Source organism: Rutidosis leptorrhynchoides, chromosome 3, assembly GCF_046630445.1.
Source record: "Rutidosis leptorrhynchoides isolate AG116_Rl617_1_P2 chromosome 3, CSIRO_AGI_Rlap_v1, whole genome shotgun sequence".
NCBI lineage: Eukaryota > Viridiplantae > Streptophyta > Magnoliopsida > Asterales > Asteraceae > Rutidosis > Rutidosis leptorrhynchoides.
The window spans coordinates 598256840-598328928 of NC_092335.1; the positions used below are offsets into that span (position 1 = coordinate 598256840).

At 34.6% G+C, this 72089-nt stretch overlaps 2 long non-coding RNA genes and 1 pseudogene across 2 annotated transcripts; all 3 read left to right on the forward strand.

Annotated features, from left to right (window-relative positions):
• The first annotated feature begins 25839 nt into the window (after positions 1–25839).
• On the forward strand, positions 25840–27556 carry LOC139898801 (uncharacterized). The gene is made up of 3 exons (XR_011777144.1): positions 25840–26179; positions 26276–26336; positions 27481–27556. It is a non-coding gene; the product is annotated as an uncharacterized lncRNA (long non-coding RNA).
• A 2-nt stretch (positions 27557–27558) lies between these two features.
• LOC139902191 (proline--tRNA ligase, cytoplasmic-like) lies at positions 27559–30202 on the forward strand (annotated as a pseudogene).
• A 6554-nt stretch (positions 30203–36756) lies between these two features.
• On the forward strand, positions 36757–38236 carry LOC139898802 (uncharacterized). Its single transcript, XR_011777145.1, has 3 exons — positions 36757–37052; positions 37347–37457; positions 37585–38236. It is a non-coding gene; the product is annotated as an uncharacterized lncRNA (long non-coding RNA).
• Positions 38237–72089: the final 33853 nt, after the last annotated feature.

The following is a 72089-nucleotide window of genomic DNA, read 5'->3' on the forward strand; positions in this document are numbered from 1 at the left end:
AATGATTTTGATAATCATATTATAATAAATATTGTGGTTCAAATGCAACGTTTACTAAAACACCTATGATTTCACCAACGTTTTCGTTGACAGTTTTCTATATGTTTTCTCAGGTTCTTGAACGCTACTTGATACATGCTTCCGCACTATTTTTTGATACTCGCTTGGATGTCGAGTATGATGGAATTTAATAAGTTCAAAATGACATGTTCATGTAATTTGCACAATCATAAAACCAATTTTAAGATAGTTAATACAAGCGGAAGCATTATTAGAACATGTATATTTGTAAAGGCATTTTGTCAAATTCCATATAAATATCAAGTCTTGAATCATGCTTACATATAAAATGAGTGAAGAAGAAGATTATACCTCCTCACAATGATGAGTATTGAGCTGAATTTGGACAGCAACAAGTAGGGAAAAAGATGATGAAAGCAAGCTCCAAAACAATGAAGCCTCAAGGAGAAATACCCCAAACTATTACCCAACACCTAATGCTATGGTTAGGATTTATTATCACTTGAAAACAAGCTTTCAAACAAGCTCAAGAACCTTCTCCTCTAGCTGAAAATTTCGGCCAGAATCAGCTCACCAAGCATGAGAGTGTGTTTCTTGTTGTAGTTATGTTTGAATGCATGTCTTGGGAAAAATACTTGAGTCAAAGCATGGGTATCTATGTTAAGCATGTGTATGTGATATTGTGCCACATTAAAGTAGTAAAATGAGCATGGGTGAGACCCCCTTGGTCTCCACAAAACCGTCCCCCATGGGGATATGTTACAAAATTATGTAACTTGCATTATTTAATAAAACTAGTTACATATCATGTCATGCTCTTTTATTACTTACATTTTATAAAACAATTATGAAATGTATCACAATATAACTTACTTAAACTTGTAAATATTTGAATGCTTATCATATAAATTATCCTAATAATTTATCTCAAGTAATAATATTTTAGAAAACCGATTTTCTAAAATTCAAGTGTCGCGTATTTATTTAACGACCCATTCGTTAAGATTAAATACATATAAGGTGTTGGTAAGTTTGTTATTGGGTATGACCCGACTTGGATCATAACACGTCAGCCACGTTAATTTAATATGTCTCTCGGGCATACGAAATACCTTCAATCTCCCACTTGCACGAGAAACATAAGAAATTAATGCAAGTGATGGATACAGCCTAACACACCGTCCATCACCCCTGATATGTTATGACTTTGTGCCATTCAATAACATCATCCCTTTCGAGTTCCCATCTCGAACATGATTAGGTGAATCTTTCATTATATCCTTTCATCCTAGATGTCATGTCAAATCCAAGAGATACAGAGTGACCACTCTCTTATAGATTTAACTTTATCAGGCCTTAGACATCTGACTCTCAACGAATAAGAGGGACAAATTCCATCTTGACTACATACGTCCTAGATACACACTTTGTATTATACCTGAGTTCTTCCTTATGTACTATCATATTCCAGAATAGTGAAGGAAAGAATCAAGGCATAATACTTGGTGAATATTAGGACCCAATATGTATCTCAGGTCAGAGGATACGATGATATTCGCCTTTACTCAAGATTACATGTGATCAACCACAAAGGCTCTATACAGTAATTCTTGAGAGCGGGTCTTCCAATATTTGTTTCCCACAAATATCTATGAACCTTGGTTGCAACCTTGCCCCACATTCAACCTATGAATGTATACCAATCCAAGTTCATAATAGTCTAAACCTCACACTTGTTCCCACAAATGTGATCGACTACGGAAATTTAGAATAGTTGCTTATTCATGGATGAAATATGAAAAATAGGAACATAACTCAAATAAATTAACACCATAGTTATATTAATGAGTTTGAATAATTTCGTTCCGGTACAATACATAAAATAGATCATATCCAATCACTAGAATATCGAAGCCCTAATGCACAAACATGTCCCTCATGTTTTGGCCCATGTAAAAGCTTCGTGAGTGGATCCGCAACATTTTGATCTGTGTGAACTTTGTGAATACATATCTTTCCCTTTTCAACCTCATCCCTGATGTAGTTGAATCTCCGCTCAATGTGACGAGTCTTTTGATGAGCACGAGGTTCCTTGATTTGAGCAATCGCACCCTCGTTGTCACAAAAGATCTCAAGAGGGTCCTGAATGGAAGGGACCACTCCTAAGTCGTCGATGAATTTCTTCATCCATGCAGCTTCCTGAGCTGCCAGTGAGGCGGCAATGTACTCCGACTCTGTAGTGGATAACGCAACAACTTCCTGTTTCGAACTCTTCCAAGAGACCGCACCACCATTTAACATGAAGACATAACCGGATTGTGATCGAGAGTCATCTCGATCAGTTTGAAAACTCGCGTCCACGTAACCTTTTACAGCGAGTTCCTCCTCACCAGACCCATATATTAGAAACATATCCTTAGTCCTCCTAAGGTATTTCAATATGCTTTTAACAGCAATCCAATGACTATTTCCTGGGTTATTCTGGTATCTACTTGTCAAGCTTAGAGCGCATGACACATCCGGTCTAGTACATATCATTGCATACATGATAGACCCAATAGCAGATGCGTATGGGACTTTCTTCATTCTCTCTTGTTCATCTTTCGTGGTAGGACACTGAGATGAACTGAGAACGGTTCCCTTTTGAATAGGTACCAAACCTCTCTTAGAGTTTTCCATCTTGAACCTTTTCAAGATTTTATCAATGTATGTACTTTGACTTAAACCTATCAATCTCTTGGATCTATTCCTATAGATCCCTATCCCCAATATGTATTGTGCATCTCCAAGATCCTTAATGGAGAAGCAACTCTTTAGCCAAGTTTTGACTCCTTGCATTGTGGAAATATCATTCCCAAATAATAATATATCATCCACATATAGTACAAGGAACATGATAGTGCTCCCACTAGCTTTCTTATATACACAAGCTTCATCACCATTTTTAATGAAGCCAAATTTCTCGGCTTCCTCATTAAAACGATGATTCCACATTCTAGATGCTTGTTTCAATCCGTAGATTGACTTCTTTAACTTGCATACACTTTTAGGATATTTTGGATCAACAAAACCTTCAGGCTGGACCATATAGACATCTTCCATAAGATATCCATTTAGGAATGCGGTTTTGACATCCATTTGCCATATTTCATAGTCGTAGTGAGCAGCAATGGCAAATAATATCCTAATAGACTTTAGCATTGCCACAGGCGAGAAAGTTTCATCATAATCAACCCCTTGAGTTTGAGTGAAACCTTTTGCAACAAGTCTAGCTTTATATGTATCCAAGTTTCCATGTATGTCGGTTTTCATTTTGAAAAGCCATTTGCAATCAACTAGCTTAGAGCTAGGAGGTTGCTCAACAAGTTCCCACACTTGGTTTTCATACATGGATTGCATCTCGGCGTTCATGGCTTCCTGCCATTTATCTTTATCAATCCTTGATAAAGCATCTTGGTAGTTTGTTGGTTCATCCAAATCAAGCGTATAGCAACCATCTATGAGAAACCCATATCTCTCAGGAGGATTGCTAATCCTACCAGATCTACGAATGTCTTGTGTATTTTGATCATCCATTTGATCACTATCAACATTTTCATGTTGAGTGCTAGTGTCAACCAATTGTGTATCATCTACTTGATCTTGAACCTCTTCAAGATCTATTTTCCTTTCACTATTTCCTTCCATTAGGAACTTAGTTTCAAGGAATTCAGCCTTCCGAGCAACAAATACATTCTGCTCGGAAGGATCATAGAAATAGTATCCCATATTATCCTTGGGATATCCTATGAAGATACACTTCGTGGATCGAGCATTCAACTTATTAGGGACGTAACGCTTAGGGTAAGCTTCACATCCCCATACCTTTAAGTATGATAGAGATGGAGGTTTTCCAAACCACATCTCATGAGGTGTTCGTTCCACTTTCTTGGTTGGGGCCATATTTAAAATACGAGCCGCTGAGCATAGACAATAACCCCAGAATGATAGAGGTAACGAGCTTCTAGCCATCATAGATCGAACCATATCCATTAGGGTTCGGTTCCTCCTTTCGGACACACCATTAAGCTGTGGTGTCCCAGGTGGAGTAAGTTGCGAGATAATCCCACAACTTCTAAGATGATCTTGGAAGGCATCGCTTAGGTATTCACCTCCTCTATCGGTTCGAAGTACCTTAATTGTCTTATTGAGTTGATTTTGTACTTCGTTTTGATATTCTTTGAATGCTTCAAACGTTTCGTCCTTGTGTCTTAATAAGTAGACATATCCGAAACGACTAAAGTCATCAATGAAAGTAACGAAGTATCTTTCACCATTCCTAGCTATGGGCTTAAAGGGTCCACATACATCCGAATGTATTAATCCCAATAAGTCCTTAGCCCTTTCATAGGTCCCTTTGAAAGGTGCTTTAGTCATTTTGCCTTGTAAACAAGATTCACACACATCAAACGAGTCCATCTCATTTGATTTCAAGAGTCCATTCTTTTGAAGTGTATGCATTCGATTCTTGTTTATGTGACCAAGGCGACAATGCCATAAGTAGGAATCACTCAAATCCCTTTTGAGTTTCTTGGTGCTAGTGTGGTATATAGAGCTCGATGATGTGTCATCATGAACCAATTCATAAATTCCATTTGAAGGCGAAGCCTTGAAATAGAATACATTATCTTTAGAAACATGAATATCATCATCAATAAAATTAACAACGTAACCACATTGTTTTAAGCGAGAAATAGAAATAATGTTTCTACACAAATCCGGAGCATACAAAACATTTTCTAAAATAAGTTCCAATCCGCTTGGAAGCTTTAAAATAAAATCTCCTTGAGCTTTAACATGCACCTTTGCACCATTGCCCATATAGAGACTTGATATTCCCGCCTTATGATCACTTCTTTTGAACCCCTGCAAAGAATTGCAAATATGAGTTCCACATCCAGTGTCTAATACCCATGTATTAGAAGAAGTAATACTTAGCTCTATATATACCATATATATATTACCTGAGGTTTGCCCTGCATCCCTCTTATCCTTCAACTCCTTAAGATAGATCGGACAGTTTCGTTTCCAATGACCCATTTCACCGCAACCGAAACATGGGTCTTCCTTGGGGTTTGCCTTCTCGGCTACCTTTTGCCTCTTAGCCTTGTTGATGGTTGGGGTAACCATCTTCCCCTTCCCTTTGCCTTGGTAAGCGGGTCCTTTTCTCTTAGCCACCTTTGGCTTAGAGGTCTTACCTTTGGACCCACCTTGATCGATTGCTAACACGGGTAAAGCCCTTTTACCCATGCTAGTTTCCGCCGTTCTAAGCATACCGTGAAGCTCACCTATGCTCTTATCCATCCCATTCATATTGTAATTAATTACAAATTGATCAAACCTTTTTGATAGGGAGTTAAGGATAAGATCGGTGGCTAACTCATTAGATATGTTTAGGTTAAGACGGTTAGCACGATCAATAAGGCTTTTCATCTTAAGTACATAAGATGAAACCGATTGGGTATCGTCCATACGACAAGCATGTAGCGCTCGAACCGTTTCGAAGCGTTCGACACGCGCTTGTTGAAGGAACATCTCCTTCAATTGCGTTATCATGTCGTATGCACTATGATGTTCGAAATCCTTTTGGAGTTCGGGTATCATAGTCCCAAGCATTAAGCATGAGACTTGAAGGGAGTCGTGGCAATACTTATCGTAAGAGGCCATTGCCTCCACATCATTCTCATCCGGTTGATCGGGAATGGGGTCCTCAAGCACATACATTTTATCCTCTTGTTTGAGGACAATCCGAAGATTGCGAAACCAATCCATAAAGTTTGTATGGTTGAGTTTGTCTTTCTCTAAGAGAGACCTTAATGATAGGTGGTTTAGGTTAAGTGGTGCGTTAGGAATGTTGTTGTTGTTATTGGTGGCCATCTACAAAATTAACAAAGTTCGTTTAAGTATCGATTTTAATTTAACATTCAATACCCTTTAAATCAAATTGAATTATTAAATTCTAGAATCCAACGGTAAACCAAATTTCAGTTAGGTGACCTTTATCCCGCAATTTGATTTAGCTAGGTAGTCAAATAAATGACAATTGCAATCCATTTGCAACTTCTAGAGTATGGGATCATGCAATCCTTTTGCATGGCATATTTATCCCATCAACGCCTATTTGTTCTTCATGCTTCGGTGACCCTAAGTTCATGATTCCCAAATCAAGTCGTCCTACTTGTATAGACTTGTAAATTTAACATACATGTGGTTAGGTGACCTTTATCCCACAAGCATGCGAAATTTACCTTAATCATATTAGTTTGCTCATAACGGTTAGGTGACCTTTATCCCATCATGAGTTCCCTAATACTTTTAAGTGTCACACAATAGGATGGCGTTAAACTTGTTTACCTTGTTAGTGAAAGGGATTTTGAGTTTTCGTTAATTCTAGTTTGAGAAAACTTTTATGCCATACACCAACATGCATTTAGTGTATGGTACTTATGAAAAACCATTTTCATGTCTTGTAATTTTAGCCAATTACATGATATAAACCATTTTATACATCATGTTCTTAATAACCACTTATTAATGTCCTTTTAGCCATTTCAATTTAACCGATTAAATTGTGGTTTGATAAATTTCATGTTTGTTAATAATTTAACCAATTAAATTTTCCGTTTTGCATGTTGTTAACTATTATTAATTTAACCAATTAAATGTAGTTGTGCTTGTTGTAAACTTGTGTGATAACTTGTAGTAACCAAACATACAAACCATAATCAAACAACACAACATGCATGCAAAACAATTTTGTTCACAATCAAGCCTTTTGGTAAGCATTTTGTTTAGCCGAAAACAAAATGCCACCGGGTAATGGGTCATAACACAAAGTAGGAGATTTTACCACTCCCACTTAATCTTGCATCCAAGTAGATTCTTCTTGTGTTCTTCCTTTGACACCATCTTTTATCTTCATTTTTACAAAAAATATATCCTAATACATTTTTCTAAAAAAAATGAAAATACAACCTAATCTATTTTACATACCAAATATAAAATAAATTACATAGCCAAAATTAATATTACATACCAAATGAATAATTAATTTTACAAACCAAATGAATAATACAAATCATTCAAACACACAACCAAACAAACACAAGGTCTAGGCATTGATTGTGAACAACAACATAGAATAAAATTGACCAAATGACAAGTTCCAAACCCTTTTGGAACCCCAATAATTCGGCCAACTTACCAAACCCACCCAAACCCGAACATTTTTACATTCCATATTCATGCATGTACATGGAATGCAAATATAGTGGGTTTAAAGACAATATACGAAGCATAATCCATAGACTTCGGCTCTAGATACCATTGATGGAATTTAATAAGTTCAAAATGACATGTTCATGTAATTTGCACAATCATAAAACCAATTTTAAGATAGTTAATACAAGCGGAAGCATTATTAGAACATGTATATTTGTAAAGGCATTTTGTCAAATTCCATATAAATATCAAGTCTTGAATCATGCTTACATATAAAATGAGTGAAGAAGAAGATTATACCTCCTCACAATGATGAGTATTGAGCTGAATTTGGACAGCAACAAGTAGGGAAAAAGATGATGAAAGCAAGCTCCAAAACAATGAAGCCTCAAGGAGAAATACCCCAAACTATTACCCAACACCTAATGCTATGGTTAGGATTTATTATCACTTGAAAACAAGCTTTCAAACAAGCTCAAGAACCTTCTCCTCTAGCTGAAAATTTCGGCCAGAATCAGCTCACCAAGCATGAGAGTGTGTTTCTTGTTGTAGTTATGTTTGAATGCATGTCTTGGGAAAAATACTTGAGTCAAAGCATGGGTATCTATGTTAAGCATGTGTATGTGATATTGTGCCACATTAAAGTAGTAAAATGAGCATGGGTGAGACCCCCTTGGTCTCCACAAAACCGTCCCCCATGGGGATATGTTACAAAATTATGTAACTTGCATTATTTAATAAAACTAGTTACATATCATGTCATGCTCTTTTATTACTTACATTTTATAAAACAATTATGAAATGTATCACAATATAACTTACTTAAACTTGTAAATATTTGAATGCTTATCATATAAATTATCCTAATAATTTATCTCAAGTAATAATATTTTAGAAAACCGATTTTCTAAAATTCAAGTGTCGCGTATTTATTTAACGACCCATTCGTTAAGATTAAATACATATAAGGTGTTGGTAAGTTTGTTATTGGGTATGACCCGACTTGGATCATAACACGTCAGCCACGTTAATTTAATATGTCTCTCGGGCATACGAAATACCTTCAGAGTATACATGCATAGTTGGAGCGTCTTTTGACTACTTTAAATTGTGTCGTAAGGGTTTCATTCGTACGTTAAACATTGTAATGTAACTAGTCTTTTGAACTACATTTGTAAACTTGAAACATCCTTTAACTTATGAAATGAATGCGACATATTTTTTGGTCAAACGTCATGTTAAAGACTTATGATCATGTAACGGGACCTAAGTAGTCGGCGCCGTCAAACATGATTTGGTCGGGTCGCTACAGATGGTATCAGAGCGTTGGTTGTAGGGATTTAGAGTCCATTGGTGTCGACCCCGAGTCATAGGGTACATTGGTGAGTCTAGACTACAACCGGCATATAGACTTGAAGTAGGGATTACTTGACTACTTGTGCATTATACTCGAACTCGTCTATCATATCTAATTCTTATTCAATCTTAATCTCACGTTACTTGATTTAATTGACGCGCCACCTTGACTATATGAATTAGTGTCGAATGCACATATGAATTAGGGTAATATAATTTTCGGGATTATATTACGGTGACACATATGAACATTCCGACATTATGACATAAAGAATTTAAGGTGAGTCAAGGAAAATTTCTCTCTATCCTTATTCCATATCATGGTTAGTATTATTAAGAATACTAATCAATGGTATTCTTGTGTTTTGAAGGAACAATGCCTCCTCGTCGTGTGCCACGCCATGAGACTCCCGAACAAGCTCTACAACGAATGATAGCCACCGCCGTGGAAGCGGCCATGGCCGATCACTCCTCTAATAATAACAACAACCACAACAACAACAATCAAGGGGCCGGTAACTCAAGCTAAGGGTGCTCCTACAAAGCCTTCATGGGGTGCAAACCTCACACTTTTGATGGAACCGGGGGACCGGTTGTACTCACTCGATGGTTCGAACAAACGGAATCCGTTTTTAGCATAAGCGGTTGTCGAGACCAAGATAAAGTCAAATATTCCACCCACACCTTTGCCGGTATCGCCCTCACGTGGTGGAACACGTATGTACAATCGGTGGGTACCGACGAAGCTCACGCCCTCTCTTGGGCCGATTTAAGGGAAAGGATTATCGTCGAATTTTTCCCTCGTGAAGAAACCCGAAAGCTCGAACAAGAGCTAAGAACTTTAAAGGCGGTCAGAAACGATCTTAAGGCCTACAATCAACGATACGCCGAGCTATCCTTGATGTGTCCCAACCTCATGAACCCCGAATCTCAAAGGGTTGAACTCTATATGGATGGTCTTCTAAAGAGCATCAAACAAGGAGTGATGTCATCCAAACCCGCTAACCTACAACAAGCTTTGAACATGGCCCGCCAATTGATCGAAACGATTGACAAAATCGTAGTTCCGGCACCTAAGGCCGAGGATAAATTGAGCAGTAACAAAATAAAATGGGAAGCCCCCCAATCAAGCAACAACTACAACAACAACTTCACCAAAAAGCCTTTCACCTCCGACGCCAAGAAAAGTTATGGCGGAAATAAACCCTTTTGCAACAAATGCCACAAACACCACTATGGTGAATGTAGCAATCTATTTTGCCATCGGTGCCAAAGGGGTGGTCATGTGGCCAATGATTGTAGAAGTGCCTCCCCCGTCGCTCAAAAGGTGCCTAATGCACCAAAATCGGGTACTTGTTATGAATGTGGCCAAACGGGTCATTTTAGAAATGCATGTCCAAAGAAGAAAGCCAACCCCAACATACACGGTCGAGCTTTCAACATCAACACCGAGGAAGCCTGAGATGACAATGAATTAGTCACGGGTACGTTTCTCCTCAACAACACTTATGTTACTTGTTTATTCGATTCGGGTGCCGATAAGAGTTTTATATCCAAGACTTTGACTCATTCTTTTAACACTCCACCACTTCCACTAGATACCACTTATACCATTGAAGTGGCCAACGGAAAACTATTGAGTGCCGACACATATTACCGGGGGTGTACGTTAAACATTTTAGGTAATGAGTTTGAAATTGACTTGATACCCATGGAACTAGGAAGCTTCGATGTAATAATCGGCATGAATTGGCTAGCTAAAATGAAATCTCACATATTTTGTGATATTAACGCAATCCGAGTTCCTATCGAGAATGGTGAACCTTTGATCGTCTATGACGATAAGAGTTGCACCGGACTCAACCTCGTTTCATGCATTAAAATTAGAAAACTACTCCGTAAGGGTTGTTTTACGATCCTTGCTCATGTTAAGAAAGTTGAGTCCGATGAGAAGCACATCGATGATGTGCCGATTGTTAGTGACTATTCCGATGTATTTCCCGACGAATTGCCGGGTCTTCCACCTCATCGACCAGTTGAATTCCAAATTGATCTTATTCCGGGAGCCGCACCCGTAGCACGTGCACCATATAGACTCGCTCCATCCGAAATGCAAGAATTGCAAAGTCAAATCCAAGAACTACTTGATCGTGGTTTTATCCAACCTAGCCATTCACCTTGGGGCGCTCCGATGTTGTTTGTTAAAAAGAAAGATGGATCCCTACGAATGTGCATTGATTATCGTGAACTAAACAAACTGACGGTTAAGAACCGATATCCTCTTCCTCGCATCGATGACCTCTTTGATCAACTACAAGGGTCTTGTGTATATTCGAAAATCAATCTCCGCTCGGGTTATCATCAATTAAGGGTTAAGGGGAAAGATGTCTCCAAAACCGCTTTCCGAACTCGTTATGGTAGTTATGAATTCCTTGTCATGCCATTTGGTCTCACTAACGCACCGGCGGTGTTCATGGATCTTATGAACCGCGTGTGCAAACCGTATCTTGACAAATTCGTTATCGTGTTCATCGATGATATTTTGGTTTATTCTAAAAGCGAAGAAGAACACGAGGAACACCTCCGACTTGTGCTTGAACTTTTAAGACAAGAACGACTCTATGCCAAATTCTCCAAGTGTGAATTTTGGTTGAAGGAAGTTCAATTTCTTGGTCATGTTGTAAGTGATCAAGGTATTAAAGTCGATCCATCAAAAATCGAAGCCATTAGTAAATGGGAGACTCCTACTACTCCTACTCACATTCGTCAATTCTTGGGTCTAGCCGGATACTATCGTAGATTCATCAAAGATTTCTCTTTGGTTGCTCGTCCTCTAACCGCGTTAACTCATAAGGGAAGAAAATTCGTTTGGGCAACCGAACATGAATCCGCATTCCAAATCTTGAAAACGAAGCTAACCACCGCTCCTATCTTGTCACTTCCCGAAGGCAATGATGACTTTGTTGTATATTGCGACGCCTCGAAACATGGTTTTGGGTGTGTATTGATGCAACGAACGAAAGTCATTGCTTATGCTTCTCGACAACTCAAAATTCATGAACGAAACTACACGACGCATGATCTCGAACTCGGAGCCGTTGTCTTTGCACTTAAAATGTGGAGACACTATCTTTATGGAACCAAGATTACTATCTTTACCGATCACAAAAGTCTCCAACACATCTTCGATCAAAAGCAACTAAACGTGAGACAACGAAGGTGGATTGAAACCTTAAACGATTACGATTGCGAGCTTCGTTACCATCCCGGAAAGGCAAATGTAGTAGCCGATGCCTTAAGTCGAAAAGAAAGAGCGGTGCCTCTTCGTGTCCGAGCCTTAAACATCACCATCCACACAAACCTTAATAGCCAAATTCGGGTAGCCCAAGATGAAGCTCTCAAGGATGAAAACGTTTCACACGAGCTCTTGAACATTCTCGTCTCTCGATTCGAAACTAAGGAAACCGGACTCCGATATTTCGCCGGAAGGATTTGGGTGCCTAGTTATGGGGACCTACGAAGTCTTATTTTAGATGAAGCCCATAAGTCACGATACTCGATTCACCCCGGTGCCAATAAGATGTACCACGATCTTAAACAACAATATTGGTGGCCGAACATCGAAAGGGACGTAGCTACTTATGTTTTCAAGTGTTTGACATGTTCCAAAGTCAAAGCCGAACACCAAAGACCGTTCGGACTACTTCAACAACCCGAGATCCCGTAATGGAAGTGGGAAAGGATAACGATGGATTTTATCACCAAACTACCAAAAACGACGGGCGGTTATGATACCATTTGGGTTATTGTTGACCGTCTCACCAAATCCGCACACTTTCTCGCCATGAAGGAGACCGACAAAATGGAGAAACTTGCACAACTTTACATCAAGGAGATCGTAGCCCGACACGGTGTACCTTTATCGATTATCTCCGACCGAGATGGCCGTTTTGTTTCTAGATTTTGGCGTACCTTGCAAGAAGCGTTGGGAACGCGTTTAGACATGAGCACCGCATATCATCCCCAAACCGATGGGCAAAGCGAACGCACAATTCAAACCTTGGAGGACATGTTACGAGCTTGCGTGGTTGATTTTGGAAAAGCTTGGGACAAGCACTTACCTCTCGCCGAGTTCTCTTACAACAATAGTTATCACGCGAGTATTAAAGCCGCACCTTTTGAAGCGCTATATGGCCGAAAATGTCATTCACCTCTTTGTTGGGCCTAGGTAGGTGACGTGCAAATCACCGGACCCGAACTCATTCACGAAACCACCGAGAAGATCGTTCAAATCCGAGATAGGCTTCGGACGGCCCGGAGTCGTCAAAAGTGCTATACCGACAAAAGACGCAACGACCTTGAATTTCAAGTCGGTGACCGTGTCATGTTAAAAGTCGCACCTTGGAAAGGTGTCATTCATTTTGGAAAACGTGGGAAATTAAATCCGCGGTATATTGGCCCTTTCGAAATCTTGGAGCGTATTGGAACCGTTGCTTATCGTTTAGATCTTCCGCCCCAATTGAGCTCCGTTCATCCTACCTTCCATGTATCTAACTTGAAAAAGTGTCTTGCCGAACCCGATATCGTCATCCCTCTCGAGGAACTTACAATTGATGACAAACTTCATTTTGTGGAAGAACCGGTTGAAATTGTGGACACCTCCGTCAAGACATTGAAACAAAGCCGAATCCCGATTGTCAAGGTTCGTTGGAATGCCAAAAGAGGACCCGAGTTTACTTGGGAAAGGCAAGATCAAATGCAAAAGAAATACCCTCACTTATTCCCGATTCCGGAAACGCAAAATTTCGAGGAAGAAACAACGACTACTACACCTACTTAAATTTCGGGATGAAATTTCTTTTAAGGAGTAGGTAATGTAACATCCTGCCTTTTTCCGTTTACTTTTCTGTTTAACTATTTAAATTCCGTTAAATGTTTATAACATCTCCCGTTAATACGCGTTTTAAAAATATCTCGTTTAGGTAATTCACGTACCCGCAACCGAACTCGAGGGACTAGTTTCGCCAAAGTGCCAAAGAGGTGACTAGCATTTGACTAGTCAACCCACCTCCTCTTTCTTTTCCATTTCATTTTCCTTTTCTTTCTATACTTCCCATTTTTCTCTCAAATCTTCAAACAAAGAATCATCATCTAAATTCAAGCTAGCGGGTGTCTTGCAAAACAAATTACATATTTGGAATCCTTGCAACTTCCTCTTCGATTCCATACTGATTTCATTACATTTGGGTAACTTTCTAAAATCACTAGATTTTGTGTTCTTGATGTTTTTAACTTATAAAGTTGTTAATTTGTGTCTATGGCTCAAGTCTAACATGAATATATGATTTATATGTTCGATTTTGTTATTTGAAGTAACTAGCATGAACATAAATTTTGGTGTGTTTGATTTAGTGATTTGATTGTTTGGATGATGTTAAATGTTATAAATGCATGTATTCAATGTGTTCCTAACATCACTAGCTTCAATTTGATGTGTAGGTTGCTTGAGAAAACTCCATAAACTTGATTAGTGATTTTGGTAAATTTGGGTTAGGATTTGATAAGCTTGAAATGAATATTTGATGCATTGAATGCCATGAATTATTGTTAGTAAGTAGTTAGTTGTATTGTATGCTCGATTACCTACAAAATGGCGTGTTGTATGTATGCATTAAATGCCCGAATCATAAATGTGCACTTATCAAATTTGAGTATTAAATGTGTGCATTAATTGATCATTTATTTTGGAAAACTGATTGTTACAAATAACGTTTTTGGTTGGTGAAATGTATTTAGTTGTGTTCTTTATCAAATTAGCCTTCCAATGATATAAAATGCGTGTCGTAAGAGTTTACGATTTGTGATTTATGTGAAAATGAAGTTTGATTTGAGACTTGGACAATTGAGACTGACCAGGTACCAGCAACCGTTGATCACCACGGCGCGGCCAACCTGGGTCGCGGCGCGTCATATAACGTGTCCAGGTTCTGACCTCCTTGGTCAAAATAAGAAAAATGTTTGGCACACTATGGACCTCCGATTCACATGAGACTTGTTCTAACATGCTTATATATGAATAAAAACCTCAGAAAAATAGTTCGGGACCCGACCCGAACGTGTTGACTTTTTTGTTGACTTTGACCGACCAAAGTTTGACTTTTTGTCAAACTTAACCAAAGGATTATGCAACCTTCCTAACTTGTTTCTATACTTGTATCTTGCATGAAACTTGACAATTTGATTCACATGCTACATAATCGAGTCGTAACGAGCCATAGGAATAATTGAACATCTTTGACCTATCGTGTTTACCGTTATTGATACGACCTATTTGTTTAGGTCAAGACTAGCATTATCCTTCGCACACGTTACTTTGTGAAGTACATTTCATACGTGCACTCAAGGTGAGATCATAGTCCCATCTTTCAACAACTTTTATACTTTTAAATCATGGGATGAGAAACATATACGGTTTTATACTACATACTTTTACACTTTGAACACAAGTACGAAAACGAACATTCCACGTACGGGTTTGAACAAAAAGCCTCAATTCAATTATCATTAGTTACACTTGCAGGGTGTAAACGTGAACTTATATTATGTGATCACATGGGCTTGACGAGCCTCATTCGGACGGTTCGCTACCGTTAGCGGATGAAATATATTTTCAGGTCTAGTGTATGTTCTAACACTACGCAAAGGGTGCAAAACAGTTAAGTTTGATAATTGGGTGCCCACGAAACAATTAACAACTTTGGAATGCAAATGATTTTGATAATCATATTATAATAAATCTTGTGGTTCAAATGCAACGTTTACTAAAACACCTATGATTTCACCAACGTTTTCGTTGACAGTTTTCTATATGTTTTCTCAGGTCCTTGAACGCTACTTGATACATGCTTCCGCACTCTTTTTTGATACTTTCTTGGATGTCGAGTATACATGCATAGTTGGAGCGTCTTTTGACTACTTTAAATTGTGTCGCAAGGGTTTCATTCGTACGTTAAACATTGTAATGTAACTAGTCTTTTGAACTACATTTGTAAACTTGAAACATCCTTTTACTTATGAAATGAATGCGACATATTTTTTGGTCAAACGTCATGTTAAAGACTTATGACCACGTAACGGGACCTAAGTAGTCGGCGCCATCAAACATGATTTGGTCGGGTCGCTACAGCATCCGCCCACCGTCTTTGGTAGCTTAGTAATGAAATCCATTGTGATTCTTTCCCACTTCCATTGCGGGATTTCCGGTTGTTGAAGTAACCCAGAAGGCCTCTGATGCTCGGCCTTAACTTTCGAGCAAGTCAAACACTTTCCAACATAAGTTGCAATGTCCTTCTTAAGATTCGGCCACCAATACTGTTCCTTAAGATCGTGGTACATTTTGCCCGCTCCGGTAAAATATCGAAGCCCAGTCTCCTTAACCTCGAATTGAGAAACGAGAATGTTCAAGTATTCATGAGATATATTCTCCTCCTTGAGAGCCTCATCTTGGGCTGCTCGGATCTGGCTGTTGAGATTTGAATGAATGGTGATGTTGAGTGCCCGAACACGAAGAGGTGCCATCCTCTCCTTTCGGCTCAAAGCGTCAGCTACAACATTGGCATTGCCAGGGTGATAACGAAGTTCACAATCATAGTCGTTAAGTGTCTCGATCCATCGACGCTGTCTCATATTCAGTTGCTTCTGATCGAAGATGTGTTGGAGGCTTTTATGATCGGTGAAAATAGTGCTCTTAGTTCCATACCAATAGTGTCTCCACAATTTGAGCGCAAAGACAATGGCTCCAAGCTCGAGATCGTGAGTAGTGTAGTTCCGTTCGTGGATCTTTAGCTGACGAGAGGCATAAGCGATAACCTTTGTGCGTTGCATCAGTACACAACCAAAACCACTTTTCGAAGCATCGCAATAAACGACGAAATCGTCACTGCCTTCAGGAAGTGATAAGATAGGTGCGGTGGTTAACTTCTTTTTCAAGGTTTGAAATGCAGATTCTTGTTCAGGTTCCCAAATGAACTTCTACCCTTTATGAGTCAGCACGGTCAAAGGACGCGCTATTAGAGAGAAACCTTCAATAAATCTTCGGTAGTAACCGGCGAGACCTAAAAATTGGCGAATATGAGTTGGAGTAGTGGGGGTCTCCCACTTGCTGATAGCTTCAATCTTGGCGGGATCAACTTTGATACCCTGGTCACTCACAACATGGCCCAGAAATTGGACTTCCTTCAACCAAAATTCACACTTGGAGAATTTCGCATAAAGTTGCTCTTGTCTCAAGAGTTCAAGCACTAATCGAAGATGTTGCTCATGCTCTTCTTCGCTCTTGGAGTAGATGATGATATCATCTATGAAGACGATAACGAACTTATCCAGGTATGGCTTGCAGACACGATTCATGAGATCCATGAACACGGCAGGTGCGTTGGTTAAACCGAATGGCATCACGAGAAACTCATAATGACCATAACGAGTTCTAAATGCAGTCTTCATCACATCGCTTTCTTTCACCCTCAACTGGTGATAACCGGATCGTAAATCAATCTTAGAGTAAACGCTCGATCCTTGTAGTTGATCAAAAAGATCGTCAATTCGGGGAAGAGGATACCGATTCTTGATCGTCAATTTGTTGAGTTCACGGTAGTCGATACACATGCGGAAGGATCCGTCCTTCTTCTTCACAAACAAAACAGGTGCGTCCCAAAGCGAGAAACTTGATTGGATGAATCCACGGTCTAGCAGTTCTTGTAATTGGCTCTGCAACTCTTGCATTTTGGAAGGTGCGAGTCGATAAGGTGCGCGAGCTACAGGTGCAGCTCCTGGCACTAAGTCGATCTGAAACTCTACTGCTCTTGGTGGCGGCAATCCAGGCAATTCCTCCGGAAAGACATCGGAAAACTCGTTCACAATTCGAACATCGTTCACACTCTTCACCTAAATTTCTAATGTTTTCACATGTGCTAGCACAGCAAGACGTCCTTTCTTCATGTTCTTTTGCGCTTTCACGCAACTAATGAGGTTCAGCTTCGAGGTACATCTCTCTCCGTAAATGATCAGTGGCTCGCCGTCTCCGTGTGGTATACGAAGAGCTTTATCTCCACAGATAATGTCGGCCCTTATCTTGGTCAACCAGTCCATACTGACAATAACATCAAGGCTTCCCAACTTAATAGGTACCAGGTCAATCTCGAAATCCACACCAGCTATGTTGATAATGGCTCCTCGACTAATATGGTCAACTTTCTCAAGTTTTCCATTGGCTACCTCTACAAGCATACTCTCCTTTAAAGGAACTAACGACCAATTTATCTTATCGCAAAAGTGTCTACATACATGACTTCTATTGGCACCAGTATCAAATAGGACAGAAGCTAATAAATTGTTGATAGTGAATATACCTGTGACCAAGTCGGGGTTCTCACGAGCATCCCTTGCATTTACATTGAAAGCTCTGCCACGCGGTGGTCCGTCGTCCTTTCGCTTGTTGGGACACTCGTTTCTGAAGTGGCCCGTTTGTCCGCATTCATAACACTTTCTCGGTACAGTGGGGTTCGGCTTCCCAGTCATGGTGGTGATCTTGCAGTCCCTGCCAATATTCCCGGTCTTTTTGCATTTTTCACAAACAACGTTACAGTACCCGGTATGGTGCTTGTAGCACCTCTTGCACTGTGGTAGAGTACCCTTGTAGTTGGGGTTTGATCCAGTGTTCGGGTTGGGGTTCCCACCGTTGTTGTTTCCTTTGAAACCCTCATGTCGCTTCGCCGGGTTTTGATCATAGGCTCTACCCTTGTTGTTATCCCACTTACGCTTATCACTACTACCCGCTTCAGATTTTGCCTTTTCCGGTTCATCGATGATGATTTGGTTCATTAAGGTATGCGCCATGCGCATTGCTTCCGGGACATTGTGTGGCTTAGACGAGGTGACATTTCCCTTAATGGACTTAGGAAGTCCCCACAAATACCTTTCCATGCGTTTAAACTCCGGGGTAACCATGGTAGGACACATTAGGGCTAATTCCAGATACCTACGGTTGTATCCATCGAGGTCGTTTCCCACAACCTTCAATTGCATAAACTCAATCTCCATCTTCTGGATCTCTGTCCTAGGGCAATATTCCTCAATCAGGGCCCCTTTGAATTCCTCCCATGGGGTAGCAAACGCCTCATCAATACCCTTTGCTTGAGCCAATGTGTTCCACCAAGTTAGTGCGCCGTCAGACGGCGTACATGAGGCATACTTGGTCTTGTTCGCCTCTGAGCAGTTACTAACTCGGAACACAGATTCTAATTTCTCAAACCACCTAGTGAGACCAACCGTTCCTCAGTTCCACTAAAGTTGTGGGGTTGCAGCTTTAAAACTCTTTGTATGTGCACCCATTACTAAAGGGCTGGATAACCGGTGGCGGTGGAGCTTGGGGGTTCATTTCCGCTAAAGCTGCGGCGACTCGTTCATTGATCATTTCCTCGATTTGGGCTGCGGTAGGTGTTGATCGTCCGTTGGCCATGGTGTTCTAAACAAAAATTTTGACTCAAGTCAAAATCCAGTATTCAATAAATAATAATACAGTATATGGTAACCAACATGGAATCAACATGTCACATGTTTATTAAGTAATGCAACCAGGTACAAATACCACAGAATCATCATACAGTAACATAAATAGAACACCGTACAAGACTTAAATAACGCAAAGTTCCATTCATTAATAATAAGTTGCATACATCTGCATAGGTTCGTACAATACATAAGTGAAACATAAGGCTACAATTGAGATTACATAATGAAATCTACTACAAATGTCCTATAGTGATGGTGGGTGTAGGATGTCCATTACGTGGGACATCTGGTCCTCAAGCTCAGTTACCCGAGCACGGAGGATCTCCACTTCCCTCATCAGTTCCTCGACAGAGGGAGATGGTGGGGCAGGCGGTGCAGTCGGCACGGGTGGTGCTAGTGGAGCTGGTGGTGCAGACGGTCCGGCTCCAGAAGTAGAGGCTGCGAAGCGGTAAGGCTTACAGATGAAGGGATCAGCAGGATACAGCACAAGCCGCTTACGGGCGGTAACCCTACGACGCCGACCATGAGTGTCAACGAATGGTCGACCTCCATTAATCCCTGGAATGACGGTACCATCGAAACGGTACCGCTTCTTCGGCGGGGTGGAGGGTGGCTGTACAGGTGCATCATCAGGATCCTCATCTGAATCCTCGTCATTAGAGTCGTCAGAGGATGAGTCGTCGGATGAAGAATCGGCGGATGATGGGTCGTCTAAATCAGCTGGGGGTGGCTGCACGGGTGGTACTCCTCGGGCGGCCATCATCTGTCGGTATCTGGCGGGTCCGATCGACACAAGACGTCCATCAGGAAGGCGTCGGCACCAATGGTTATGCTCATTACGGACCGGAACTTCCCCAAGTTCTGTGGGAATCACAGCACTATCGGGATGGTGATGTGGCTCCGGAGGTCCTGGGGCAAGTGGAGCTGGAATCTCCGGTGGGTCCATGTGTCCGTCTGAGGTAACCACTGGGCCGGGCGTATGGCTACTGGCTCCAGAGGATGAAGCGCCTGAGTCACTGGAAGGTGTCGACGACGGCATCTGAGAATAGGCAACAATGGTAGGTGAGGTGGCTGATGAGTCTGTGTCGCTGTCCAAAATGATGACAGGTGGAATATCCGACATCTGAACAAGGAAAAATAACTTTTTCCATGTCAGTAAGTCATAAAGCAAGCACGTGTTAGGTAAAGTAACTACGACAGTCTAAATCATGTATAACAGTAAGTAGCATGGCAATAACGGCAAGTATCATGCAATCGAAAATAGATAATAGCATGCAGTAGTGAAATCATGAAGTAGCATACGGCATATAGCAGTAAAAGTAAGCAGCAGCATGCAGCAAATTCCGCAGAAACAAGTAAACTAGCAATTTGTAGATTAGTCCTATTAGTGAATCCTACTCGGGTCGGTCCAGACTCACTAATGCATCCTAATTACCTACAACCAATGCTCTGATACCAAATGTGATGCCCCGTACAAAACCATCGTGTACGAATCATCAACAACAGGATCATTACAAGGTCAAATACTATATGCGGTTTCAAAACAAGTTTGCATTCGTGAATAAAGGTGATGTCTTAACCAACATCAAATGTCTTACAACAAAAGTATGCTTCAATGAACATAAGCAATTAGTAATAGTACGTGACCTAATGGTCGTTACAAGTCATTGTTTCAGAAGGTAACATAGTTTGAATGCAAATAAAACGTTTCATGCGGTGACAACTCTAACAAGCGCAGCGGGTGTCTACATAGCATGACTAGTACAACAGCAAAAGCAAGCAACCTTAAGCACCTGAGAAAAACATGCTTAAAAATGTCAACACAAAGGTTGGTGAGCTATAGTTTAAGTATAACAGTAATGTAAGGTAGGCCACGAGATTTCAGTGATTCAACAGCGTTTCAACAGCATTTCAAAATGGTATGAAAAGTATATGTTTAACCGTGGGCACTTGGTAACTAACTTAACGTTTATAACCCCCTGAAAGTACACTTGGTGAGTGCGTATGTTTACGAAGTATTAAACACCCGTTAAATGCTAGCGCTACTAGCCCGAATGGGGATGTCAAACCCTATGGATCCATATCTAAGATTTGCGTTCACCGGTTCAAAGACCAATGACTAAACGTTACCGAGCTAAGGGGAAAGTTTATGCCATTGTATAACCCACACATATATAAAGTTTAAGTACTCGTGCCTAGTATGTAAAACGTAAAATGCGCATGTATTCTCAGTTCCCAAAATAGTTAAAGTAAAAAGGGATGCTATAACTCACAGTGGAAAAGTAGTAGTAAAGTTGACTCGGGAAAAGTAAGCAAGTATGTAGGTCCGGAAAGTCCTCAACCTAAGTCAAAAGTTACTAAGTCAGTAATTCGTTCCCAAAGGTTTAAATGTATGTAAATTAGGTCTTAAGGGTCATCATCATTCATCATCAAACAAAAAGTATAAAGTAAGTTTCATTCTAGAAAAGAGTTTAAAACAAAGGCTGACTTCGATCAGTCTTCACGGCCTCTATGCAAACTGAATTGAGGTGGGACCAGTGGCCATGGCTCCGTATACGATTACTTTAGTTGCTGTAAAAATTCCAGAACCAAACTCGTCTTCGTTTGACCGTGGTGACGGTTTAAGTGCGATTAGGTCAGAATTTTCAGCACAACGTTAAAAGGACATAGTGACGTTCGGAGGGCCATAGATCCTAAACCGTAACTCGGATTAAGAAAAGTCTTAAACTAAAAATTATCTACTCGAACAGAGATAACTGAAAATCAACTTTACAATAGCCCAGGTATTCTGATCAGACCCAAAAAACAGTAGGTTTAGTGTTCCGGTGGGTTCTTGGGGCTCGATGCTTATCACGGTTCTCATCCTTGATGCATATAGCTTCAAGTGTACAACTCGTTGATGTGTTTGCATCATCTTTACCAAGTTTTGACCATCATAACACAAGTGTAAGTCTAAGATGAGTAGCACAACTCAATTAAGTGTTGCAAGTAGTTTAATGAACTAAAGTTACATCAAGATCTTAGATCCGACACATACATGAACTCTAAAAGTAATATTAAGCTATAAACTTGAAAGTAAACTAAATAATCAAGATCTTAAGTTGTAGAACATATTTCTTAGTTAGATCTTGAAGATCCAAGACCCAAAAGTCTAGATATAAAGTTACTAAGTTAAATCCTAAGTCATGACACTTGAATCTTTACTTTAATAAAACCATAAGTTATGAAACTTAGATTCCCATCTTGTAAAGTGTATGTAAGCTCATAAGCCTTTGTTTACAACAAAATTAGAAGACCATAAGCTATAGAAACTTAGATCCAACACAAGTATATGAAGTTATAACTAGAAAGTTATACTTCCATGTTCTTGAACTTATAAAGTTAACTTTAGTTTCAAGAAGTATGAGATCAAGATTAACTTGTAATACTTGACCATTAACCACAAATCACGAATTCAAAGTGCAAGGAAATGAAGAAAAAAACTAAGTTTATAAGTGACAAGTTCATGGTTGTTCATACTTTAAAGATTCAAGCCAAGGCTTTGATCTTTAAGAAAGTAAACCTTAAGTTTACAAACTTGAATACAAGTAATGATTTTTACAACACATGAACTTTCTTTCAAAATATTAAATGTAGAACCATAACTAGAGAGTTTAGGTTCTTGTTTGTTCTTGAAATGACAAGAAAATATGAAGAATAAACTAGGTAGTTTGATTCTTAGCAACAACAAACAACAAACTAACAAAGTAAGTAATTAAACAACAACAAAGAACAAGTATTAAAACAAGCAAATGATGATGATGATGATGTATGTAAGGTTTCGGTTTTAAGACAAGAAAAGGAAGAACATAAAGCTTATTACTTACAAGGTTAGAGAGAAAAGAGAGTAAAAGAAATTGCAAGTAATTGTGTGTGTGTAAAACTGAGATGAATACAAGTAATAAGTAATCAAAATTTGAAACAAAACCACCCTTGTACACTACCTAGGCCGACGGTTTTCATCAAAAAGGGGGGAAGGGAAAAGCTCACTAGTTACATGCATGTATTTGTGAAGATGCCATCTAAAAATGGTAATAAAGCAAGCTTGCATGGGAAAGGTGTGTAAGTGTATAAGTAACTAGTCTCCTTACAAGCTAATTACTCTAGTTAAGCCTTAAGTGTAATACTTACATGAAAGATGAGCTAATTAGTCCATTAAGATAAGTAGGGTGGGCTTCTAAGTCCATTAACATTAATAAAAGCCCAAGTTCAAGTAATTAACAAATTAGTCCAATAAAGCCCAAGTAATTAACTAGTAATCTTAGTTAATTTAAAATGAGTAATAAAACTTAATCATGAGTGCAAATAATATCCGGAATATTATTCGTGAAAAGTTCATGTGTCACAAAGACGAGTCGGGCATGTAAAGTCAAGTACGGTAGCAAGTAAATGTATAAAAATACATTCATTAAACACAAGCATTAATAATAAATATTATTAATTAAACGTTGAAAAATCCAGGGTCGCTACATGAACTCATTTTCACGATTTCGAGTTGTTTTTGTTGATTCAAAGCTCACGAGAGTGCATCAATATATATGAAACAAATATCAAGCATCCAACAACATTTACAAACACTTATATGCAAGATTCAAGACAAAAAATGCATCAAAACCCACTTTGCACAAAAACCTAATTTAAACAAGAATTAAAGCATGAATCTGAAATACACTTACCTTATCTTGATCACGAAATCACATAGAACATATTACTAGCTTCAATCAATCCAAAATCTTACAATAATCAAATTAGGGTTTTGATTAAAGAACGAGGGCTAAAGTTTGTATTTTGGGAAATTGAGGAAGTCTCCACAAATGCAAGCATATATATGTGGGTTTAAACCCATAACCATTTTACACGGGTATTTATCAGTTTTCACATAACTTACGTATCTCATTAGGCAGCCCTAACGGAATTCAAATTTACAAAACAGACCTATTATGTGACCCTTGTTACAAACTGGACTCAACCAAATAGTCAAATAATTATCATCATATTATAATTTTTAAAATAACATTTAATATCACATAAGGGCAAATTAGTCATTTCTGCTTAGTGTGATGAATTGTTGACGATTGATGTTTTCCCTCAGGACGGATCCCTACAGACGCGGTTCACAGCTTAAAGCTATGGCGTGGGCATTAATCAATCTAATCGGATCAAACTATGAGTTGATCCGCCCAGCGTTATGCAGCTAAGCGGATGAATTCTAGTGAGAGAAAGTGGTGTGTGAGAGAAAAAGTGTATTCTCAGTCACAAGTGTGTAACATGTTCAAATGATGACCTGTGAGGTCTATTTATAGGCGCGGATTTGGCCTGGTCCCCTAGGGACACGTGTCATATTGTTGTTAAATTGGTTGTTACATGCTTCTGTATTTTATAACGGGTATGGCTTGACGGTTTTGCCTTTATGTTTCGTCAAGGGCTTAAGCATGGAAAGCTGCCTTCAGGGCTTACGCTAGACGGACAACGCCTGTTTTTCTTTAAGTGTATCTCTAGACGGACGGCAGATGAAGTATAAGATACTGATATTACTGTTTTTATCCGTTTCGTGTACCTTTCGTGTACTTGTGATGCTTTTAGGGTGCACCATTAAAGTTGTATTAAATTTATAATGATATTTGGAGTGAATAAACAATTTTGTTTCGATTTATTTAGCTATGGCATCAGGTTAGTGTGGTTAGAAGATATTCATGGATTTATATATCTATATATAAACTTGGTTTATTAATTTTTATATAAGAAATATTGAGGAACTATTGAATATTTATTCTATTTTGTCTATGGCTCATTTAGATTATGATATTCTTCGACTGCTCCTTATATTAAGTTTTTGTATGTTCGTTTAGTGTAGATAGGATTGTATAATTTAAATGTGGTGATAGTAATTGTACGCTGCTTGCATGCTTCGTTATCGATGCTTATTGTGTAAATATATTTAACAAAGTAAGTTAAAGGTGTGTTTTGAGTTACTGTTGACTAGATTTGCTTTAGAAATTGTATTTTGAGACCAAACAAATCATTCCTCTTTACATGTTGCTGCTTTACCTTTCATCCCATTTTATGAACTAATGAATTTTTATTGTCGTGGTGTGTCTATATATTCGAAGGTGAGTAGTTTCAATGAAGAGTGTTACCTACCTTTTATAAATAGGTACAAGTGTTGTAAGAGGTCACTTTCCATATATAAAGGATCACAGAATTGCATGTAATTAAAAAAAAAAAATGTCATATTGTTGATTCAATGTAATACGTTAGTGGTAAGTCATTAGTGAACTGTGTTGCTAGGTTTAGTCATTAGTTAAATGCTCAAATTTTAGAGTAGGCTTAAGATAATTTACCTTGCTATCAATATTGTCTAATTAGGATTTGATCTAGATATTAATGGAGATAATGGATTGTGATTATTGTGGATATTGTGACACTATGGGCGAGTCAAAGTCAAAGTTTTTATAGGTTTTTTTTTTACATAATAATATATAACTTTGATATGAAACTTTAAAAGTTTACGATTGTTGAATGTTATTATTTTATATATAATATAATATTAAAATAAATAAAAAAAACAATTTTTCTTCTATAAGCTCGTGTTTACACGGATCCTGCAACTAGTAATATATTATCAGAAGAAAAAAAAACAATTTTTCTTCTATAAGCTCGTGTTTACACGGGTCCTGCAACAAGTAATATATGGAGTGGAGTAGATAGTAGAGATATAAAAATAAGAGCATGATGTAAAACTAGAAGGGCTGGTTTTACAAATTTATTTAAGACAAAGGGGGTCTAGTGGTAACTTTAGGTGCACGTTATAGGGGTTTTTATTTAGGATCCACAATCACGCCGGCAGTTGAGCGCAGCGGAGGAATACGAAATCGGTTGGCGGTGAGTGTAAGCTGATTTCGATTAATCGTGTTTTCTCAACAACAGTAAGAATGTACGATATTCACTTGAAATCAGTCAGGTGTAAAATTCTTACTTAGCCGCGTCTGGCTGGTTTCTAGGTTTTACAATTTTGAATTCTGATTTGCAGTTGTAACTCGAAGTTATGGCCGGTGGAAATAAGCCTCCTGCCAAAGCCGACAAAACCAATAGTAGGTGTTTTGATAGTTTCTGTTATTATATCACATGACGATACGATATGTAAAATTAATTCAAGCTATAGTGTTTCTGCTGAATAAAATTAATTTTTTTTTTATGTTTGTGGCTGTCGTTTAAGTAGAAAAAATATGTTGCAGATGGATAAATTGTTAGATGACTTAGTTTCTGGTTTAATAATCATCGATATAATATAAAGTTGAGGAATCAACAGTACAACTTTGCATCAATCAATTATTATTATTATTATTATTATTATTATTATTATTATTATTATTATTATTATTATTTTGTTTTTTTTTTTTTAGGATCAGATATATATATATATATATAGGGGCAGGATCAATGTGGAAGTAGCCAATCGGGTCAAGCGGGGGAAGCAAAAAAAAAAAAAATTTCGTTTTTTGAAAAAACTTTGTTCACGAACATTATAGATTGGATGAAAATAAGAACATTTAGAAAAGACACTTTGTGATAAATGTTATTATTTTGGCGGAAAAACGATCGACAAAAATAACATTCAAGATAATATTGTTCGTGAAGAATGTTAACGTTTTTTTTTCTTCATGTTTTGTGAAGTAAAATTTAGCCCGATTTAGAGTTTAGAGTTTAGGGTTTAGGGTTTAGAGTTTTGGGTTTGGTGTTTTGGGTTTATTCCATAAACCCAAAACAGTAAACCCTAAACCCTAAACTCTAAACCGTTCGTGTTAAAAACTCAATCTAAATCCTAAATCTAAACCCTAAACCCTAAATTTCTAAACCCTAATATCTAAACCCTATAAACCCTAATATCCAAACCCTAATGTCTAAAACCTCAACATACGCTCGAAAAACACGATAATTGTTATATATTACTTCTTCGAAAAATAATAACATTCATCACGAAGTGTCTTTTCTAAATGTTCTTATTTTCATCCAATCTAAATGTTAATGAACAAAGTTTTTTCAAAAAATGAAAAAAAAAAAAAAAATTCTCTCCCCCGCTTCCCCTGAATGGTTACTTCCCTCTTGATCCTACCAATATATATATATATATATATATATATATATATATATATATATATATATATATATATATATATATGAAAAAAGTATGTGTACGTTATTAATGTTCTAATGTCATAATATTTTTGATTGCAGAGGGAAGGAAGAAGGAGACTGGACTTGGTCTCATCAATACAAAGGATGGCAACTTTGGGGAATGGTACTCTGAGGTATATGGCGTGTCTATTGCGTTTCTTACTTTAATATATTTCATATGCTGTAGGTTTGTAATATGTAAATCAGTATTTCATGTCTCGGAGAAAAAATATGACCAAATAAAACTTGGCATAATATAAATAGATATTTTTATTACTAATTATAATTATTATTTTTATTATTATATTATAATTATATATCATTATTATTCTACATTGTTAGTGTAACGAAATCTACATGACCAACTCATAGATGATGGCAATTGCCATTACTTGATTTAAAATTGTAGGTTGCTTGGGTCACAAAATCAGGTGATTCCGACTTGGAAAATCCAATTGCCATTCGTCCAACCAGTGAAACCATCATATATCCATATTTTTCTAAGTGGATTAGGGGACACCGTGACTTGCCCATAAAGGTTAATCAATGGTGCGGTGTTGTTCGATGGGAATTCAGTAACCCTATTCCATTTATAAGGTTCTATTTTGTGCTAGTTGAAACCCTTTTGTTACATTGCATGTTTACTTAAAGTATCAAATAGTTATTTGTTTAGTTAGTTAATTTAGTCATGCATAATGAACTTGGGAACTACACATTATTGTAGGAGTCGTGAGTTTCTTTGGCAAGAAGGACACACTGCACATGCAACGCAGAAGGAAGCAGATACTGAGGTATAAGTTTTTACGTCTAACACGTACTCATTTATATTGATTTCCTGGCCATCTATTGATATATATATATATATATATATATATATATATATATATATATATATATATATATATATATATATATATATATATATATTTATTTTTTCAATAAGATGGTCTTATCTGACTTATACTAACTATGTATTTTAGGTTCTTGAAATTCTTGAGCTGTACAGACGTATATATGAAGAGTATTTGGCCGTCCCTGTTGTAAAAGGCAAGAAAAGTGAGCTGGAGAAGTTTGCTGGTGGACTATATACAACAAGTGTTGAGGTACTTGTAATATAGTGACAGAAATGTACACAAAGTCTATTTTTTTTTTTATTTGCATAAAACTCTTTTTTAATACATATAGAATTTTATTTATAAATGCAGGCGTTCATACCAAATACTGGACGCGGTGTACAAGGTGCAACTTCACATTGCTTAGGCCAGAATTTTGCTAAGATGTTTGAGATTAACTTTGAGGATGAAAAGGGTGAAAAGGATATGGTCTGGCAGAATTCCTGGGCATACAGTCCTCGAACGGTAACTGAAACTTTTCATTAAATCTTGCAAAACAAGTTATATTATATTCAACTATTTCAAACTGTTAATTTTTTTATACAGATTGGTGTGATGATGATGGTACATGGTGACGATAAAGGCTTGGTTTTACCCCCTAAAGTTGCATCAGTACAAGTTATTGTGATTCACGTGCCTTACAAAGATGCAGATGTTAAAGAAAAAAGATGCAGATGTTAAAGAAATAATAAGTGCGTGTTCATCGACGGTTAAAACTTTACGAAAGTTAGATATTAGAGCTGAAGCGGACCTTAGGGAGAATTATTCACCTGGTTGGAAGTATGCTCATTGGGAAAGGAAAGGGGTCCCACTTAGAATTGAAATCGGACCAAAGGATATAGACAACAACCAGGTAATAAGGAATCTGATAATGTAATTTTTTTAGTTTCTGAAAAGTGCTGTTCTTGAAGCCTGATGTGTTTATTAATATCAGGTGCGTAGTGTTCGTCGTGACAACGGAGAGAAATTTGATATTCCTATGAGTGAGTTGGGTGAAAAAGTTAAGGGAATGCTGGATGATATTCAGCAAAGCATGTTTAATGTTGCTAAGGAAAAACGAGATGCGTGTGTTCAAGTTACTAAAACTTGGGATGAATTTATTGAAGCGTTAGGCAAAAAGAAGTTGATCTTGGCTCCTTGGTGTGATGAAGAGGTAATTTTTTTTTTTTTTTTTTTTTTTTTTTGGTAGTATTGGTGGTTTTTTGGGTTGGAAATGGGTCGATTAAGAAAAGGGAAAATTAATTGAATATTGTTGTTGACTCTCTTCCTTTATATCTATCTATATCTATATATAGCAATCTTATCTTATTGATTTAAGACAACCTGAATCAGCCCTACAGTAAGAAACTTGGCAAAATTAGTTGTTGATCTAACTTATTTGTTCATTTAATTATTATTATTTTAAATAAATAGCGTGTTTTCAGTTTATACATTTCCAGGAAGTAGAGAAGGATGTGAAAGCTAAGACAAAGAGGGAGACTGGAGCTGCTAAGACGCTTTGTTCTCCATTCGACCAACCCGAACTGCCTGAAGGTATTATTAGAGGCTACATAAGTTTGGTTATTGTTAATCAATTGCTAAACCAACAAATATTTGGATCCAAATTCTATTATAAACAGACAGGTGCTTATGTAGCTTTATATTTTGTGACAGGCACACTATGCTTTGCATCGTAAACCTGCAAAGAAATGGACTTACTGGGGCAGAAGTTATTAAAATATATGATCTGCATTGTTACCGTATCCAAAATTTTTTTTTTTTTTTTTTTTTTTTTTTTTTTGCTTCTGTTTCTTTTGTTTAACCTGAATGTTAATATTGCCCGAGTACATTTTCTTTGTTTTGTTTACATTACCTATAGTGTAGGAAAATTCAACATAAAGATAGCTCACTACACCATAATACAGCTTTCTTGTTTCTTAGCCCTCTGTTCGGAGTGGTTTTTTTATGATTTAATCATTGCTTTGCAAAAAAGATTAGGATAATAATTATTACCTTAATTATAATAATTATAATCATAATTATAATAGTATTTGTAGCTTTTTATGAGTTGTCAAAAACAACAAATTTTCATTCTCGTCATCGTAAACATCTCCAAATTCCATTAATTTTATCACAATTCCACCCCTCCATTCTCACACATCAACAAGCACAAAAAACCCATCAATCCCTTGACATACTGTTGAAACTTGGATCTTGTTCGATCCGTATCCTAATCAGATAACGTAAAGGGGGTGACATTATGCAATAATTTAGGATCTCGAACTATTGATCTCAAATTTAACTCCTCTGAATTTGATGTATCATTTTTTCATTCTCTAAAGTAGAAGATTTAAGCCAATTCCTTTGAGTGAGAAAAGAGACCGTTGACTGGCGCTGATGCTAGCAAGCGCCGTTGGGCGCGTGGTTGGTCCATCGTGGTTCATTTTGCGCTGTATTGACATTTGGGAAGACGGTGGGTGTGGGACCAAATGGGGAAAAGAGACGTTGGAAAAGATTCGTTGCTATTTTTAGTTTTTATTTTTTACATTCTTGCACTATAATTTAGGGGTGAGCGTCGTACCGAACCATACCGAACCGGTTGATACCGTTTTTATTTTTTGACCTAAAGTGATTACCGAATACCGTACCGATATAATCGGTTTGGTACCGGTACGGTTCCGGTATCGGTACGGTAAACATAAGTACCATACCCATGTAGTACCGCTTTACATTTTTGCCTTTTTAAATTTTGCGTTTACTTTATATACTTGGTACATTATTGATGCAAATTTTGTTGGGTTTCACTTATTTACCTTGAAAAATGACAACTAAATTATGTTCTCCCAATGAATTTATTTTACTGTTAACGGGTCAAGAGTGATTACTGGTGCTTCTCATAATGTCATAATGGCCATGGGTTAAGAATGTTTACTATATATTTTTTCTTTTTTAAAGCCAACTTTTATTGGAAACTAAGATTACAAGAACTTGGAAAGCATGCACTCATATGTACTATGACATGCATTTACGAAGATAAATACATGGAACTATTAAACAGAGCCCACATTTACAGTGGAAGAGACAGAACTCAGCAACAAAGGACCAGGAACTGTATATTCTTCTTGAGCAAAATCAGCCACACCACTTCTATCCATTGAAACAGAACCACACTGCCATCGACCATCGGGTCTAGAAGCCAAAGGTGTCAATCGAAGGGGGAAAAAATTGGACTTTTTGTGACCCGTTCGAAACTTTTTGCTTGAATTTCACTTAAAAAATGCTTACTATTATTATTCATGCAAATGCATCAAGAACGTAATTAATAAATACATTGCATTCGTTTAGATGTGAATGCATGGTCATACTTATGCAATCTTGTAACATAATTTTATATAAGTAACAATATTATTTTCACTTTTCACTAATTAAAACACTTAAAAAAATATATTCGTTAATGGATCGAGATAACGAAAATTATGAAGAGGCGTTAGCACTTGCAAGTGCATATAATCCAATTCAAGCACTCGATGCTATCGATTTTTTAGAAGAAGAAGATGAAGCTGAAAATGAGGTTGCACTGATACCTAGAGCTCCTAGAAGACACTTTCCTAGAGATCGAGAAGGAAAAGCGAAACAATTGTTCAACGATTAATTTTCCGACACCCCTACTTTCCCGCTTGATAAGTTCCCGAGACGTTTTCGTGTGAGCAAGTCTTTGTTCATCCATATATGTCGAGGTATTATTAATTTTCATCAAGAACCTATTCCCGATTATATTACTTATTATCAACAAAGACGAGATGCAACCGGCTTATATGGTTTTGATGTTTTTTAGAAATGTACATCCGCTATAAGACAATTAGCTTACGGTGTTGCACCCTGATATCGGCTAAAAAGTCACGTTTTTACCCCGATATTATGTCCCAAAAATAATAAAGTTCCAAACTTTATCGCCAAAATAATCACTTTGTCGGTTGATTTTGTAGATTAAGTAATTACAAAGACGATGTAAAAAGAATCAAGTAAAACGGAGCTAAAACGAAGATTCTAGAGCGAAAACGATATATGAAAGACAAGTTACGACCCCGGAAACCAAGTTACGATCCCGGGAACAAACAAAGAAGACCAAGCAAACCAGCACAGGGCCGGCTTGCCAGGCCGGGTTGCCAAACGGCTTGTCAGCCAGGTCGGCTTGGTAGGTCAAGATCTGAAACGTGCACAGGCAACAAGCACCCACACCGGCTCGCCCAAAAACGGGCACCCACACCGGCCTCTGCACCGGCTTGCCAAACGGCCTGTCAGCCATTCCAGGCAAAAACTTTGCCTATCTAAAGGCCATTTGTCACCCCATTTCAACACACACTTAAATTCACTTCTCTCTCCCTCCCCCTCTCTCTCTCTCTCTTACTATAATAATTAGAGTCATGCTTTCAAGGTCTTCGACTCCAAGCGGAAAATTTAGTACCGGGAGAAGAACGCCGAAGATTGTATTAATAGCGGTCTGGAGTATAATGTTACCACTTTTGTACTTTCGGAACTCGATTAATCTACTGATACTTCTATCCTTTATATTTATATAATGTCTTCCATTATTAGGATTTATGAAATTGTTACCATGATTAGCGAGTATTTATCTTTAGTGTATGTTATGATGTAGTTAGTTATGCTTCCGAAATAATATTATGAACGGTGTATGTTGTTGAGATGCTTTTCGATTATGCTTTAAACTCAATCGCTTTTCCAACTAATAGAACGTAGTTATTGGCTCTGTTATTGGGAAGTCGCGAACCCTGATTCAGAGTACACCCTCTGTATCACCCCTTGGTAAGAGAACTCTGTCGGATACAACGCCAACTTGACTGAGGCACACCGGTTGTAGTAAGTCCACCTAAGCCTTGGATTCCGACATACGACTCTTTCGTAGTGAAACATATAACTAGACCCATAGTACATTGTCAGTCCTAGACCATGCTAGCGTAGTCACCAAATATATAAACTTCGTACGTACACGCTGAAGCACAACGGTTGTTGTAAGTGGTACCTCTGCTAAGTAAGGCCATGGAACCCAATCAGTGTTGAGTAGTACACTTCACCATAACGCGGTCTCAAGCATTAGATCCCGCTTGAGGGATTCATAGTTAATTAAGGAAATGTTTGTTTAAACTCATAAAGGATTTGACCATTAGGATAACCGAACGTGTTCATAGAAGTCATACCGACTTGGACATGTTGTTATTTATGGTTAAACTCGTTTATGGGCCGAACTATCTTTTAAAACAAATCATTAACGAAAGCATTGACACACATCGCATCTCTCGAATATGGAATACCTTGTATCTTATTATGCTTAAGAATGTTTAGACCTTTTGAAACGTTAATACGTCACCTAACCGAGTCACTCAATTGGATGAGCCATTTGAACATGTATGCTTGTAGTCAGGCTGCACAGGCGTCGGGGGTATGGGCCGTTGCTGTCTATTCAGAATCTTCAAGCCTAACGCATTACCCAGTGACATAGAAATTTTCTGACAAGGGCGGTAGGATCAGTATAATAAATACAAAGTCACTACCTATTCATGAGCCAACATTTCATAATCTTGGCAGAGTAACTAACGAAATCATAAACATGCACCTGCTTTAACCTTACCTGAATTACAAATTTATCGCATTTATTTTATTATTATAAACGAGAAAACCTAAAATTAGGTAATTTACAACTACTCCTCTACTCTAGGAATATCCTAAGATAATAGGTTCGATTCAGCTGACTTCTTAAAAATTCGACCATAGGTCATACTTCCCTTACTCACCATACAAAGGAGTATTAAGATTTAGGCCCTTCTAAATATAAATTTAAAACTCTGTTGATGTGCTCGTTCCGACACCTTGCGACCTAACGACACCGCATAAATAAACCGTTCGGTTCGGTCATATCACTAGTTTTTGGCGCCGCTGTATAACGACCCGTCCTAATCCATCTGGACGAATACATTACATTTGGTTACATCACTAGGTACTTGACCTCTATATGATACATTTTACAAACATTGCATTCGTTTTCAAAAGACAAACTTTTATTTCATCGAAAGTTGACGGCATGCATACCATTTCATACTATATCCAACTATAAATGACTTAATAATATTCTTGATGAACTCAACGACTCGAATGCAACGTCTTTTGAAATATGTCATGAATGACTCCAAGTAATATCTCTAATATGAGCAAATGCACAGCGGAAGATTTCTTTCATACCTGAGAATAAACACGCTTTCAAGTGTCAACCAAAAGGTTGGTGAGTTCATTAGTTTATCATAAACAATCATTTTCAATAATATAATAGACCACAAGATTTCCTTTATTCAATAATCATACACTCGCAAGTGTTTAAAAATCATTCATATGGATTGAACACATGGTAACCGACATTAACATCATGCATATAGAATATCTCCAAAACAGAAATCCATCTGTATAATATAAACTCGAAGTACTAAAGCATACCATTTTCCAGTATGGGGGGAGTTAGTGCCCGTAGATCTACCTTAGGATTCACGTCAATTAGGGTGTCTGTTCCCTAATTCTTATGCTGCCAAGCTAAAAGGGGTGATATTCGATTCGATAATCCAACCATAGAATGTAGTTTCGATCACTTGTGTCTATTTCGTAAAACATTTATAAAAGCAGCGCATGTATTCTCAGTCCCAAAAATATATATTGCAAAAGCATTTAAAAAGGGAGCAAATGAAACTCACTCTACAATATTTTGTAGTAAAAATATTCAGACGACGAAACTGAACAATGAAGGGTTGACCTTGGATTCACGAACCTATATCATTTGTATATATATTAAAACAAATAATCGTAATCAAACAAGTGTATACATATTATTTTATATTTTAAGATTAATATTCTTATATGTATAATTTTATTAATACTTACTTTACATTATGATATTTAATTCGATATTTAATTAAGGTTATTGGTTAAAACGAAATTTTATGTAGTATTAGTATACTTTATATAATAAATATATTTATACATATATATATATATATATATATATATATATATATATATATATATATATATATATATATATATATATATATATATATATTGTTTTGTAAAATTATCAATTGTAGTAATACTAGTTTGAGAATAATAATAATTATGATAATAGTAATTTTAATAAAAATGGTAATTTTACTAATAATGATAAAGTAAAAATAATAGTTTTAGCAAAAATAGTATTTTTAGTAGTAATGGTAAGTTTAATAATAAATATCGTTTTAATAGAAATTTTAATGTTCGTATAATTAATAATACTAAAATTAATGTGTAAAGGGTACTCCAAATATACTAATATTAATGATAATGATAATGATACTTAATTTCCTTAGTAATAATAATAACTATACATATGATAAGAATGCTAATATTAATGATGATTATAATTTACATATTAATACTATTAATACAAATGATCATACTTAGTACTAACTATAATGATAATAATATTAATTGTATTAATGATAGTAATAATAATAATAATAACATTATAACACTAATTAATAATAATAACAATATTACCAATAACAATAATAATAATAATATTTATAATAATAATGATAATTGTGTTTCATTAATAACTTAGTTATCTCTATTTATTTTATATACTTTAGATAAATAATTAGTATTTATTATAAAAAAATATCAATGTAGTTATGTAATATAGTTTTCTTATATATATAATATTTATTTAGTAAATTAATAATAATAATCTTATTAGTGATAATGAAAACAAAAATTTTTGGTAATAATAATAGCCATTTTGTTTGTAGTAATAATAATACTGTAATAATAATAATAATATTAATGATAATAATAATGATAATAAAAATAATGTAAATAAATTTATATAAAAATCAGGTTAATAAAAATAATAGTAATGATAGTAATAATGATAATAATAATGATAGTTTTAATAATAATGATACTACTAATAATGTTCTTTAATGATAATACTAATACTAATGTTAATCATAATAATAATAATTTTAAAATCATGTTAATACTAATAATTCTAATAATAATAATAATACTTAATGATAATATTAGTAATAATAATAATGATAATACTATTAATTATACTAATAATCATATTACTAATATTAGGGATAATAATAATTAACTTAATAACAACATCAATTAATAAAAATAATAACAATAAAAATAATCTACATTCTACATTATATATAATAACAAAGTCAACTTTTGCTAATCAAGATTTAAAAAATTAAAATGGAGTAAAAATGACCATTAGATTAGAATGCATCTTTCAATAACAACCCTTAGATTGCTTGATCACTCAACATTTGTCTCTCTCCTCCATTTCAATTATTTATTTACAAAACTACCCTAAAAAAAACTCCTCCCAACAAAAACACGGGGTAACTGATACACAATTTATCACAAAAACACTGTAAACTTCTTACGCTACGCGAATAAGTAAAAGGCCTCCAATTTAGGGTTCCAAAGTGAAATTGTGTGGAAATCGAACCTCTTAATAGCCACGATGAACACAACCTAGCTTTCTGATGATTAGATTCTACCGGAAACCATGTCAAAGCGTTCCATCATCAATTTAGGGTTCATCGTTGTCTGATACGTATTTGATTCGATTTGTAAAATACATATATCAACAGTTCGATTAATTGTGATGTTGCTACGTATGAAACATTGTTCATGAATTGCAAGGTTTGATAATCTTTTATGTTTTTAGATTTCTAATTATTTGTTGCTTTCTCACTAATCAACTGTTATTTATAGATCAACTGTTATTCATATATCAGGTTTCAACTTTATTATGTTTTAACTGTTTTGAAGCTTATAGAAGTAGTGATGTAAAAAAGGATGATAAACACCACCAATCTTTTTTTTTTTGTGTAACTTATTGTGTATTCTTGAAATTTCATTGGTTGGATTTAAATATCATTAGTCTGGCAAATGTTACAGAGGGTTTAACTGTTGGATTCACATTCACAATTGCAGATTGAATTTTGTATGGGTTTGAATCCGTGGGAGCCATTGTTGAACGATTGGAACAGTCTGGTCAAGCTGGATGTGACTTACTTGCAATGATCCACTAAATATATCAAAATGGTCATCGTTCTAACATATTTCTAATTTTCTTATCATTACATTTAAATATAGGTTGAATGTCTTACTACGACTACTAATACTTATTGTGCTCACATAATTCTAATGTGGTTTAAAAACTAATTTGTAGATCAAGTAATGGAGAAAATGATCCGGTGATCAGACCTACTATCCGAGAAACAAGGAGCAGAAGAATAAGTCTACCCATGTTTTAATTATGCTTGGGAGTTATTTAGAAGACTTGGTTTTTGTTCAGCCCATGATCCCTATGATTATGGCACACAATCAGATCATGGAGAAAATGTCATTTACATTTGAGTATTTAAATACGTTGTAAATGAAAGAAGAAAAAAAAGGCCTTCAATTTACATTATCCTTTGTACTGTAACATTGAAGAGAAACAAATAATAAAGAAAACCTTTAAAAACCCCACATTCATTCTGTCCATTTTATTATTACTACACTTGTCGTCTTCAATATTTCAACATCCTTACGATTGGAGTTGTGTTCTAAATCGTAACGGATCAGAAAATGGTAAGACCTGTTTGGATAAGTGATAAAGTGGTGACTGGACCCTAATATGGTTCAAGTAATAACCAGATCAGCTATCAGATATGTTTCCCTATAAGATAAACCATTGTTGAGTTCATTGCAAAGTGGCAATTGCTGGTTGCTGCATTCTATGTTTTTATCCATCAGATACCAGAATGTGAGTGTGTCATTAGTACCTAAAATGCATATATTGAATTCGAATATTCGTACGGAATCCATGAGTTGTTTACACTATACTAACCAAAATGGGCAAAAAAGACCAACCTTTCCACCTCAAGGCGTTCAGTTAATGGTAGCCACTTTCGCAACCAATCGAGCTAACTGTTTGTACATGGTTTTTTTTTTCCCAGTTGATTACTTATTATTCGTTGTTCATAATGTTGTTGTGAACCGATATCCAGCTGAAGTGGCAGTTATAAAATATATGAACCAAAAAGAGCTAAGAGAATTATTAAGGAAAGTCGATGCTGGTAAGTATGGTTTGAAGCTGAATTATTCATGATTTATTTGAAGCTATCAAATATTCATGATTCATTTGTAAGTTATTTTTGGGTTGAAGTCAAATATTTGATTATAATTGATTTTTAGAATATATATTTTGATGTGCGATTAGTAAAATGGAAGAACTTGGTGGGATTGCGCTGCTTATCATTGTTGACTGTATATTGCATAACAGTCGCAGAAGGTTGAAAACTTTACATGTGATGCCAACTTCAGTTAGGCGAGGGGGTGTTTGGACTTGCATTTTTCTCTTGATCGTCTTTTTATTTGGTCATTCATCCTTATTTAAGTTTCCGTAAAAAATATTTCTACTGCTTTTACTGATTGTGTGTCTTGATGTCAATTATGATGTGCTCAACGTTAGTAAGTTGTGTCCATGTACAGGCAACCAATCTTGAATATCCTCAAGTTTGTTGGAAAAGTATTAAAGAAGGTCAAAAATGGGTTTAAAATTACGATGCGAGTAGACATCGGTATTGTACGGATTAGTTTCTACAACTGAAATTAGATTAGACATGATTTGATTGCTAGATTGTATAATTTGATTGTGTTGTCCACAGACAAGATATATTTGTTTGGTGAATATTGAAACCATACCTGGCAATTGGGTCGGGTCAAATGTTTTAGGTACAAATGGGTTCGTGTCCAAACAAGCCATTATTAGGGAAACGGATTGAACGGGTTGGGTCTAAAAGGGGGTTGCGTTGAGAACCTTTTTTCTAATCAATAAAAAATTTATATTTTTCAATCAAAACTCTCCTATAAAATTTTTTGGATTATTACCTTTACTTCACCTGGAGATTGGATAATGAAACCTCTGCATCTCTTTCATCTCTTAGAGACATAGTGTTTTTAATGAATATTTTTTAACTGTACAATCTAGAGAGTGTGTTTGATACTTTCATGATCGTTTACTTTTTTGGCTAATTATAATTATGCTAAACTTCTTTTCTTTTGCAGTTCTGGACCAAAAAAGAGTGGTCACCCCGAGGCACCGAGTTGAAGAAATATCATGAATAACTTAAGGAGAGAAGATGGCGGATGTTGCGAGATGGTGACGCCAATGATGTTTGCGAAGAGTATGAGACTATGAAAGCTGAAATTAAAGAAATTTATTCAAGAAGCTTGACAATAAAGAAAGTCTTTCATTGATATAAGAATAATTTGACCAAGTCATGAATTTCAAAAATTGTGTAAGTGAAGTTCCATGCTTATCTTTCTTATTTAGTACTTTTAAATTGATGTTGGAAGACTATGTTTGTTTAATTTTGTATGCAATTAATTTGCCCGATTTTTGAGATTATAGGCAGAATGGATCGAATATCTAATGATGGAAATGCTACGATAAGCATAATCATGCAGAAATGGTTTAGTATACTTGTGGATTAGTAACTCACATCGTCTACCAAATAAGTAGTTACTATTTAGTTATTTTATTAATATTACTTGCACGTCATACATGACAATCGCGTTGACAAACATCATGAAATGTCCGTTTTTGTTTCATTTATATTCACTTTCTTTTTTTATATACTTGCTACTAATTCATCAAACAAATGTATTGTACTTCGTTATTGTATTGTATTTTGAGTTAATTGTTTGAATAGACATACAAGTATTTTTATAACATTATAATTATATTCCACCATATTTATAAATTTGACATTTGTCAATGAATGTTCATTTCAATACATTTCTAATATATTTCAATATATGTTTCATAATCTCTGATTTTAAAACCCGTGAAATCGTGGGTTATAAACAAGTAATACTTGAAACTACATTTAAAAGCTTTTTTCCTAAAAAGAATGCCGACATTTGTCAATGAATGTTCATTTCAATATATGTTTCATAATCTCTGATTTTAAAACTCGTGAAATCGTGGGTTATAAACAAGTAATACTTGAAACTACCTTTAAAAACTTTTTCCCTAAAAAGAATGCCTAAGACAGGGGTCAAACCCAAGACCTCTCGCTCACCCGCAACACCCTAGACCGCTCGTCTGTCTATTACCTTTCTGATTTATTTCACAACATAAATATATAGATCCCGTATTTATCAGTGCCTCCTTCTTCTTCATTTTAACCGATCACATCAAATAGAGACTTATTCTCGGCCCAACACGCCAATTCGTTGGGTGATCCATTTTACTAGTCCATTTATTCGTTTCAATTGGATTGTTTTGTGAGTTCCCGTCGATGAGAAAACAATAACGAAGGAAAGAAAAAAAACTGCTAATCCACTCATCTTTATCTTTATATTATATCTTATTTAAACAAGCAAGTGGAGAAGTAGGGTTAAAAATTGTCGGCCACATGATTATATTTAGTCCACATGGTAATTTGTCTCAAGATTGACTCTATGTATATCAATAATCTAATTGACATGCTATCTGTGATCATATCGTCCCAACATAAAATCTTTTCCTTTCTCGCGTTTAGTTCTCAACAGAAACAAAAGGACAGCAAGCATGCATCATCGATCAAAAAGAAAAATTGTAGAAAGGATGTTGTAGCAGGCATATATGTGGCGAATGGTGGTGATTAAATGGGTGGGTTTCGTTGATGTATGAATAAAAAGATTGTGTTCGAATAAATAGAAAAACAGAAACAGAAGTGCAGATGACGGAGGATGGTTACGAAAAAGAAAAGCAAGAGGGAAGAAGGAAAGAGTAAGAAAGGAAGGGATGGTGTTCTTCTACTTTACAGCAAAAAAAAAAAAAAAATGATTTGGGTTTGTTGTTTTATTCTTTTTAAACAGGAACAAATAAGTGGTAGCAACATGTTGTTGGTGGCGATGGTGATTTAGATGGTGATCCAGTTTAGGGTTTGGATGGTGTTCATGGTGGCGGGTCTGTGTTGGTGGTTATTTGATTGTCCTAGAGTGGTGGTTGTTGAGGTTTGCATTTGAGACATAAAGGAATCGAACAAATGGGTTATGAGTGGTATTCTTGGTGATTGAATGATAGAATTAGAAGTAGGATGCAAGTGGTGATCATGGTTGGTTCGGTTTAGTTTTTACAAAAAAAATACAAGTTGGCTGATGATGACTAAGGTGGGATCATGGTGGAGGTTATCAAGTGGATTGAAGAGGAAGAAGATCAACTGTATAGGGTGAAGTTTTATGTCAATCGAGTATGTATATGCATATTGTGTATATAGAATAAGTAAGTGGTGTTTGATTAAGACTTTAAACAGAAAGCAATCGAATTTGGTTAGTAAAAAAGAGAAGATAGAATAGAATATGGGTGTGTGTTCTCTTAATGATTGATAACTACACACACACACACACACATATATATATATATATATATATATATATATATATATATATATATATATATATATATATATATATATATATATATATATATATATATATATATATATATATATATATATTATATTGATTGACGTAGATATATAATAGGTAGTACATTCAATAACTACAGTAATCAAATTCTTCACTCAATCAGCAACAGAAATTGAAGAGGAAAAGAAGAGAAATCGATACAGATGTTTAACAGAATTCGTACTAATGATTTTGATGTGTAATAATTTGTAGACAAAAACAATTTTTAGTTACAGCGATTTTTAACAGATTCCAAATATATACCTAATTCTATATAATCAGTAATAATAAATAAATAAATAATTATATTAATAATAATAATATTAATTATGTAATTAATAATAATAATAATAATAATAATTAATAATAATATTAACAACTATGGTAATAATAATTATTAATAACAATATTAAAAATGATATACTAATGGTATTGTATTATTTTACATATTTAATTCTAATGATTAAATTGTATTTTTTTATTTCAAATTATTATATATACTTATATTATATATATATATATATATATATATATATATATATATATATATATATATATATATATATATATATATATATATATATATATATATATACACAACAATTGTTCTTGAATCGTCGAGAACAGTCGAAGGGTAATTCAATATATGAAACAGTTTAAAATTTTTGAGACTCAACCTAACAGACTTTTCTTATCGTATCGAATCATAATAAGATTAAGTTTAAATGTGGTCAGAAATTTCCGGGTCGTGACAGTAGCAGATCAAGAAAATTTGATGAATGATATGCACAAAATGGACATGTTTTATACCCGATAACAAGCCCTAAAAACAATAAAGTAATCGACTTTATCGAAGAATATTGTGATTTCTCGCTTTATTTGGTAGATTTAGTAATTACGAGGGCATTGCAAAAAGAATCAACTAGGGTTAAAAACAAAGAATCTAGAGCGAAAACAATGAAAATCAAGTTCGACCCGGAAACATAGCCACACGGACTGCCCAAATGGCGAACACAGGCTGCTAAAACCAGCCACACGGGCTGCCAAATGCCGAGCACAGGCTACCACCTGATCCTCTGCACGGGCACTCTCCACGGTCAAGAAAAGGGCACGGGCACTCAACACGGGCCACCAGGGTCTCCCCACGGGCTGCCCACATTCACACGGCCAGTGGCCACGGCCTGCCCAGTCCAGAATTTAGTATAAATAGGCTCATCTGTTGTCCATTTCAACACACACTTCACTCTTCTTTACACACTCCTTACTTCACTATACTTTCGAGGCCTTCTACTCCGAGCAGGAAATTAAGTACCCGGAGGTGAACGTCGAAGATCGTATATGGAGTAAAGTTCGGAGTCCGGAGTTGAAGTTGTCACTTTTGTACTTTCACAGCTCGATTAATATTACGGTACTCTTATCTTTCGATACTATCTTTAATAATGTCTTTCATTATTCTATTGATAGATGATATTATTATCATGATTAGCGAGTAGTTATCTTGTTAGTGTATGTTATGCCGTAGTTAGCTACGATGCTGAAATACTGAATGTGTAATGAGATATTGTTATGATACTTTCCGATTATGATTAAACTCAATCGCTTTTCCAAACTAATAGAACGTGGTCCATAATTATTGAAACTAGTTCCCGCGTTCCCGAAATACATAAGGACACCAAAATTCCCGCGTTCCCGAAATACATAAGGACACCAAAACACTTTTAATTCAAGTTTATCTTCTTAACTTAACTCCTTTAAGTTTATAAACCTCACAAAATCGACAACAGATCCAAAATCACTAACGAACCCTAACTTTGACTCATTTCAAATTTAGTCAACCAAATATACTCAATTGGTTTCTAACACTTCCATAATCAATAACACTAGTGATTATACTCAAATTACAAGCCCTACACATGGCCAAGTCGGTTTCCAACCCACAACCCTCCAACAACATCATTAAACTCGATTACTAGTTCCAAACTTCCATTAATGAACTAATTGGGTTATCTCAAGAATATACAAGTTAAATCCCCAAATTGATTATCAAATCAAATAATGAAACTCGGAGTTAGAACTTACCAACACTACCACAACGTAGCCGTGAACGAGGAGAACAACTTTAACTCTTGAGCCTTGACCCGAATCACCCTTTTTCTTCCCCAAATCGAGCTCTCTCTCTCTCTCTCTCTCTCTCTCTCTCTCTCTCTCTAGATGGTAATGTGTGGAAATAGGTGAAACGAGGATAGGATAAGCATTGGGTCAGTTTTGTAGCTCAAAAACTGACCCTCAAGTGAAAAGACCCAAATGCTCCTTTTAAAATATTAAAATCACGAATTGGGTCTGCCAGCACGTTTTGTGCGGTGCGCGGCGAACGTTTCTACTAAAACCGAAGGTAGCATAGTTTTTAGAAGTTAAGGGACTGAGGTTGACTGATTCTAATATAAATTCTGAAAATGCATAAGTATAGGTAGACTTTTCTTGACACTTTCCGAGGACACTCTCTGGTGTATAAAACTCAGGGTTTTTACAACCAGTCAACCTGCATGGAAGAGGAGGGGGTTATCACGAAGCTAAGTGAGTGCAACTAACTACAGGTAATAGCATACAGAAACTGTCATACTAAACATATCACATAGGCTAACACATAATCATCACCCAGCAGTGCAGTCAATAGAGACTCCGGCGGTCCGGCCAAACCATTAACCACCAGTTGATCGGACTGGGGTTTACCGGAAGTTCCTCCTACATACCGTGTTTCATAAATAATCCACACGCGACGAACGCATCATTCAAACATATACAACACGGATGCAAATAGGCTACCATATGAGGAACCCAACCCGCAGGTTGATCTCTCCTATCGAATTAGGTTACCAAAAGATAGGGACGCACTGGGCTCCATCAACAAGTATCAACTAACATAGAGTCATCACAATAATAACTAAAGCAGCAGCATGTTAATTCTAACAAACATGGCAATCTTAGGATAACAAGCTACTCTATACTATTAATCTCCAGTTAGTTCCACTAATCGATACCCGCACCACTCGGTAGTTTAATGTCATCGAGTCTTCTCCTCGTCTGTATCACCTGAAAACAATGTAAGAAAGTTAGAATCTCAATCTAACCAATTTTGACAAATATCATCATATCATCTAGGAACATCACATAAATGATATATAATATGCAATTGATCAACATCCGTACGGTTAAAACCATATCCTTACGGATACAGCGTCTATCCGTACAGATACATACTCTATTCATCCGGATCTAACTGCATCCGTATAGGTCAACTGGAACCCATCCGTACGTATACCCAACATATTCGTCCAGATACGAAACGTATCCGTACGGATACAAACTATTCGTGCGGATGGTGTTCATCGAGGGTATAACGAATTCTTCGAGCGAATACGCACCTATATTCAACACATATACACCCATATATATTTATATACATATATTTTTCTTATATACGTATATATATATATATATATATATATATATATATATATATACTAAAATATATACATATATGTACATATATTCTTATATATATATATACTCATATATATATATATATATATATATATATATATATATATATATATATATATATATATATATATATATATATACATACATAAATATACACTTATATATGCACATATGTATACACTCTACGTCCGAATGAGCGAGTCTCACTAATTACACAAAGTACGCTATAATTGACACATCCCACAATCCCATAACTTATCATACTTAACTATTAAAAACCCAAGTCAACACCACAAGTGGGTCAAAGTCAAACGGACAATCAAACTTATATATATATATACACACACACACACACACGCGCGTATATATATATATATATATATATATATATATATATATATATATATATATATATATATATATATATATATATGCACCCATATACATTCATATATATATATCTACTTTATATATGTCATTAAATATATATTAATAAGTCCAAATGAACGGGTCGCAATCGAAAATCTAAGTTCACTACAAAATTTGTATTCATGCCATCATTATACATATTACATTTGAGCAAATTTTAGGCACTGTTCCGCAACAGTAGCTTCCCAACAGTAATGGCCTTTTATTTGCAGTCATTGGGCTTTTAATCCCAGTCAAGTACATCTGCCATTTTCCCCACAGTTCCTGATTATATATTATACATATTACATTTGAGCAACCGCAATAGTAGCTTCCCAACAGTAATGGCATTTTATTTGCAGTCATTGGGCTTTTAATCCCAGTCAAGTACATCTGCCATTTTCCCCACAGTTCCTGATTATATATTATACATATTACATTTGAGCAAATGTGTAATCCTATTCATCAACAGTAACTCAGTAACAGTAAAATACTATTTTGGTCTTTTTAAAAGTGATATTTATGCAGTGCCAGAAGCTTCTAGCGAATCATTTTCCCCCTCGCACATTTTATCTCCACCTACCCTTTGAAGCCCTAGGTTGCGAGTGACATTCTAGAGCTTTCAGGCGACTTTTTTGGTGGCTACCGCCACCATCATCTCCTTTTAGGCTTTGATTGTTTCATTTACCTGCGATCTTATCGACGAACGATTGAAAGGTTAGGGTTTCAGTTCTCTTTTTTCGTTACGATTCATGACTTTGATTGTTTCAATTTTACTTGAGATGTAGTGGAGGAACGTTTTTTTTTGTCCTCTAAAGTGGTCGTCGGTGGTGAAAGGTTAAACACCCTTTCCTGTTTTGTGGAGTTTATGGTTATAGTTTGCACAATATAGTTTGTCATGATAATTAATCTTTAGTTGTTTGCTTTGATCGATCTGCTGAGTTTATTTAAATAAGATGATGGTGCAGTTGCACTTGAAACAAACCAAACCATGTTTATAGTTGGTATTTGCGAATTTGAGTGCAATAAAAAACAGTTAAAATATTTATAGTCTGAAGTTAGTTCAACTTTTGTGGATAAAACATAAGGACTTATGAAGATTTTGTTTTTTATTTTTATTTTTGAAACAGTGTGTGTTTATTTAATTATATCTGTGTATGTAATTGTCACTTTTATAAAGGCTAAAATTAGGATTTTCAGTTTATAGATGAAAGAAAGGGGGAGATAGTATTTGTTGATAAGTATATCGAATAAGTAATGGGAAAAGTTAAATCTGAGATTCACACACGACATCATTGTTTCTTTAGTCCTTGGTTTGGGTAACTGTAATTTTGCATTCTGATGCTCTTATATCTATATATACAATTATGCATATAGTTATGAAGTGTTTTTTATTGATTGGTGTTGTAGTTGATAAGCATCTATGAGAGGCGTTGAAGGCAACTGAACTGAGTTTGGAGGATTTGAAATCACAGCATTAAGGATACTTGCTGAAAACTTTGATGTTTAAGACTGTAAGTATGCTAATATTCTGAAATTTAAATATATCCTTTTGGATGAGTTATAATTATAATTATAATTATAATTAATGTTAACAGTAATTGAGTCCAATACTTAAAGTACAACATTAATTCTAGATTTTGTTCTTTAGTATCATTGATTTTAGCCTTTGGTATGCTATATGTGTAAAGTTTTGTAATGTAGCCTCTCTTTTTTTTTTTAAATAATGTTGCATTTTTTTTACTTGCTGTGCGCTATTGTTTGCTGACATTATGACAACTATAAAAGAACAAAAGAGGTAATTGCTGTAGTAATGTTGAGGCGTTTGTTATTAGTATTGTTGTTGGTTCGATTCTTCATTGGCGTTTCTTAATCAGTGTCACCGACACAAGTGGCCAAGTTGTTACGATCATATATCTATAAAGTAGAAGCTCATTTATGCAAGTATATAGACATACATGCATATATGGATGTACCAGTGAGGGGTTAACAGGTGGAATTCAGGCCTACATGTTTGTTAATTAGTTATAAAACATAAAAAAACCTTTCATAAAGTTTTTTACTTTGCAATTGCATACATAAGCAGCTCTTTATATTTGTCAGTGCATGCATGTGTGTAAGAATACGAGAAAAAACTGGTAACCATTTCTATGTGATTAATTGTACAGGGCTAAAGGTGGGTGACTGAAGTATGACACATGAATTCAATGTTGGAGATTTTGATTGTTGGCACCATGAATTTGATCTGATCACCATAAAATTCAGGTAAGGCAATTTTAATTTATCTTTATTTGATATGAAATTAGTGATAATAATTATTTTGATCATACATATAATACCTTTCACGCTTCTGATTTATATTCATTGATGACAACCTAGATTTTGTAGTAAGTAAATTTTGAATTTTATGTTTTTTAATAATGTTGGCACTGTCCAAATAATCCATGAATTTGAACTTTTGGGTAAGTGGAATTGACAGGCTTCATGGATTCTCTGCTTAAATATGTTTCTTTAATATAATCAACAGTGAACTAAAGAAATCACTTAGGTTCCTTTCTGCATAAATAATTTTGTAATGTAATGTAGTGTGCTTTAAGTTCTCTAGATTTTTGTTGTTGACCTTCATATAATTTCTTTGGATATAGTTCTTTTTCATTGTAAAGATTTCAGCTCACTTATGTTTAGTCAAAATTAGTTGTTTTATAGCTTTTTTTTCTAAAATTTTGAATTCCTATTTGCAGTGCCATTAGAGCAACGATAGTCGATGCGTGAATTTACATTGTGGTTTGTGTGCTTTATATTAGACAATGAAAAGAAAGAGCCACAATGCTTATGATGGATGATTTGGAAGTTGTAGATGAACCACCTATATTACACGTCAATTGTAACAACTTTTGTATGCACTTTCGTAAACAACATACGCCTTTGTAATGGCCTATGTAATAGTCTCATAAGTACTTTTGTAAACACATAACTAAAACAAGCTCACCGCGACAACGCGCGGTTGACCAAACACTTGTTATTAAACAATTAAAGACCATAACGAAACCCACAAATTGGTCTTGGGTCCAAATGGGCGATATAAGCAACTAAAACACACATAAACAAACGAAATGAGTCGGGGTCCAAAAGGGTCAACGAACCAAGCATTTCTCCAATAGTCCACATATACCAAATACTACCCAAATTATCTTACAAAAAGTGGGTCATGGACTAAAAATGACAAAACCGATACAAACATAATTAATTCAAATGGGTCGGAGTCAAAACAATCAAGTTAAACTGTCCCGTGCACAAAAAATCGACAACCACCACCAACGGCCACCAACCGCCACCACTGGCCGCTAGTAGCGACAGTGGCAGCCACCCTAAAACAGTAGCAGCAGCTACGGCTGCTGCCTTCCATATGGTGACCCCCAAATTTTGTTATTTCTTGCATTTTCAAGTAATATTCAAACCCACAATTGTTTACTAGCAATTATCTAGCTTAAATCTAACATTTATCAAGCAATTTCATAACTAAAAATCAAGATTCAAGCACCCATTTTCATCATTTAAAACAACTAGCAAAACCTTAAATAAACAAGAATTTAGTACAAATTATGAACAAAACTTGAAACTAGAAGTTAAAGGAAGCAATAATCCATAAGTGTAAGTTTCCAATTTCATCATCATCTTCCTCATAAAAAAAGCTAGGTTTTCATGGTGGTGATGGATGGGTTGCGGCTGAGAACGAGAGGGAGAGGGAGAGGGAGAGGGAGAGGGAGAGGGAAGAACAAACCCGCGAATTTAAAATTTCATCTCCATGTTCATCAAATTAATTTAGGGTTTGTTGTTGATGCATATGTATGCGTGTGTGTGTCGTGACTTGAAGAAAAAAGGGGAATAAATCCCTTTTTCCAGCCTTCAGTTTTATTTAGTGGGTTTAAAAACCACTCTGTATGACACACGGGTATTTATCAATTTTAGTAACGCTATACACCTCTTTCGCCAACCCAAACGAGGTCCAAAATTAAAAAATAAAATATTTCTGTGACCCTTGTTGTAAAACGCACCTACTGGACTGATAATTAATTAAAAACAATTATTAATTAATTAATTCACAAAAACACACTTTAAAACATGGGGGATGATTCTCACACACACTTTTTTGATCCTCACACACCTATTTTAACCTTTTACTCTTCTAATAATACTCAATTGGTGTGTGAGGATCAAAAAAGTGTGTGTGAGAATCATCCCCCTTAAAACATATAACGGGCAAAAGGTAAATTCCAACTAGGCCCGTCAACAGGATGTTACAAGATGTTATTGAAATTATATCATTTACAATCTAAATATTAATTTCTTTATCATGTTTTTCATTTATGAGTTAAGTAGTGCAGGGGTTGCAGTGTCATTTTCTCAAAGTTAGTTTGGTGGTTGAAGTGGAAAAACTGGAACTTATGTGCTCAGCTGGAAATGGAACTAAAGGGACCAGTTTGTAATTTAAGTTATTATATATAATTTATTTTTCTCATTCTTTTTTTCTGATCTGTATCTATCTCGATTCTCTGCCGTTCTTCATACCCAAATTAGGGTTTGTATTCATCTTAATATTTTGAGAGTTAACAAGTTCAAGATTAATTGAACTTGTGTAACATCCTGTTTTCCCAGATGGTTGGGACGCCATCCAAAGTGTGGGACGCCGTCCTGTGCTGAAGGGCTGGACACCGTCCAGATGTACTGGTGGGCCAACTATCTTACTTTGGATATATTAAAGGGGTTTTTTGGTAGTTTCACTTATGGAACGAGTTTAAGGCCCCTAGATCAGTTCATTGAGTGTCATCACTTCATTTTCAACAACCACTTCTTATCCACTTAAATTCTAGAGAGAGAGAAGGGTTTTAGTGTGAGAAAGCTCAATCCAAAGAGGAAGAAGCTAGTTTCGGGTCAAAGTGCGTGTTTTAAAGTTGTTCATCTACTCCCTAGCTACGTTTTGATTGTAGTGGTAAGTCTTAACCTTGAATTCCTTACTTTAATTGTTTAAGGGTTAGGGTTTGGGTAGATGATGAACTTAAAACCCATTTGCTTGTAATTTGGGGGTTTTGGGTAAGTTTGGGTCATGAGGACTCAAAGATGACTAACCTAGGGTTTCTAAAATGATAAATGTGTTTAAGAGTCTTAATTGGTTAGTTGAGTACTAGCACACCTAGATATTGAGTAAGTAAGTGCTATTTGGGTATGGTGGTGACCCAAATGGGTGTGTTAACTTTGAAATGGGTCAAGGGAGTCATTGATGACCTAAGTTATTTAATGGGTGTGAAAATGAGATGACCTTGTGTTAAAAGGTATATTAAGACCGAAATGGCTAATATTAGGGTTAAGTGTGCAAATGGGTCGAAATTTGCACTATGGGTCAATGTGTCACTTGAATGGGGAGTAAGTTGGTTGACCAACTCGATTGTATGATTGATTATATGAATGATGTAATAGGTACGCCGCGTTGAAGGTTGCGAGCTTGATTAACTCACCAAAGGCGTTAATGTGAGTGGAATAATATATATATGTATGTATATGATTTATTTGCTTGTGGGGTATGGGTTAAAGTTAGATGTTGACGATACCATATCCTAGAGTATATTGTTTATTCATTTTGATGAGGGTTTAAGTTCGTTGTTGACGATACCTCATGTATGGATTTAAAGTTCGATGTTGACGAAGCCATACCACTATTGTAGTGACATTCGATGAGGGTTTAAGTTCGATGTTGACGATACCTCATATGTGGGTTTAAGTTCGATGTTTACGATACCACATTAATTAGGACGAATGGGGAATAAGTTCGATGTTGACGATTGTAAAGACCCGTCCTAATCCATAAGGACGAATACAATAACATGTGGTTACATTGCGAGGTATTGGACCTCTATATGATACATTTTACAAACATTGCATTCATTTTTAAAAGACAAACTTTCTTTACATCGAAAGACAGGCATGCATACCATTTCTTAATATATCATACTATCAATGACTTAATAATAATCTTGTTGAACTCACAACTCGAATGCAATGTCTTTTGAAAGATGTCATGAATGACTCCAAGTAATATCTCTAAAATGAGCAAATGCATAGCGGAAGATTTCTTTCATACCTAAGAATAAATATGCTTTAAAGTGTCAACCAAAAGGTTGGTGAGTTCATAGGTTTATCATAAACAATAAAATTCATCATTTTGATAGACCACAAGATTTAAATGCAGCACACCTAACTCGTGTACAAAACCATTTTTCATAATGCTTAGCAGAGTAGGTTCGTATCCTTTTCTCCCCAATAGGTTGCCTCGCGATTTTTAAATAACCATACACATATCTCGTGCACAAAAATAATACACATAACCTGTGTATAAAAATAATTCTCTCGATACATAACATTCAATTTGAATTCATTGCTCAACATGGTAACCGACCTTAACATATAATGCACATCAATAATATCTCCAAAACAGAACATCTCATCTGTATAATATATAAACTTCGAAGTACTAAATACCACGCCCACTAGCTCTTCTGTCTAGTGAATATTCTGGGTGGGGGTGTTATACCCGGTAGCTACCTTTAGGATTCGCGTGAATTAGGGCCATACCCGTTTCTAATTCTTAGGTTACCAAACAATAATAATCAGGGGAAATATTCACAACAATTAGTGGAAATTATAACGTCCAACTAATTCTATAATAATCCACAGAACTTCTGTCTGCATAATAATTCATTCGAGGAATGTTTTGCTTGTGTCTATCTCGTTAAACATTTATAAAAGCATCTCATTTATTCTCAGTTCAAAAATATAGTGTGATGATCCTTCCAATTCTGTTTGGACGAATACATCATTCATTGATTTCATAGTGAGGTTTTGACCTCTATATGATACGTTTTGTAAACATTGCATTCTTTTAAAAAGGCACACCATAAATGAAAATATAAAGCCAAGGTTTTTGATATCTGATGATTTCTACATATAGACAATCACCGTATATAATAGTTTTTAACAATACATCCATTGACAATACAGTCAAATAAGATACATGGTGATGATTTTGTGAATGCAAAGTTTTCTCGAATAAAGCATGTATGACTCCATGCACATAGCTTGTATAACGTATAAGCAAACAGCGGAAGACTTCTAGGAACCTGAGAATAAACACGCTTAAAAGTGTCAACACAAAGGTTGGTGAGTTCACAGTTTTAATGTTGCGCATAATCTGTATATAAAGGTGGATCACAAGATTTCAGTTGTTTCATCCAGAAACGTTTATCAAAATATTCTACAAGATTGAGCACCCTAGTAACTAAACTTTGACGTCTATATAATAAGTACCCCTGTTTTAACATACATGCAACTAACATGTACAATACACGCAAACCAACGTGTACTAAACTCAAATAGTATACGTCTGTTTTATAGTTCAGGTTAGGGTTTCTATACCCGGAACAGACGGGGATGTCAAGCCCTATGGATCCATATACAACTATTAGCGCCCACCAGTTCTTATAACGGGCAGTTACTAGTTACCAAAGCTAAGGGATTTTCGGTTCAAACTCGGTGTAGAATTTAGTATGTACTTGTATCCATTGAGTTTAAAATAAAGTGCATGTATTCTCAGCCCAAAAAATATATATTGCAAAAGCAATTAAAAAGGGAGCAAATGAAACTCACCTTAGCAGCACATAAGGTCATTCACTGAAATGTAACTGAAACTCGGAATGCAAAATAACCGTAGATCTCAACCTAGAGAACATATGTTGGTCAATACATGTCTAACACGCTAGGTCGGGTCATAGTGTATCACAATCCTAATGCTCGAGACCGACATACAAAAGTTAACAAAAGTCATCTCAAAAGTCAACCTGACCCAATATGATCTTTAAATCTATACATGTTTATCATCATAGTATAAGTCTCGATAATTGAACGAATTTATAGTTTATCAAACTCAAAATATTATTTATTTCAGGAGCTATATTATATTTGAATTATCATGGCAATCGGAAATATTTTATTACGAAATACTATTATTTTTACTACAAAATACGACAAAATATAATACAAGTTTTAATTAATTTATTTACAGATGGAATATACCTAAACTCTGCTACAACACTATAGGCAGTGTACCTAATCGTAGAGTAGTATAGTTTTTAGTAAGTCCGGTTCGTTCCACAGGGAGACGACTTATTTTACACTATATTTTAAACAACTATATTTGTACAAAATATATATTTTTATATATAATAATAATAAAAAAGGGGTTTTACCGTTTAATGACCGGTTTGTCGATTTTAAAACTTTAGTCGCAGTTAAAACCTAATGTAAAATATTAAAAATAAATACAACTTAATTTAAAGCGTAAATTAAATAACGATAATGAAATTGCGATAAATAAAAGTGCGATGATATAAAATACGATAATTAAAAAGTGCGTTAATTAGAAGTGCAATTAAATATGAAAATAAAGGAATTATGCTTATTTAAACTTCCGTAATCATGATGTTGACATGTTGATTTTTAGTTTATTCTCATGGGTTAATTGTCCTTTGTCCTGGATTATTTAATATGTCCGTCTGGTTTTTGTCCATAACAGTCCATCAGTCATAAATATAAAGTGCGAGTATCCTCGTCAAATTATCCTTATACCCGAAGTCAAATATTCCAACTAATTGGGGACTTAAACTGTAACAAGGTCTTAATACTTTGTTTAATAATTACACCAGGATATCGACTGCGTGTAACCCAAGGTTTTAATACTTTTTTAACAATTACGCCAAGTGTCCTTGTACATAATTTCACCCCTGTTTTAATAATTCCATAGACTATTAATCCATTCCCGTTTCCGGTTAATTGAACGATTATTCGTACATATAAATATCCCGCCCATCGTGTCCGATCGAGTGTATATGGTTATTTATAGGTACGTCCAATTGTAAATCTTTATATTAAAATTAACAAACTATCATTTAGTTAAACAAATATAAAGCCCATTAATAGCCCATAGTATAATTTCCACAAGTGTCGTTCTTTTGTCCAAACCCCAATTATGGTACAAAGCCCAATTACCCAATTTTAAATATTTTAGCCCAACATCATGATTACTTCGGCTTAAATAAGCATAATAATAACTTAGTTACAAGACATTAATTTAAAAAGGATAACATAACTTACATTGAGTATTTATCGCGTAGCTTTACACAGACAGAACTTTGACTTTAAAACCCGTAAAATAACTTTTACATAACCCAAACTAATCTAATATAAAACTAACCTATATTATATATATATATATATATATATATATATATATATATATATATATATATATATATATATATATATTTATTATATATTGCAGAGGGAGTATATATGTATATGTGTGTTTAAACTCGTCGCCCAAACTTGCAATTTATAGGAATGTGGCCTGACTTTTCGGCTCATGCGATCGCATGAGATTATAACTACCAGGCCATGCGATCGCATGGCCACCAGGATCCAGCCAAGTTGCCTTGTTTTCTAGCTTGCCGACGTTTTTATTTAATAATATAATATATAAATAATTTATATAATTATTTAAATATTATATTATATTCTTGTGCATAGTAGACTCATAATTTTTGGTCCGTTGCGTCGGGCGTTGATAGTTGGCTCAGGTCCCGGTTCCGAATTTTCGAACGTCCTTTCGTATAATTTAATATCTTGTACTTTGCGTTTTGTAACTTGTACTCTTGTCATTTTTAGACGTTTCTTATCAATAATTTGAACCTCTTGGATGGTATCTTGTACATTTGAGCTTTTTGGACGTTTGCTTCTTCAAATCTTCGTTTTCGCCTTTTGTCTTTGCACTTATTTATTTAAACGAATATTACTTGAAAATAGAACAGTTGCAACTGAAAACTTTACATATTGGAAGGATATTGATACTAAATATATGTTCATTTGGAGCACTATCAAATATCCCCACACTTGAACGTTGCTTGTCCTCAAGCAATACATAACTTGAAATAATACATCACACGAATCACTTATTTATTCTTCACACTTTGTACATCAGTGATTTCTATACGGGCGGTATGAACAATGGTAGTAACGATGTGGTTTTTAGTCCCACATGACTATAAAAATTTAGATCCTTAAGGAAATTGGATCTTTATGAAAATATTTGATCTTTTAAAAATTCACTATAGCTTTTACCCTAAACAGGTTTTCTGGAATAACCCTTCACCGGTGTTTGCAAATTATTTTTGTGGGTTTGGTGGGTTTTAGATTTGAAAATTTTAGCTCAAAACTTGCGGTTTTGTGTCACCCACTTGCTAACCTTGTATTGGGAAAGCAACACGTCCAGTATACTTGCTCCGAATATTACCTTTCGGTAAACTACCGTCCGGTTGTAAAGGAAAGTGTTGAACAAGCAATTGTTAAGGCAATGTCCCATGACATGCTTTTAATTATGGTCTATAACGTGTCGGATGCAATTACTATCCTTGGTAGGAGCAATAGTAAAGCTCACCCTATAGTTTTTCGGTCTGGCACAAGGTCCTGTCTTTGACCATGCTATGCAACCACCGTTCTTACGGTTGACACCCGATTTGGTTCAGGTGACCTAATGAATTCTAGGTGAATTCCTAGGATTTTACGTTCAATGGTAATGAACGCATTAAAAATGGGTTTTCAGAAAACAAATCTGTTTTAATTTGATCAAAATATTTTCTCGTTCAAGCTCGAGTTTAGATATCATTGAATTCCATGAGTTTGTAATTCTCAATCTTTAAAGTCAATCTCAAGGATTGAGTAATATCAGGCTTAAATGCTGATTTTTAATCTTTAAGGAGATTATCCTTTCTGGAGGTCTGATTCATTAGTCTTATCAAGCTAATTTGCACGGCGCTCTCTCCATTTTACGAGACATATCCTCTCATGGTTAGGATAAGTCTGACCACTTGGCGACCCTGTTTGATGCTGATGTCCGTGGATTTCCTGCTGATTTTAGAGATGACTTTTCTAGATTTTTTCGTCAACCTACAGCTGGTCTGGATGACAACTTCTTGACCTAAATCAAGAAGCGCGTGTCTTTTTCCAGAAGACTTTACTCCCTCTTAATGATGGAATTGATTCATCGTGTAGATCCATCTTTTCTTTCAAATATATTACAGTAAATCGGGTAAAGCTGATTAAAATCGTCCAAAACAAAAGTACCTGCAATAACTTTACAGAAACATGTGATAGATAATTTTTAATTGAATAACTTGGTACATTCTCCCCACACTTAGTTTCTTTCTTTGCCTTTTTATTCTCCTTTATTCCATTTTAAATGAATTCAATCATTTTAGGGTGTTTCTCAATTTATGTCCTTTCCGAGGTAACGATAATTTCAGTATTAACACCTAATTTTCATCGTTCATAAATATGTATAAACATGATTTTGAATTCATTTAGTTGAAAATTTTTAAAATTTTCATAAAATTTAGAAAATAAGCCAAGTATAAACCCGAGAGAATTTATAACCCTTCCCCACACTTGAGATCATGCAATGCCCTCATTTGCATGAAATCAGACTATAATTATAAATTCACGAGGGTGATAAGTGTAGAAAAGTGATTAAAAATACCCAGTTTGTAATTACAAAGCTCGTCGAATGATAGATGGCGCGCCTCATCATTAATTCCTTCTTGTTTTATCACACATGTTTTTCTTCAAAAACGGTTGCTTTTCTGAACTGTTTGCTAATCTTTGAAAATGCGTCTTTTACCCTAACTTATTATGCATGTTTATTAATGAGTTATGCACTAACCCGAACCCCGAATTTAACGTTAAGTGGGGTTAGACTTCCCCATACTTAGCTGACTACATCTGAAGTCGGTAGAATAAGTTCCACGAATTAAAATAGTGAGCCAGTTATTTACATCTCGGGTGGTATAAAATATATCAATGGGTTTAATATTTAGACCCACCCGATCGTCACTACTTAATTCTTTTTTAAGTGTAGCTTTTAGTAAATGGATATGTCTCTTTTCTGGTTTTTGGTCAAATGGATCGATATACACCGACATACATATTTCTATAGGGTGGACAATTCCTAATATTTCCTTCCGTTTATTCTCAGGATCAAAGTTTTCACCTCTATTACCCAATTGGGTGAAATTTGAGGTGTCAATATCTATTACAGCTTGTAGTTCATCTTTGGTAGATGACTCGTCTATTGAGAATATTGGGTTGGAAGGTTGTGGAATGGTGAATTTCGGGATCAAAGCAAATTCTTCTTCATTAATCGGTCGCACCATTTTGGTCTCGGGGGTAAAATTTTCAACGTTATCGTTTTTCCAAGAGTACCAATTTGTCTCCCTTACTTCTTCTTCTTCATCCATTGATGGATCATTGATTTCGTAGGTAGAGGCTAATGTATCGATATGTTGTGAAATTGGTAAAGCTGAATAAAAAGTATCATCGGGATAATTGGTGATTTCGGAGCTCTCGAATTCATCAAAATTCGATGATATGAGATTTTCTTCCACAATACTCCTCAGATCAACAGGTGTGTAATCTGATAGAGTTTCAGCTTGCCGATTTACAAACTCTCTCATTTGTTCATTTTGAGCATCGAGTTCTTCGAGTTTGATTTTCATATTGTCTAAAAGATTTTCAGACACATAATTTTTCTCGCTTTCTGGTTGTTGAGTTTGGAAATATTCTTGGGAATAATCCCAATTTGAATTGTATTCCTCATAATCATTCCATTCAGGTTCCATGGGTGCGTAATTTTCCATAGGAACGTAATAAAAACATTCCCATGTTGAGTGATAATCTCCACAGATTTCACAACCAGTTATTGTTTCGTCATTCGTGATCCAAGATTGACCGAACGAATTGTCATCAACATCCGTTTGAGAGTATTGATTAAATTGATTTCGGATGCCATAAAGAGTTTCCAAAATATTCTCGAGATTTTCCATAATGCGCTTATTACCAAATTTTAGCTACAATGTGGTACATTTATTAATTATCCTATTAGTTATAAAAGATAAAAATTATATAAGTTATCAAATTAATAGACTTTTCTGCTTTTGCCCACGTTTCGAATAGCCAAAAGATGTAGCAGGGAGCCAGAACCCTTTAAATTGGAAGCTCACAACTCAGCCACTAACAAATCCAAATATTACTACGAAGCAGAAAATTTGGATGTCTATCAATTTAACCGCTTAAAATAATTTTTCGTTTTTGAAATTTTAGAGAAGAAATAGAAAAAATTCTAAGTCCTAAAAACTAGAGTGGCGAGAAATAAGAAAGAAAAAGAGCGCGTCGGAAAACGTCGAAAAAATAAAAGGTCAAAAAATAATAAAAAGAATGTAGCGCGTCGAAACTTAAAAGTCTAAAAACTAAGAATTAAAAGTTGAGTCTAAAAATATTAAAGCTTAAAAGAAATACTATATCCCAAATGGCAATAACTTAAAAAGGTACTAAAAACTTAGAACAGCGTTGCAAAATTCTAAAGCACCTAAATCTTAGTTTAAAGAAAAAGCACTTAAGGGATTTTACGGCATAGCCTAAGAATCTAGAAATAAAAATAACTATGGCAAAAACTATGACTTAAAACTAAATATGAACGAAAAAAAATACAAATATTACGCTAAAACAATTAAAAAGATACAAAATATAAAAATATACTAAAAGTTGTAAAAAGTACAATTTTTATAAAAATATTATTTTTATATTATTTATATTATAAAACTATTAATTTTGTATTTTAATTAAACTAAATAAACTTAAAATACAAATTAATTAATATCTAAAATTAATTAATATAATAACTAACCCTAATTAGGGTTTAATATTAATAATAATTAATAATAATCCGTAATTAATGCTGTCGGCGGGTTCAGTAGGACGTGTCAGGTCAGGCCATGCGATCGCATGGTTTTACAACACCCGGCTCATGCGATCGCATGGGCCTGGGTTCCAGTTTTTTTTTAAAGGAATTTTTTTATTGTTTTTCTAAAAAATAATATACAAATATATTTATACAAATATATTTTAAAAATATAGTGTTTCGCCGAGCTCCCCGGCAGCGGCTCCAAAAACTTGATGTGTAAGCGGAGGGGTACGAAATACTATTATTTTTACTACGAAATACGACAAAATATAATACAAGTTTTAATTAATTTATTTACAGATGGAATATACCTAAACTCTGCTGCAACACTATAGGCAGTGTACCTAATCGTAGAGTAGTATAGTTTTTAGTAAGTCCGGTTCGTTCCACAGGGATGAAAGGTCCCGTTCATATACATTATAAACGATTCACAATAGTTGATTACATCGCGAGGTATTTGACCTCTATATGATACATTTTACAAACATTGCATTCGTTTTTAAAAGACAAACTTTCTTTACAATGAAACTTGATGACATGCACACCATTTCATAATACATCCAACTATAATTGGCTTAATAATAATCTTGATGAACTCAATGACTCGAATGCAACGTCTTTCAAAATATGCCATGAATGACTCCAAGTAATATCCTTAAAATGAGTTAATGTACAGCGGAAGATTTCTTTAATACCTGAGAATAAACATGCTTTAAAGTGTCAACCAAAAGGTTGGTGAGTTCATAGGTTTATCATAACAATCATTTCAATATATTAATAGACCACAAGATTTCCGTTTATAAATATATGTACACTCGCAAGTGTATAAAAGTATTCTATAAGTTGTAGGCACCCGGTAACAAGCCTTAACGTTCATGTTTTACCCTTTGAAGTACACCAGATCAGGTGTGTTTAAAATAACCTCGAAGTACTAAAGCATCCCATAGTCAGGATGAGGTTTGTCAGACCCAATAGATCTATCTTTAGGATTCGCGCCTACCGTACATAGACAAGTAGTTTAATGTTACCAAGCTAAGGGTATATTTTTGGTTTAAATCCACGTAGAATTAGTTTTAGTACTTGTGCCTATTTCGTAAAACATTTATAAAAACAGCGCATGTATTCTCAGTCCCAAAAATATATATAAAAGGGAGCAAATGAAATTCACAATACTGTATTTCGTAGTAAAAATACATATAACGTCATTTAACAAGTGCAAGGTTGGCCTCGGATTCACGAACGTATCAATATTGAGATTCAATATTGCAGGAAAGTACGTAGACGCAACGGAGATGATAAACACTATATTGACCTCACGAGCATACCCATGAACCATACCCATCACCTCCATAGCTATAATCCATAATTTCCTTAGCTTCGACTCATTAAAAAAAAAACTATTTTGAAATCACTCGGACAGCACTCCGTCGTAATATTTTATGTATACTAATAATATCTTGAAATAATACAGAGCAAATATATATATATATATATATATATATATATATATATATATATATATATATATATATATATATATATATATATATATATATATATATATATATATATATATATATATATATATCGATTGAGAGAGTTTAGAGAAATATATTTTCAAGTTTCTATGAAATAATGAAACCTATTAAATTCTATTTATAATAGATTTTTGAATTATTAAAGTGAATTATTAAAGTATGAATTATTAAAGTGAATTATTAAAGTATAAATTATTAAAGTGTATTATTAAAGTATGAATTATTAAAGTGAATTATTAAAGTATGAATTATTAAAGTGAATTATTAAAGTATGAATTATTAAAGTAAATTATTAAAATATGAATTATTAAAGTGAATTATTAAAGTTAAAGTAAAGTAAAAGTAAAGTAAAGGTAAAGTTAAAGTATAGTAAAAGTATAAAAACTATGTATGTATAATACGCGTATAAATATATATAATATTAATTTAAATTGTTATATATATTTAATGAAATAAAATATAAATATCGTTATATTTATTATACTGGTTAAGTAATGAGTTTTCAAAAGTGATTCTAGATATTTATAAAAGTTATATACGTTTTAATAATAAAGTTCTTTTTAAACTGAAAACGTCTTTGTACGTTTAAAAATAGATTAATAGAATATTATGGAAACCAATTCTCCACTAACTTTTGTCTAACTTTCGTAAATGACACTTTTTGTTTTTATTTATAAATAGCTTTACAAATTATTCTGAATATCGTTAAGAGGAATAGATTTTCTCAAATCATAGTGGACCTCTCAACAGAGACTTGTAATCATAATTCAATGTTTCTGATAATTCAATCATTTAATATATTTTTTTTTAATTTCGTCAAAAATCATATTGAAACAAATACGTTCGTGTAAAGTATTATACGTTTAATACTTTATTAATATTCTCAAGTTATAATATATATATACATATACATATCTATTTATATATAACGGTTCGTGAATCGTCAGAATTTGGTCGAGGTTATAATGAGTGTATGAACACAGTTTAAAATTTTTGAGATTTAACTTAACAAACTTTGCTTATCGTGTCGGAATAATATAAAGATTAAAGTTTAAATTTGGTCGGAAATTTCCGGGTCGTCACAGTACCTACCCGTTAAAGAAATTTCGTCCCCGAAATTTGATAGAGGTCGTCATGACTAACAATGAGAATATTATTATAACGATTATAGAGTTTTATCAGGTTCAAGAAGAATGGATAAAATAATTCGATTACTCGAAGCGTGTGAGTGAAGTTATCGTAAATGAATGAAATAAGATAATAGTGATTCGTCGTATCTTTTGACGTCATCACGATTGATCTCCGAAAAGAAAATCTTTGTAATCTATATTGGATTTGATTATTCGGCGATTAAGGAAATTATGATCCTCTTCGAATTAATGCGATAATCCATTTTGATTTCTCTGTCGGATATTTCACTATAAATCCACCTCATTTGTTTTCTTACAACTCACACCTTCTCAACTCATATTTTAAAGTATTTGTCAATATGCTTCATCCAATGCTGATTCTTGATATACTCCTCACTTTCATATCAGTCGCTCTTCTTTTTCATCTGCCTCCGGAAGAATCTATTTACTTCTACTATACTCTTGGTTTTATAGTGTTTTTAGTTCTCCCGTGTCTTTATATTGCTATATGCATTGATATATACGGTTTGTGATTTCTGGGTTGTTGTTGGGTTTTATATATTCCCTTATATTTCAAAGTCCTTGCTTCTTATATAATCATTGTCATCCACAGTTAATGCTCTCTTCTATTTGCTATGATTTATACTCCCATTTCTAGTTCGGAGCTTTGTCCTTTCGTTTCTTCTTCTTGCGATTAAGCACCGCTTGTAATGGTCCAGAATTCGCAGATATAAATTTCAGAATGAACATTGTTAATGTTCTAGTAAGGAAATTGTAATGGCACGATCTTGACTTGTCAAATTACCAGAATACCTCAGAAAAGGCCGAATCATCAAGAAATATTTTCTTGATATTTAGAGATCAAAGAGAATACAAGAGTCGTGTAACATAGCACATGATGACGTTATGATCTGTGAATCATCATGTTCCAGTTAGAAACTCAGCATGAATTACTGTAATATAATCACGTTGATCAAGTGTCATTATATTATGCTAACTCATGCTTCAGCTCCCAACACTTCTTCAAGAATATTCCTATTTTAAACTCGAATGTTTCAGAATTTAGAAACTAAAATAGTTTCTTTTATGATATAATACAGATAGCGCGAAGAGGTAAATGATTTCAGATAAGAATAATTATAAAAATATCTTCAGAAGTATGGATGATATTTATAATGAAAGATACGATGATATCTTAGAATGTCTAATATCAGAGGATGATGAAGGATATTGTCCGCAGGGGTTTAGAGTCAGGAGCAAGGTATTCGTTAATGACTTCAGCAAGTACTGAATCATTTGGATTCTTTGAAGGCAGGTTCAGCCTTTGTGATTTATCCACAGCCTCCTTCATACTTTGCTCAATCCGTTTTCCAGTTTCAAAGCTTCTCTTTTTCTGAGCTTTGCCAATATACTATCCTTAATCATCCAACTTTTTACTGTTAAGGTCGTTTACAGTTTTTGCTGCTTCATCAGCATTTTTCAAAATTTCGAGAACTGGTTCGCAGTTTAGGGTGTTTTTCAGAAATTTCTCATTCAAAGAATGTAAGTCTTGGAGGTAGACGTTGTGTGTATATGTAATTGTTGATGTAGACATACTGCGAGGTTTCAAAATACTGATTGCTGATTCTCAATAATTGGTATGGCAATTCTTGTTATAAGGTATGAATGAGTATATGATAGGGTTTCGATAATTATAATGATTTTTTTTTTTGGAAAGTCAAAGATCAGTGAAGTTGTTGGTAAGTTTATTGCTAATGTGGTGAATATAAACGATTCCCCGGTAACGTTGGCGAAAGGGCAACGTATCTATCGAGGTTATAATAAGACTGTTTTGATTGAGAAGTCAAAGTTGACTTGCTGGAGCTGTGACAAAACTGTCTATTTTGAAACGGAATTGAAAAGTTATTTTAGCTAGTAAATGCCAAAGTGTCTAACACGGATACGTGTCGAACTATGACTTGGGTTTTGAGAGTTTTTCAGGTGTATAACTGTGGGTAACATGTGGTTGGATCATCATCTTGATTGTTCCTTAGTTGAAGTGTCTTCAGGAATTTCGAAGGGTTTGAGCACATATTGTAATCGTTAATACATATGATGTTCTAACACAGTTTTGAAGTTAAAGTATAGCTTTGAAAGATATAGGAATCTAAGAGTGATGATACTGGTTATATTTCGAATTGAATTATGCGATTTCAAAATCAGAATATGTAATTGAATTTAAATGAGTATGATTGTTTTGATTTATATGAAAGAATGGATATTATTGTGAAAGTAGGGAGTATAGTTGATGATTGCTGAATCAGTTTCGAAAAATGTAATATATTAATTGTGAATTTATATATCTCTAGGGTATTACCTACCCGTTAAAAAAATTTCACAGTTAATATTTTGTACAAAAGAAGTTTATTACAGTCTTTATAAAAATATATGTGTATATTTTTTTTAGATGTAATATATATTTAATGAGTGAATATTAAATTAAACTCATTTGTTTTATGGTTGGAACTAGAATTGAGTAATCCCTAAAACTTTATAAATTGCATAAGTATTTCTTCAATAATATTGAAATTATGAATCATTACTTTGTTATCTGTTGGTTTTCGTGAAATTCTTGTGAACTTCGCAAGGTACGAATGATGTTATTTGAAAAGTTTCGAGTACATCAATGATGAAAGTGTAAAATCAAACATATATTCTAATAATACACTTGATTTATTATGAATTGGATTTTTATTGAATTGAGACAGAGATTGTAATTAACGATGGTTAAGTTGCGGACGAAGGACGTACATCATTGCATATTTGTAATATGAATTAACTGAGTAGTTAAGATTCACACATAATAGCTTAGTACGGGAAGATTTATTATGGTTTAAAAATTTATACATATAAAATATATATAAATCTTTCGATTGGAAATGAGTTAATGCTTCATAAATCGTTGATACAATATATTTGTTGTTGATTCGTAATGATGTCCACAATGATTCTTGAACTGACAGAGTTTGTGATGTTACAGGTGCTGTTGATTCTGACGATACTGACGGCACTGACTGTGTTGATGATGCTACGGTCCTGTTGATGCTGTTAGTAAAACAATTCTAGCTTGTAAATCGTACACCATTTTCGATCAAAGTTTCTACTCTACCATCTCCCGTTCACTCATCCAAATTACGGTCAGAATTAAATAATCTCTAAGATTTTGGAGATTACATAACTGCCGCAGAGATATCTCTTCAATGAAGTTTATGAATTAATACTTCATCGTTTGTTGTTGTTGATATTCCTGGATATTTACAGGGCGTATGACGTTGATGTTTGAGATACAGATTGTGATGTTGCAGTGTGGGATGTGGATGTTGTTGTTGGTGGTGGTGATGGTACTGTTGGTGTTGCTGATGGTGGTACTGTTTATGTTGCTGGTGCTGCTGCTGGTGTTTGTAACCTTTGCACCATATTCTCCAAAGCCACTACCCGAGCGCGAAGCTCGTTGACTTCTTCTATTACACCGGGGTGATTGTCGGTTCAGACGAGCGGATAAATAAAATCTAGAATTTGGTGTAGTATGTAATCGTGACGAGATACTCTAGAAATAAGAGAGAAAATGGTGTTTCGGATAGGTTCGCCGGTAAGTGCTTCAGGTTCTTCGCCAAGAGGGAAATGTGGTGGATGGAAGGGATCACATTCTTCTTGTCTCCAATGATTAAGGAGGCTAAGAACCCATCCCCAATTCATCCAGAATAGATGATGACTAATTGGTTGATCCTTTCCGGTCACACTACTTTCGGAACTTGAATGGGATTCCATTTCGAAATCCGAGGGACTTGAACTAATGACGAATTCCATTTCGTACAATTGAATAAAGAATTTTTCGATATGAAATGATTTTCCGGCTATCGGGTGGTATTCTAATTATATAGAGCAAAAGGTTTTGTAGATTACGGAGGAATTTACAGAATATGTCAGGCAAAGTTTACAGTAACAGATACGCTAAGATATGAATTAGCAGATACGCTAAGATATGAATTTTGTCTATACACTATTCATGCAATCAATGCAATAAGATGTGTCTAGACTAAGAATGATAAGCAGGTAATTTCCGACAAAAATGATGAGCAAAACTTTTGACATGTAGTCACGGTCGAAGTTCAGACTCACTAATGTATCCTAACGACTATCAGTTAGACACACTAATGCAGACCTGATTCGCTAAGACCACTGCTCCGATACCAACTGAAAGGACCCGTTCATATACATTATAAACGATTCACAATAGTTGATTACATCGAGAGGTATTTGACCTCTATATGATACATTTTACAAACATTGCATTCGTTTTTAAAAGACAAACTTTCTTTACAATGAAAGTTGATGACATGCACACCATTTCATAATACATCCAACTATAATTGGCTTAATAATAATCTTGATGAACTCAATGACTCGAATGCAACGTCTTTCAAAATATGCCATGAATGACTCCAAGTAATATCCTTAAAATGAGTTAATGCACAGCGGAAGATTTCTTTAATACCTGAGAATAAACATGCTTTAAAGTGTCAACCAAAAGGTTGGTGAGTTCATAGGTTTATCATAACAATCATTTCAATATATTAATAGACCACAAGATTTCCGTTTATAAATATATGTACACTCGCAAGTGTATAAAAGTATTCTATAAGTTGTAGGCACCCGGTAACAAGCCTTAACGTTCATGTTTTACCCTTTGAAGTACACCAGATCAGGTGTGTTTAAAATAACCTCGAAGTACTAAAGCATCCCATAGTCAGGATGAGGTTTGTCAGACCCAATAGATCTATCTTTAGGATTCGCGCCTACCGTACATAGACAAGTAGTTTAATGTTACCAAGCTAAGGGTATATTTTTGGTTTAAACCCATGTAGAATTAGTTTTAGTACTTGTGCCTATTTCGTAAAACATTTATAAAAACAGCGCATGTATTCTCAGTCCCAAAAATATATATAAAAGGGAGCAAATGAAACTCACAATACTGTATTTCGTAGTAAAAATACATATAACATCATTTAACAAGTGCAAGGTTGGCCTCAGATTCACGAACGTATCAATATTGAGATTCAATGTTGCAGGAAAGTACGTAGACGCAACGGAGATGATAAACACTATATTGACCTCACGAGCATACCCATGAACCATACCCATCACCTCCATAGCTATAATCCATAATTTCCTTAGCTTCGACTCATTCAAAAAAAAAAAACTATTTTGAAATCACTCGGACAGCACTCCGTCGTAATATTTTATGTATACTAATAATATTTTGAAATAATACAGAGCAAATATATATATATATATAAATATATATATATATATATATATATATATATATATATATATATATATATATATATATATATATATATATATATATATATATATATATCGATTGAGAGAGTTTAGAGAAATATATTTTCAAGTTTCTATGAAATAATGATACCTATTGAATTCTATTTATAATAGATTTTTGAATTATTAAAGTGAATTATTAAAGTGAATTATTAAAGTGAATTATTAAAGTATGAATTATTAAAGTAAATTATTAAAGTATGAATTATTAAAGTGAATTATTAAAGTATGAATTATTAAAGTGAATTATTAAAGTATGAATTATTAAAGTGAATTATTAAAGTATGAATTATTAAAGTGAATTATTAAAGTTAAAGTAAAGTAAAGGTAAAGTTAAAGTATAGTAAAAGTATAAAAACTATGTATGTATAATACGCGTATAAATATATATAATATTAATTTAAATCGTTATATATATTTAATGAAATAAAATATAAATATCGTAATATTTATTATACTGGTTAAGTAATGAGTTGTCAAAAGTGATTCTAGATATTTATAAAAGTTATATACATTTTAATAATAAAGTTCTTTTTAAACTGAAAACGTCTTTGTACGTTTGAAAATAGATTAATAGAATATTATGGAAACCAATTCTCCACTAACTTTTGTCTAACTTTCGTAAATGACACTTTTTGTTTTTATTTATAAATAGCTTTACAAGTTATTCTGAATATCGTTAAGAGGAATAGATTTTCTCAAATCATAGTGGACCTCTCAACAGAGACTTGTAATCATAATTCAATGTTTCTGATAATTCAATCATTTAATATATATTTTTTTAATTTCGTCGAAAATCATATTGAAACAAATACGTTCGTGTAAAGTATTATACGTTTAATACTTTATTAATATTCTCAAGTTATAATATATATATATACATATACATATCTATTTATATATAACGGTTCGTGAATCGTCGGAATTTGGTCGAGGTTATAATGAATGTATGAACACAGTTTAAAATTCTTGAGATTTAACTTAACAAACTTTGCTTATCGTGTCGGAATAATATAAAGATTAAAGTTTAAATTTGGTCGGAAATTTTCTGGTCGTCACAAGGGAGACGACTTATTTTACACTATATTTTAAACAACTATATTTGTACAAAATATATATTTTTATATATAATAATAATAATAAAAAAGGGGTTTTACCGTTTAATGACCGGTTTGTCGATTTTAAAACTTTAGTCGCAGTTAAAACCTAATGTAAAATATTAAAAATAAATACAACTTAATTTAAAGCGTAAAGAAAATAATGATAATGAAATTGCGATAAATAAAAGTGCGATGAAATAAAATACGATAATTAAAAAGTACGTTAATTAGAAGTGCAATTAAATATGAAAATAAAGGAATTATGCTTATTTAAACTTTCGTAATCATGATGTTGACGTGTTGATTTTTAGTTTATTCTCATGGGTTAATTGTCCTTTGTCCTGGATTATTTAATATGTCCGTCTGGTTTTTGTCCATAACAGTTCATCAGTCATAAATATAAAGTGCGAGTATCCTCGTCAAATTATCCTTATACCCGAAGTCAAATATTCCAACTAATTGGGGACTTAAACTGTAACAAGGTCTTAATACTTTGTTTAATAATTACACCAGGATATCGACTGCGTGTAACCCAAGGTTTTAATACTTTTTTAACAATTACGCCAAGTGTCCTTGTACATAATTTCACCCCTGTTTTAATAATTCCATAGACTATTAATCCATTCCCGTGTCCGGTTAAATAAACGATTATTCGTACATATAAATATCCCGCCCATCGTGTCCGATCGAGTGTATATGGTTATTTATAGGTACGTCCAATTGTAAATCTTTATATTAAAATTAACAAACTATCATTTAGTTAAACAAATATAAAGCCCATTAATAGCCCATAGTATAATTTCCACAAGTGTCGTTCTTTTGTCCAAACCCCAATTATAGTACAAAGCCCAATTACCCAATTTTAAATATTTTAGCCCAACATCATGATTACTTCGGCTTAAATAAGCATAATAATAACTTAGTTACAAGACATTAATTTAAAAAGGATAACATAACTTACATTGAGTATTTATCGCGTAGCTTTACATAGACAGAACTTTGACTTTAAAACCCGTAAAATAACTTTTACATAACCCAAACTAATCTAATATAAAACTAACCTATATTATATAAATATAATATATATATATATATATATATATATATATATATATATATATATATATATATATTTATTTATTATATATTACAGAGGGAGTATATATGTATATGTGTGTTTAAACTCGTCGCCCAAACTTGCAATTTATAGGAATGTGGCCTGACTTTTCGGTTCATGCGATCGCATGAGATTATAACTACCAGGCCATGCGATCGCATGGCCACCAGGATCCAGCCAAGTTGCCTTGTTTTCTAGCTTGCCGACGTTTTTATTTAATAATATAATATATAAATAATTTATATAATTATTTAAATATTATATTATATTCTTGTGCATAGTAGACTCATAATTTTTGGTCCGTTGCGTCTGGCGTTGATAGTTGGCTCAGGTCCCGGTTCCGGATTTTCGAACGTCCTTTCGTATAATTTAATATCTTGTACTTTGCGTTTTGTAACTTGTACTCTTGTCATTTTTAGACGTTTCTTATCAATAATTTGAACCTCTTGGATGGTATCTTGTACATTTGAGCTTTTTGGACGTTTGCTTCTTCAAATCTTCGTTTTCGCCTTTTGTCTTTGCACTTATTTATTTAAACGAATATTACTTGAAAATAGAACAGTTGCAACTGAAAACTTTACATATTGGAAGGATATTGATACTAAATATATGTTCATTTGGAGCACTATCAAATATCCCCACACTTGAACGTTGCTTGTCCTCAAGCAATACAGAACTTGAAATAATACATCACACGAATCACTTATTTATTCTTCACACTTTGTACATCAGTGATTTCTATACGGGCGGTATGAACAATGGTAGTAACGATGTGGTTTTCAGTCCCACATGACTATAAAAATTTAGATCCTTAAGGAAATTGGATCTTTATGAAAATATTTGATCTTTTAAAAATTCATTCTAGCTTTTACCCTAGACAGGTTTTCCGGAATAACCCTTCACCGGTGTTTGCAAATTGTTTTTGTGGGTTTGGTGGGTTTTAGATTTGAAAATTTTAGCTCAAAACTTGCAGTTTTGTGTCACCCACTTGCTAACCTTGTATTGGGAAAGCAACACGTCCAGTATACTTGCTCCGAATATTACCTTTCGGTAAACTACCGTCCGGTTGTAAAGGAAAGCGTTGAACAAGCAATTGTTAAGGCAATGTCCCATGACATGCTTTTAATTATGGTCTATAACGTGTCGGATGCAATTACTATCCTTGGTAGGAGCAATAGTAAAGCTCACCCTATAGTTTTTCGATCTGGCACAAGGTCCTGTCTTTGACCATGCTATGCAACCACCGTTCTTACGGTTGACACCCGATTTGGTTCAGGTGACCTAATGAATTCTAGGTGAATTCCTAGGATTTTACGTTCAATGGTAATGAACGCATTAAAAATGGGTTTTCAGAAAACAAATCGGTTTTAATTTGATCAAAATATTTTCTCGTTCAAGCTCGAGTTTAGATATCATTGAATTCCATGAGTTTGTAATTCTCAATCTTTAAAGTCAATCTCAAGGATTGAGTAATATCAGGCTTAAATGCTGATTTTTAATTTTTAAGGAGATTATTCTTTCTGGAGGTCTGATTCATTAGTCTTATCAAGCTAATTTGCACGGCGCCCTCTCCATTTTACGAGACATATCCTCTCATGGTTAGGATAAGTCTGACCACTTGGCGACCCTGTTTGATGCTGAGGTCCGTGGATTTCTGCTGATTTTAGAGATGACTTTTCTAGATTTTTCGTCAACCTACAGCTGGTCTGGACGACAACTTCTTGACCTAAATCAATTATCATAGTATAAGTCTTGATAATTGAACGAATTTGTAGTTTATCAAACTCAAAATATTATTTATTTCAGGAGCTATATTATATTTGAATTATCATGGCAATTAGAAATATTTTATTATTTTACATAGTTTTCCAATACTTGTAAAATCAGATTATAGTGTTTATAAAACTTTAAAACATGATAAGACAGTCAACTTTGACAATTATTCAACAAGACGAGACGTGCCTTATATAGAAATTCATTTATTCGATTAGTAATATCTAAAAATCAAATTTATCAATATCATAAATAAGTTGTTTAAATATTAATTTACAGTTTCAAACACAATTTTAATTAACGTCAAACATAATTCAGTTGACCATATCTTTTAATCCGTTCATCGAAATCACGCGATTTCTAAATGAAAAGTTAATAATTT